At 36.0% G+C, this 72,089-nt stretch overlaps 5 protein-coding genes across 7 annotated transcripts; all 5 read right to left on the reverse strand.

The window, feature by feature from the left end:
- Positions 1-9,525: 9,525 nt before the first annotated feature.
- LOC115983543 (yrdC domain-containing protein, mitochondrial) lies at positions 9,526-12,245 on the reverse strand. The gene is made up of 5 exons (XM_031106250.1): positions 12,017-12,245; positions 11,588-11,825; positions 10,905-11,080; positions 10,467-10,758; positions 9,526-9,864 (listed from the first exon to the last, which is right to left on the reverse strand). Exons 1-5 carry the CDS (start codon positions 12,117-12,119, stop codon positions 9,798-9,800), a joined length of 876 nt encoding a protein of 291 aa, XP_030962110.1. The 5' UTR covers positions 12,120-12,245; the 3' UTR covers positions 9,526-9,797.
- Positions 12,246-15,473: 3,228 nt separating this feature from the next.
- On the reverse strand, positions 15,474-23,449 carry LOC115983552. Its single transcript, XM_031106259.1, has 8 exons — positions 22,855-23,449; positions 20,427-20,927; positions 19,893-20,055; positions 19,222-19,516; positions 17,783-17,855; positions 17,614-17,704; positions 17,190-17,269; positions 15,474-16,090 (listed from the first exon to the last, which is right to left on the reverse strand). Exons 1-8 carry the CDS (start codon positions 22,939-22,941, stop codon positions 15,833-15,835), a joined length of 1,548 nt encoding a protein of 515 aa, XP_030962119.1. The 5' UTR covers positions 22,942-23,449; the 3' UTR covers positions 15,474-15,832.
- A 12,984-nt stretch (positions 23,450-36,433) lies between these two features.
- On the reverse strand, positions 36,434-45,205 carry LOC115983560 (zinc finger CCCH domain-containing protein 24). Its single transcript, XM_031106272.1, has 14 exons — positions 44,472-45,205; positions 42,732-42,824; positions 42,311-42,649; positions 42,128-42,200; positions 41,695-41,827; positions 41,471-41,624; positions 41,207-41,290; positions 40,782-40,904; positions 40,303-40,470; positions 40,083-40,217; positions 39,736-39,831; positions 38,168-38,500; positions 37,022-37,065; positions 36,434-36,939 (listed from the first exon to the last, which is right to left on the reverse strand). Exons 1-14 carry the CDS (start codon positions 45,153-45,155, stop codon positions 36,693-36,695), a joined length of 2,706 nt encoding a protein of 901 aa, XP_030962132.1. The 5' UTR covers positions 45,156-45,205; the 3' UTR covers positions 36,434-36,692.
- Positions 45,206-49,763: 4,558 nt separating this feature from the next.
- On the reverse strand, positions 49,764-53,243 carry LOC115983568 (probable E3 ubiquitin-protein ligase LUL2). 3 transcript variants are annotated; one of them, XM_031106293.1, is made up of 5 exons: positions 53,156-53,243; positions 52,810-53,035; positions 52,029-52,503; positions 50,825-51,314; positions 49,764-50,084 (listed from the first exon to the last, which is right to left on the reverse strand). In XM_031106293.1, exons 3-5 carry the CDS (start codon positions 52,469-52,471, stop codon positions 49,962-49,964), a joined length of 1,056 nt encoding a protein of 351 aa, XP_030962153.1. In that variant the 5' UTR covers positions 52,472-52,503; positions 52,810-53,035; positions 53,156-53,243; the 3' UTR covers positions 49,764-49,961. The 3 variants fall into 3 exon arrangements, with proteins under 3 accessions (XP_030962153.1, XP_030962159.1, XP_030962145.1); XM_031106299.1 differs by having other exon boundaries at positions 53,147-53,164; XM_031106285.1 differs by having other exon boundaries at positions 52,810-53,225.
- Positions 53,244-59,002: 5,759 nt separating this feature from the next.
- Positions 59,003-61,424, reverse strand: LOC115983587 (F-box/kelch-repeat protein At5g60570). Its single transcript, XM_031106307.1, has 2 exons — positions 61,194-61,424; positions 59,003-60,914 (listed from the first exon to the last, which is right to left on the reverse strand). Exon 2 carries the CDS (start codon positions 60,414-60,416, stop codon positions 59,322-59,324), a length of 1,095 nt encoding a protein of 364 aa, XP_030962167.1. The 5' UTR covers positions 60,417-60,914; positions 61,194-61,424; the 3' UTR covers positions 59,003-59,321.
- Between the last annotated feature and the right edge of the window lie 10,665 nt (positions 61,425-72,089).

Here is a 72,089-nt window from a genome sequence, read left to right on the forward strand (position 1 = left end):
TCCATGGACAAGTTTAGTTCACCTCTGTGCGTCCACCATGACTAACCACTGCCCGGTAACCAAAGCCTAGCCTTTCAAGTCCACGCTCTACAAATTTTATTGTTTGGGCCTTAAACGTACGAATTCAATACCATTTTGGGGTCGTTACAAATTGAGTCTTTACAATTGGCGTCATCTGTAGGGAAGGCTTGTGCGTTGGCATAGGCGGTGGATCGAGTTCCTGTCAAACAAGGGCCTACGTAAGCCCTTCCATCACTTCCAGCAGCTTGCTGTTGTTGCCCTAATATAAAGTTCCACTAGGGGCTACGCTTCAATGCGCTAGTGGCGCGGACAGGGGCTTCCAACGTCAGTTCAACACCCCACACCTTGGCCAAGGGGCTAATCCCCCAAACTTAAAGAAATTCTAAGTTTTGGACAGAACCAAGGTATTGCATGGTCCTCGGACTCAAACCTATGGGGAAACCAACTACTTAAAGAAATTCTAAGTTTTGGACAGAACCAAGGTATTGCATGGTCCTCGGGCTCAAACCTATGGGGAAACCAACTACTTAAAGAAAATCTAAGTTTTGGACAGAACCAAGATATTGCATGGTCCTCGGACTCAAACCTATGGGGAAACCAACTACTTAAAGAAAATCTAAGTTTTGGACAGAACCAAGGTATTGCATGGTCCTCGAACCCAAACCTATGGGGAAACCGACTACTTAAAGAAATTCTAAGTTTTGGACAGAACCAAGGTATTGCATGGTCCTCAGACCCAAACCTATGGGGAAACCAACTACTTAAAGGTATTGCATGGTCCTCGGACCCAAACCTATGGGAAAATCAACTACTTAAAGAAATTCTAAGTTTTGGACAGAACCAAGGTATTGCATGGTCCTCGGACTCAAACCTATGGGGAAACCCACTACTTAAAAAAATTCTAAGTTTTGGACAGAACCAGGGTATTGCATGGTCCTAGGACTCAAACCTATGGGGAAACCAACTACTTAAAGAAAATCTAAGTTTTGGACAGAACCAAGGTATTGCATGGTTCTCGGACTCAAACCTATGGGAAAACCAACTACTTAAAGAAAATCTAAGTTTTGGACAGACCCAAGGTATTGCGTGGTCCTCAAACTCAAACCTATGGGGAAACCAACTACTTAAACCTAAGTACCAGGCTCGGCCTAACAACCCACTCGGCACCTCGGATGATACCTTTGGCTCCCCAGAAGTATGGTCAGATACAAGTTTAACGCCTCATGGGCATGGGTAAGTTAGAATTCCGGGATGTAATCCCAAATAAATCATATGTACAGCCATTCATACATGTTAAAATAACTAGTTCAAAAACCATGAGATTCGCAACAATAGTAAATATCGGCAAGGGCAACAAACATGTAATTTAAAGGAAAAAGGAAGAAAAGAATTTCATATAAGTGGTCAAAGAGTACAACTGCAAGAAAACTCTAAAGTCCTCAAAACAAAAGCGAAACTAGTTAACAGTTAAACTAGAAACAACTACAAAAGTTGGCCAGGGCCTCTACTTCTTCAATCTCGTTTTGGCCACATCCTGGGAAGGCCGAGCAGGATTAGCTTCAGGGCCCTGGGAGACATCCCCTTCTTGGGAAGGCTGAACAGGATCAGTTTCGGTGCTTTTGGGGACATCAGTAAAGGGAATGGCCTGTAGGGGTTGAACAAAAATGGCTGGCTCCTCGGCACCAGAGATCTAAGCACTAACGATAGGCTCGGCACCCTCTTTAGGCATCTCGGGATTCAGACCTCCAAGCGCTTCTGTCGCATCATGAGGCTCTCCTCCTTCAGACGACTCGCTAGGAGTGACGATGACCTGAGCAGCTTCTGACTGAGCAGCCTCAACCTCTGGTGAAGCGCTCATAGCCTCAAAGCTGGCGGAGGCGGTCTCACGGATGGCTGGAGGATAAAATACGCTCACCGCCTTTCACAAGTCGGACGAAGCTTCCACCCCAACTCGTTTGAGAGCCTCTTCCCAAACTTGGGAGTAGTATAGCCTGCATACTTCAGGGATTTGAGCTTTAAGGGAGGCTTGGGTTTCAGCCACCCCCGCCTCGTAACCCTCCTCCTCGGCCTTGTCTCTAGCAGCTTCGACCTCAGTTCTGGCAAACTCAACCTCCTGCTTGGCCCTCACAGTTTCGTCCTTGGCAAATTCCACCACGCCATTAGCATTGTCTGCCTCAATCAGTTTTTTCTTTAAATCGCTGATCTGCTCCTTAGTAATCTGCAATTGCTCCTTGGTAGCGAGTAGGCACTTTGTCTATTCCTCAGCCTGTTTTTGGGCACCAGTCAAACCTGTCGCGGCACTATCCCTGGCTCAAGTAGCCTCTTTTAATTCCTCCCTGGCCTTCACGAGGTCAATCTCGGAAGTTTTGAGGGTCCGCGCAGCATCTATTCGTTTACTGCACTCAAGCTCGGCGGTCTTACTCTGCCCCTTAACTTCTTCCTCCATCCTATAGGTAGCCTGAATAGCCTATCAATTGAAACAAACACATTATGAACGAGAATCTAGAAGCGAGAACCGACAGAGTTATAAAGTTTAGGAGCCTTACCATACCCAGGTACCTTTTCGCGCTGAGGAAAACCTCCTGCATTCTCATTTTCTTCAACTCGTCCATATCAGTAGGAAGCAACATGGTTCTCCCTAACGCATCGGCCACATAACCGCCATCGTCGTCTCCAAGGTTCCTCATGGACGCGTTTTCCAGCAATGGCTCCCCATGGAGCATTGGGGCGGGAAGCCAACCACTCGGCGTGGATTGGGTTTCGATCCCTTTCTCCTTGCTTTGGTGCCCAATCTTTAACTGTTTTTGAGCTCGCGGGCCTTCATCCCTCTCCTGAGAGGATTGGGATTTTCCCCCATCCATGGGTTCCTTACCCTTGCGACTCCTCTTTCTCTTTGAGTCAACGGGCTCCGGCTGAGGAGGCAAAACTGATTGAGGAGGAGCAGGAAGTTTGGGGCGGGGAGATTGTGGCTGCGACTTAGTAGACGAGGACCTAGTCTAGACGGGAGGGGGCTGAGACGAGGGAGTTGGAGCACTGGATTGCGGTTTTCCCTATGCACCCTTCCCCGGTTGACCCTCAATGAGGTCGAATAAGCTGGTCGAGGGCTTTCTCTTAAGACCCATCTCGGCTTGGGAGGATGTTCCCACTAACAACAGTTTCGCTTCGGACAAGTCAAGGTCACCCAGATCACCAGAAGGATCCTTGGATGGATTGGCTTGGTCAAATGCCCCAAATCCCTCCTCGAACAGACCCAAATCACCTTCGTCCTCCGCTGCCTAACGAGACGGGGAGGAGTCCACCAATGGGATTCCCTCGGAGACAGGAGATCCTTCGGAGATCAAAAACCCTTGTTTGACTACAGTGATTTTCGGAAGTCGAGGATTGTTAGCGCTGATCACGTGTTTCGGGTCGACAAATGACTTATGGATGGGATCGTATCCTAAGATTTTGTGAGCGGCTCTAACTTGACCATCCTCGTCATTTACAAAAACCGCTGCTTGAAGAACAGTCTCCAAATCAACTCGGTTAACCAGATGAAAGTGCCGGTGAAAGGCGTTTGGATCTGTAAAAAGAGGCATGTACATGGTTAGTAACCGAACCACGCCAAATTAAAACAGCGCAAAGGATTGGCACTCTCCTACTCTCTGTACCCCACCTGGTTCTCCCTCCACCATTGGACAAGGAAGGCCATCATGCCATTCCCCAAATACGATAAGAAAGTCCTTGTTCAACCTCTTGTTGGAGTCGGGGAGGCACTGGATTAGCCGAATCCTATCGTCTCTCGTCTTCATGTAGTAGGATTTGCCCTTCAAATTTTGGAGATTGTAGCACCAATTTACATCATGAAGGGTTAGTCTTAGCCCCATTTTTTTGTTTAAGGCATCCACACAACCCAGAATCCTAAACATATTTGCAGCGCACTGAGTGGGAGCTAATCGGAAATGCCTAAGGTAACTCCTCATTACCTGCCCCATGGGGATTCTCATACCCCCCTCTACAAAGGTGAGAATGGGAATTACCACCTCGCCCATCCTTCTCTGAAGATGCCACTCCCCCACCTTGTAGTGCCTCAGACTTACGTTGAAGGGAATCCTATAATCGGTGATGAACTTTTCCATCGCCTCTTCAGTCTCAACCAATTTTTTCAATTTAACCATCTCTAAGAACTACTAAACAAACTCAGAGGATGACGGGAGAAGGAGAGGAATAAGAGAAAAATAAACCCAGAAAACAAAGAGCGCGAGTTAGTGAAGACAGAGAACTTACAGAAAAGAGGAAAGGTTCCTTGGACAGGCTTTTTGTGCTGGAGGTAGACTTGAATTTGGATGAAAGTTTGGCTGAACCCAGGATATGTGCGCTAGAACTCTTAAGTGCAAAAGTGAAGAGACAAATCAGTTTCAAAAATTATTTATACCTCCCATCGAAAGTAACTGCACGAATTTTCCCGCCTATAAAGGTAAGGAAATCTCCACCGTTAGATCACCATCGCGCCGTTGAACGTGGGAAGCACAGAGCCGCCTGCATTTAATGAAGACACGTTTCACCTTCCAAGGCTCCAAGAACGTGTCTCGGGCAGACGAAGAGTCTCTAGAACTGATAGATGACAAGTTTTGACAGAGGCTTGATGTCATCAAAACCCTCCTCTCAGTCCGAGGATCTGGACAGCAGGATTTTGAGGGGCTATTATGGGGCCAGAGAATTTGTGGTCCCGACCCACTTCCCATTAGGGCCCAAGGCCCACGCCGAGGAGAATAGTTGCCGAAGACAAGTAGTGAAAGACCAAGTAGCCTAGAGATGCAGCCGAGGATGACCCTGTCCTCGGCATCCCAAGGCTTAAAAGGGAAGAACGACATGTCATCAAAGGCAGCCTCCAAAGCGCTCCCAAAAGAAAAGGCGAGTAGAATGAGACTCACATGGGGGTACGGAGCGGGAATGGTTCAAGGAAAAGACGTCACCTCCGCATTGAATGCGCCAACAAACGTCCTAGCCATATTGATGGGAAAAGACTCCTGAACAGTGTGGCTTCGTTTATTGCAACTAACAGAAAGTAGAGGGAGGCGGCTGATAGGATAGGTACTCGAGTAGTTACCTGCCTGATCAACAGATGGAAGGTCAGGATCAATCAAGAAGGGCTATATAATGTAAAGGCTTATGCGCCAAAAAAAGAGGGGGGCCCAAAACCAGGGTACCAAAAAATGTAAAAAAAGAGAGAGGAAAAGTAAGACCATGAAGCTTCATGGACAAGATCCATGGATAAGCTTAGTTCACCTATGCGCATCCACCATGAACACCATGACTAACCACTGCCTGGTGATCAAGGCCTAGCCTTTCAAGCCCACGCTCTACAAATTTTATTGTTTGGGCCTTAAACGTGCGAACCCAATACCATTTTGGGGTCGTTACAAATTGAGTCCTTACACTTATCATTGTGGGTTCTAATTAACTCAATTTGTAAAGTTTTTTTATGGTTGAATAAAAGTTTTTGGGTTCAATCCTCGTTTATAGAAAAAACAGATTGGTGTCTTGGTCTTATCATGACTACACATACCTTTTGACTTAACAGTAACATTATTACACTACTTAAAAAAGATTAATTTTATTTTATATTCTTTTTTTCAAAACAAGCTTTACCTAGATCCCTAATGATAACGCTTAAACTCTCTCTGTTTGGTTTTGAAATGAAATTATGCGAACTTATTGTTTTAATTAGATACTTAGATGATGAGTTAAATGATGTTTATAATTATTCTAAGTTTGAAATGATTGCTTAAAATATGAGTAACATCATTCTCTTTGCAACAAATTTAGCTTGCAGTGATTTATCTATCTATCTATCTATCTATCTATCTATCTATATATATATATATATATATATATCTAAAAGTTAAAGCGTAGTATTTATTGTTATTACGCTCCTGTTAAGTCACATCACCACTCATTTTCAATTGCCACATTATCCACCAATTTTCAACATTTTTTTTTTAACTCTTTTCTCTTTCTTATTAATTTCTCAACTTATTATTATACTTTCTCTAACTTTTCCCATTTCTTTTACATTTTCATCTCCCCATTATTATCTACCTTAATATCATTTTCCTTTATCCTTTTATCTTTCTTTACTTTTGGCTTTTCTTATTCCCCTCCTCTTACTATAAATTTACAATTCTCTTTCTCATTCTATACATAGTTTTCCTATACACAAAAGGTTATTTCTCTCCCTCAATTTTTTTTTTTCATTTTCTGGTGAAATTATTTATTTTTCTTGCACCTCTACTTTAGGCTGATGAATTTTTGTATTATTTGAAATCACTTTAGGTTGATGTAATTAAGTTTTGAGTTTTTAAGTTGTTATCTTTTTTATTCTCTTTAATTTCATAGATGTTATCATATTGCATTATAAATATAGTATATATGAATAAATGTTATTTTATTACATAACATGGCTTGGATAATTTGGTATTTATTACTATATTTTTACTTTTTACTTTTTTCTTCTCATATTATTTTCTATAAATTTATTATTCTCTCTCTCTCTCTCTCTCTCTCTCTCTCTCTCTCTCTCTGAGTTTTGGTTTGATTTTTATTTGAGTTAATACTTAATTATTTTGGAAGTAAGAATTTGAGCTTATATCAAAACACTTGACTATGCTAATTACATATCGACATTCAGTCCATTTCGGTCCACTTCATCTATTTGGTTTAATTTGGTCCACTTCAGTCTAATTTCATCTACTGCAGTCCACTTTAATCCAATTAGGTCCATTCAGTCTACTATGGTCAATCCAGTCCACTTCGGTCCAATTGGTTCACTTCAGTCCATTTAGTCCACTTCAGACCAATCTAGTCTACTTAGCTCCACTTTGGTCCATTTCGTCCAATTCGGTCCTTTTGATCTACTTCGGTCCATTGGATCCATTTTGGTCCACTTCGGTCCAATTTGGTCCATTTCACTCCACTTTTGTCCATTTGGTCTATTTCAAATCACTTCAGTCTAATTTGGTGTACCTTTTTTTAGAGTGTTTTAACCTATGACATCCACTCTTAATGATAGTTCTTTATTATTAGATCAAGACACCAATCAATTTTTGGTGTTGGTGGGGTGGTGTACCTATTTTAAGAATGGGAAAATACAAGTTTGGGTTAAGAGTATTATCAATTATTTGAATAACATCAATTGTAATTATATAATAAGTTTTGGTTATCATAATAATCTCCTTAAGGTAATGAGAATTTGAATAATAGTTTTGAAACTTGATATTTTTAATTGTACCAAAAGAAATTAGGAAAATATAATGCATAATAAAAATAGTTAGAAGAACATGGACCATTTCAAAAAAGAATAATATCAATCAAAAACATCAAAAATTATAAAACTATATAATTGTAAAATTAGACTAATGGAAATTACTTTTTGAAATTGTTTTGTTTTTAGGGACAACAAATAATCTACAATAAAATTTAGAGAATAAATTATACATATTCAATATAAGTTTGATATGAGTTTTGACTGTCTTGATAATCTCTTTTAAGAGAATGAATAATTTGAATAATTTATTTAAATAAAAATGATACATGCATACATACATACATACATACATATATATATATATTTATATATATTTATTTATTTGCTTAAATGTATAATCAACCTCATGCAATTCATTTAAAAGTAACGACGTTAAAGCAAATGAATAACTGCCTTAAAATTACATTTTTATATTCATAGTTTTTTTATTTAAAAAGATTTTCACTTAAATTTAGTCATATCGAAGTAGAATGAAATGCTACATTGATGTGGCTCAACAAAAGCGTAGCAGGAATAAATGCTATGTATAAGATTTTAGAGATTACAATTTGAATTTGAACTTTATATATTTTTAATAAATTGGATTTAGAATAGGTACTTTCGACCCAAACATATCTTCGCCCATTATGTAAGTGCACAAAAATGGATTGAAGTGGACCAAAATGGACCGTAGTGGTCCAAATCAACCGAATTGGACCAAATGGAACAAAGTGGACCGAAGGGAACTGAGTAGGACCAAAGTAGACTTAATAAGAATAAATGAACAGATTAGGACCAAAGTGGACTGAATAAGAATGAATGGATAGATCAGAACCAAAGTGGACAGAATTGACCAAATAGGGCAAAATTGGACCGAAGTAAACAAAATGAACCAAATAGAACCAAAGTGGATAAAATGGACTGAATGGCCCGAATATGATTGAAGTGGACAAAATGGATCAAATAGAACCAAAGTGGACATAAACCAAAAATAGGACCAAAGTGAATAGAATGGACCGAATAGAACTAATGCGGACAGAATAGGACCAAAGTGGACAGAATAGGACCAATGTGAACCGAATAAAGCCAATGCGGACCAAATGGACTGAGTAGCAGTAAAGTGGATTGAATAAGACCGAATAGGACCAAATTGAACCAAAAAGGATAGAATGGACTGAATAGAACCAATGTGGACTGAATAAGACTTTTGAATATTTATCATTTTTATTGCATTTTTAGGGCTCATATTTATAATTTCTAACATCTGTTTTCTTTGTATTTTTTAACTTAAAACTAAAGAGTTTAGCCCAAATATAATAAAATTTAATACTTTCCAACCCAAAAATTAAGAGAAAAATGAAATTTTGAGCTAAAATTGAAAAAGCAACCTACCCAAAAAAAAAAAAAAATCACTTTAAGGCCCAATTAGTCTAAAATGGACTGAAGGGGACCGAAATTGACCAAATTGGACCGAAGTAGACATCATCAAATGGGGCCGAAGTAAACCTAACTAGACCAAATAGAAATTGTTTAATTTTTAGGGAGAACAAATATCTTCAACAAATTTTAGAGAAAAAATTATACATTATAATACTAAACAAAATAATTATTTATTCCTACGCATCGCGTGGGTCTGCGACTAGTTACTGTAATAAACCACCCACAAAGTCATAAAAACCAACACCAAGAAACTACTTATAAACCAGAATAAGAAAACACAAAAACTCAATGATCCCTTGGAGAAAAGCCTGTTCATTGAGACTTAACAATGCCCCTAATATAATCTTGACTGCAAGTTGATTGATGGCCATGGTCTGCATCACATTTTGATCCGAATAGCATCTGTGACTCTGAGGAATCTGACTCATCCTTTTGGCAGTTTAAGATTTGACTTCAAAGCAAACAATCAGGCAAAAATGGAGGGGGCGGGGTAAAAGAACATATTTAGGATTTTAGGATGAGTTATCTTCAGATGTACTTCCCTGCTGGCATTAAACGAAGATATTTATATGAAGTCCAGACACAGGTACTCTCTTCCTCAAGATTTGCTTATGATGAATTACATTTATGCCAATGAAAACAGGAATTTCCTTTACCTATAAAGAATTGATGAGAGTGGTCACCATTTATACTAAGCTCACAGTTAAAAGGTTGACGGGTTCCTTTCAAATTCTATGCAAAAGACAAGGATATGATTTCAGTTTCACCAGATGTACACATGATTTTAATGGTTCTTTGGCAATGAATATATAAATTCTTTTTTGGGTGAATGGCGTTACCATAATTCAGAATTTAGAAAAGGGGAAAAATTCAGCGAAACTTTCCAATGCGGTTCAAGAATATGACTGGTGGTTAAATTATCTACAATACAATGACGCAGACTGACACAATTTCTCACACACCCAAGTAGAACCTTTCATGGTTCCTGCCTCTGTAATAAAACACCAAGTCTTTAACACATAAGTGACCTGAATATTGTTTCGTCACTTCCTCAAGTAGCTGTTGCTTCTTCTAGTAGAGAATGTCTTTCAAGAATTGCAATAGTCTCTTCGTTTGCACTGGAAATACAAGGCAAAATATAGCAGAGTTAATATTCATAGGCTTATTAGCACTAGGATTTACATGAAAATAGAACTTTAAATTAAGCATTCCTGTCAATCATACAAAAGTCTATAGTTCTGCAGAAACAGCAAATTCAAGTGCAAAAACAAAAGAATATATTTGTATTTATAGATAGATAGATGAGAATTAGTTCATTACATATCCCGTTATAATCTTCAAATTATGAGTGATTGCTTAACAAATGAAACTTGAATTTTAGAATGGCTTTAACAATTTTTTTTTTTTATTCTTGTTTTTTGAGCATAGGGCAATATACTTTCACTATACTCATACCAGAAAGTATGAAAGATTTTAAAAAAAAAAAAAAAAAATTCCTTTCTAATATTACTATCTTTTTAACGTATTTAAAATAACTAATGCAATGTTCACAGAATGCATTCTTGAAATTATCAAAGGCATATGTAACAATCAATAGACTGCTTCTACTAAACAATGATTATCATGACTTTATTCACAACATTCAAAAGCTATGGTTATAATATTTATTTTTCCTCTTTCTCTTCAATTCACAACATAGTAATATACTACCAACTCTTACCTTCCAGGTCTAATAATCTTGTACTTTCCTAGCCTGGTGAGGTCCACAATTGTTGAGCCTGCTCGACCAGATGGAAGCACACCACCATCATAAACAAATGCACAGTGTTGCCACAGGTTCTCAAAATCTTTGATGCAGACACTACTTGGCTGCCCACTCAGATTTGCACTGGTAAGGGCCAGTGCACTTCCCAAACCACGAGCAATAGCCCTGATAAAGTTACAGTCAGGCACTCGGACTCCTATGCTATCCAATCCTGGGTTCAAAGACTTCTCAAGAATACTTGACTCTCCTGTAAAAGATTCAAATACCTACACTTAGACTACATCATAGTTCAACAATTAACAGCTATAAGTACAAACAGAATTATTCAACAACAGATCCTAAGCACTATAATCTCTTCCTTTTTCTGTGAAGACAGATGTCTGAGTCACAAACCTCGCCTTAATACAACAGTAACAGGCCCTGGCAGTAGAGAATCAAGCAAGCCCTGAGGCAAATAGTCCGTGACAGCAAAGCGCATTATATCTGATACATCCCCAACACATATTGCCAAAGGGCGTGTATGTTCACGTCCTTTAATCTTGTAAATCCGATTCACTGCTTCCATAGAACTGCAGAATACAAGAAATAAAGCATTAATATAAATCTTCCAAAGTGACAAATTCATTTACAGAATTGAGACTGCACTATTTTCCAAAACTGAGCAGTAAAGATGAGTCTTATTTTTAAACACAATGATTAAAAAACCAAAATAAGATGAGGCTTAATGGACTGAGAGTCAGAGACTATATAGAATCATTCTAAAAAGTTAAAACGTCTTTTGTCACAACTTGAGGAAGCGCTAGTTACATCTGCCCTATACCCTAAAAAGGATTAATTAAGTTACATTTGGGGCTACTCAGCCCACGTCTGCACAACACATTCATCCAATCCAATCCTGATTATCCAGGATATCACATCTTTTATGTTTATAGGCAACACAACCATAATGAAATTTTGGAATACGCATACCAAGTTTAACCTATTCTTAAAACTCAAAGACAAGAAATCAGAAAGCAATACAAATGCATTGAGGATTTTCAACAAACAGGTGATAGGCAATCTATCAAAACGCATACCAGGCATCACAAGCGAACCCGTAAATTGTATCGGTAGGCACTACAATAACCTTCTCAGCTTTAAGTGCTTGAATTGCCTCCTTAGCGTAATGTTCAGTGGCAGGGCGAACCACCCCCAGCTTATTTTCAACGCCCACATCGCAGTTTTCCAAACTCAGAGCCATTTTATTCGACAACCCCACTCTCACTCTCCTACTATGACACAATATTGGCACATGTGAGCCAAACTTGGAAGCACCTGGAAAACACAGCTTAATAAGTTCCATAGTTTTTGTTGCTGGGCCATAACTTGTAGTAGGTTTCTCATATTCAGATACAGAAAGCAAGTACAAAAAACAGAAAGAAAGACTCAAAAGGTTGCTTTTTTTTTTCTTAACAACCAAACAGAGTAGTAATAATGTTAGGAGAGAGAGAGAGAGTGTGTGTGACCTCGGAGAGGGAGAGAGAGGAAGTGAAAGGCACGAGCATTAAGAAGAGGTAGTCTTTGTGCTGTTGTTGGAACATTCATCGTACTGGGTATTCGGTATTCCATTGAATGTGGAGTGAGTCGGCAACTTCGCAATCTTCTGCGTTGACTGTTTCTCTCTCTGTAAAGTAGCCACTCTGTAGTAACATAGTCAGTCAAAGAGGAGGTAATTTGGAGGCTAGCTAATTTTGGGAGAGAATATCGTTAGTAAGTAAGGTTTTGGAAACTATTTAGGAAATTAGGAGCTGTTTGGATGGCTTTTTTTTATATCAATTTCCGTTATTCATCATTTATCATTTTTCACTCATAACTCATCACTTTAAAATACCACACTCGTTTGGCATCATCACTCATTTGTCATCACTTAATATTTTTCACACTGTTTGTGGGCTCCATACCTGTCACTGGGTGCAGCCTTTTTTTTAGTATCCAGAAACTTGAACCAAAAAAAAAAAAAAAAAAAACCGAACCCAATGAAAAAAGAAAAGAAAAGAAAAAGAAACCCAGATCACCGAACCCAGTGAAAGAAGAAAAAAAAAAAAAAAAAAAAAGAGGAAGAACACCCGAGACCAAACCTAGGAAAAAAAAAAAAAAAAAAGAAGGAAGACACCTGAGACCGAACACAAGAAAAAAAAAATGGTAGATTGGTCAAATGAGTTATGACCAGTGGGTCCCATTTGTGTCTAATTACAAAAATGTCATTGAGTTATGAGTTACAAGTTATAGAAACTGAAAATAGCTAAAATGTGTTTTCAGTTTCCATAACTCATCACTCAAAAATCAGAGAATTGAATGATAGAAACAGAGTTATGGTGGTGCCAAATGGACTTCTAGCTTTGAGTCCCACCATTTTTGAGTTATGAGTTATAAAAATTGATGATCCAAACACCCCCTTAGCATCTCGAGTCTGTGAAACTTGAGTTCGGTGATAAAATCAATTTATTCACGTGAAACTCAAGTTTCTTAGACTCGAGTTCTATAGAAGTATCTAAAGAACAAAGATGAAGATGAAGACAATCTAAAGAACCGAAGAACCAGATCTGAAAGAATAAGAAGAACGATCTGGAAAACGCAAATCCAAAGACACTATCCGGAAAACATAGATCCGAATGAAGAAAAACAGAGATTTGGAGAACACAGAACAATTTGAAAAGCAGAGAGTAGATCCAAAGGAGCAGAACTGAAAAACAGAGGAGGAAGAATCTACAGAAGCAGATGAGGAAGAACTCGAGTATTATAAACTCGAGATACTCGAGTTCTACGTGAATTCCATGTGGATAATTTTTGTTTGCCAGCTCAGGAACTCAAGCATTTAAGACTCGAGTTCTATCATGAAACTCGAGTCTTAAAAACTTGAGATGCTATTTTTCCACATTATTTTACAAACATCACCACTAACGAAATTGTTAAAAATTTAAGGCCAAATGGAAAAAAAAAAAAAAAAAAAAAAAAAAAAAAAAAAAAAAAAAAATCGTCAAAGAGTTTATTTATACTCTACCAAAAAGCAAAAACATGTGTTATAAATTCAAGGAAAAAAAAAAAAAACTTTCATATGCACGTGCATGGGAAGACATATATATGGCTTATGTTAAAATTGAATGCAGTAGAGAACACAAAAACTTTATAGCCTGATTTGTTGTTAAAGATATATATTTGGTTTATATTATTTTATGTATTGGCGCAAGAGGTACGGTTGTATTTCTCAACCTATGTACACGTAATCTTAGGCGTTACTGCTTTTATATAAACCCTATTAAGGTCACTATAACAATACACAATGCTAATATCAAGATGTAGTTGTCAAAGGGCTTTAGCTCATGGACGTAGGTCATTAAGGCAAACGGCGTAGCCCATGTGTGTTCTCTCTATTCCTCTCTTGCTTCTAGTTGTTAGGTTTATTTGTTTTAGTTGTTAAAGTGTGAGTTTTGTTGTGTCTTAAAGTGATAATTGAAAATCAAATTGAAGACATAAAAGTTGCTTAAGAAAATATAAGTCTTTGCCTTCTCAACAGAAAGCTTGACTCCAATCTCATACCACCTCAATCGATCAAGCCTCGAAAGTGATGTTTCAGTATGGACTCTAGCATTGATTCCACATCGATTTGATAGGTGGAGTTTGCGCAAATCAACAATGCAAAAGACCTAATAACTTGTCTATTTCAAGCCCAATTAGTGTCCTACTTGTTGGGATATAAAAAGGACATTATAAGTTGTTTCGAGAGAGATTTTCTTGAGGAGTGAAAACTCCATTTGTATGCCTAGAGTTTTGTAATCAAGTTTCCCTCAATTTCACCATTCTAGAGAGTTTCAAGTAGATTTGAAGATTAGTGGGTGGGTGAAGAATTTGAAGCTATAGTACCTACCATAACCCTAACAGTACTCTTTCTCAAAATTAACAACTGGGGTCTAAAACCCTAATTAATGTTCTTTCTCAATTCTCTACAATATTTCACTTTCTTTTAGATTTCAACATGATAAATCACCGGTTGTTCCAAAAACTTAAGCCGGAACGTAGGACCTCCTAAAATCATAATAAATTACCAATTTCTCCAATAGCTTAAGTTGTTAGAAAATAATGAATTTAATCACTTACCCATAATTCTATAATTTGTTTCAATCCACAATGAGAATCTAGGGGAGTATTGTGGAGTTATATTTTTGCTAATAATATACCAAAGATAAAATAAAAAATAAAAAAACAAGCAGGAAAACACATTCGTTGTCAGTGGTGGCATTATTCAATCTGTCTTCATTTCAAAAATCTTTTCCAACACTCGTTCGGCCAGTCATTGCAAATTCATGGCATTATTCAATCTGTCTTCATTTCTAAAATCTTTTCCAACACTTAGCATAGGGACGGAACCAGGATACAAAATAAGTGTTTCTTATTTTATGCGTGATTTTTGTTTAGTCCTTTTTTTTTTGTAGTTAAAGGAGCATGAATTTTATTTTATTTTTTTTTTCTTGTAGGTCAATATCTAAATATTTTAGAGGAAGAGAGACAAATATATATATATATATATATATATATTAGGACAAATCTTTTTTCTTTTTTTTCTTTTTTTTTTTAAATTTGGGGGGTGGGCAATGGCCCCCCTCTGCCGAAGTATAGGTCCGTCCCTAGGCCATTCAGCCAGTCATTGCCAATTCACCACACGCACATCATTACATAGAGCACGTCCTTATAGCCGCCTCACTATTTTGAAATAGGATTTGTGACTTGTCCAGCAAGGACTAATTTGTATTGTTCTCGTCTCATGCTGTTTTTTTTTCATTTTTCTTTTTTCTTTTTTTTTTTAAATAATACGAGTCAGGAGTTAAGAGATTTGAACCATGATATCTTGTGCACCATTCTTAACACTGGTATCTTCGGGATAGAGAACATGCTATAATTCCTGGCTGAAAATCTGTGCTAGTGCTATAACACATTGAATACAAAATCTTCAATAATATGGAAAAAGTACCTAATATTTTGGATGCATGCATCATCCCACTCATAAAACATGAATCCCACCTACCTAAGAGACAGGCATGTTGTGAGTACCCAAATAAACTGCAGCAGCAAAATACATATGGGATTCATTCTATTACTACCATCAGAAGCCTGTACAAACACGTCTTCGTGTTATAACTTAAGCTGATAAAGATACGTGTGAGATCCCATTTGTGATGATACATTACTACAAGTCATCAGGTGCCTCAACTCAGGAATAACAAAATCAGCTGGAACCATTACAGCTAGCTAAGCCATGTAATATTAACCCCCAATGAGATATTATTTCAAACCCCACTAAACGTTTCTGGATTTTGAACTTCAGTTTGGTGGCGGCGTTCAGGGGGGACTATCCGTGGTGAGTTTAACGATCTGGGGAATTGGCCAGGTCGAGTCATCACTTGTGAACCATTACGCTGCTCTAACTGTGCCTGCCATCTTCTTCGCAATCTAAAAAACTCAACAAGGATGGAACTCCCACTCATTGCGACACCAAAACCAGCAAATGTTGCCAGCAAAATCGACAAGACTGCTTGCAAAGATACCTGAAGTCCACAAATCAATGCAAGCAATACATACAAATTTGTATTAGATTTGTTTTACTTGGAAAGTGCAATTCATTGCTGTTCTAATCATACATCAGCCTCCCATGACTAATCTACTGTGCTAAATCAAAGTGAAAAAGCGATGCTACAGTAACTAAAAAAAAGAGCTACAAAAGTGTAACATATTGGCTGAAGCACCCATCTTTTGACACATGGCATGCTTGGTTAGCTTATCTGGGACCTGAAGATTCACAAACTGGAAAAGAGCCATTTGTAGATCTGGTGATGGATACTATTAATTCATACTATATTTTAAGGGAAAATGATTTGCCTACCTCAATCTGGATATGACTCTTATATTGGGACCATGACCAAAGTTCCACCCATAAAAAAAATAGTATATACAAAGTTCAATCTAAGATTTGTAAAATCTTTTATTCAATCCTATATATGTAAACTTGATTCATGAACCATGATGTCCAAAAGGTTACAGGGTCATATAAGCCCTCCTTCAAGATAATCAGCTAGGAAGCATGGACAGAGTATGGGTATAGGTACAACATGACAACACAACATTTTTTTGAAAAAATAGAACACGGGTATGGCGGGACACTTCTATTAAAGAATTATTAATTATATTTTTATTTTTATTTTCTATATATTTTAAGCATTTATTTTTCATATAATGTTAAATAATATCAATTTAAGAGCAATAATGGATAATAAAGTGAATTCATGACTGTTAAAGGACGTTTAGAAATTAGAAAATAAACCAAGAATAAGAATATTTATTAATTTCCAAACTCACTGTTACTATTAGAGCATAAATGATCCATTTGTTTTGTGATAGGGTAATTTGATTCCTCTTGTTCCCATGTCCCACAATTTATTTTTTTTTAAAGGACATGACTAGGGCAAGCATGCAGAAGTTTCTCAAGCGTGTCCCGTGTCCGACATAGGTACGACACCCTAAATGAAGTGTGTACTTCATAGATAATTACCAAACCATCACCCTAAATTTCTTGGATCAATTTAGCTCTATTGTAGTTCCAAGCAACTAAGCAAGCAATGAAAATATATGAAGAAGAAAGGCTCTTACCAGAGAGTAAAATATATGTGCAAAGAGAACCACCAGAGCAAACTGAACCGATGCATAGACCCAGACAAATCTTCTCTTCACTGAATACAAGGGTTCAAAAGGTAAGGGTCAGTCAAATCGTAAGGAACAGACAATTGGTCCAACATAATTTCATAGGTGAGTACCATTCACAGTCATTATTGCACCAACATTTACTAGGACATTTTACACTTAATCAAAGCTTTAGTGTTTATTATGAAATTATTGATTACAGTTGCCTTGGGTGTGTCTGTGTCTTCTAATTAATCTGGTTTCTTAATGTATTCGGTATTCCACTGGTCCACATGTCCAATTTGCAACATATAGTTCCTCAGATAATATCCCTACAAAAGATTCATCAATCTTTACATTATTTCTTATTCATTAAGGATCTTTGATAGCATACCCATGGTTGATGAGGTCATGGATGAGAGTAGACCCAGTACACAGGAAAATGGAAGTGATATAGCGATCGCACCAGTACCCATATTCCCAACCTGCACACAAACAGATACATTACCAAGGATATATAACAGCAAATTTGATAGATCTTGATGTGAAACTGCTAATATTACCAGGAGCTGCTCAAGGAAACAAAAGTAGGCCAGCATGCTGATAATGACGAGTACTGGTACCTCCTGCCAAACCCTAACAAAATTTTAACTAATAAAATTCATGACTATTTCATTATAGAGATTATAATACAAGAAGAAAAACTTGGACAATATTGAAATTTGATTGGATTTTATACTGGGCAAAACTCAAAGTACTCATGATTTTACTCAAAGTTATAATACATTTAAGAATAGAAGAATCGTGGAAATGAAGTGTTCAAGAGATAGTAACAATGGATGACTGCTTCTTATCTCAACAAAAATCAGAAACTTGATAGTGGATAAGAGGCTTACATTGCTCAAGCCTCGAGAAATTTCAACTGAAAGTTAATAGCTTGAGATTCAAGAATCTCAAGTCAGTGTGCAAGTTCAGTACTAAATTAATGTAGGATAAATGATGAATTATATCCTTGGCCCCAATGTCTGGATACAGCTTGAGGCAGAGAAAAGGTAGAACTCAAACCTGAGGGACTGGTATGGTGTTGAGACAAAGGCTTCAATGCCCATAACCATTTCCTTGGCTAAGTGGAAACAAAATGCTTTTCTTACGGATGATTTTAAATAGAAATGGGGAAACAAGTAACTAGATATCGTTATAATCCCACTCTTCTATAGGGATCATCTGAAAAGCGGGTTGTTTTGAATACATTCAAACAGAAAAGCCAACTTAGATGTTATGGACCAAATTCAATTTTATACAGTATTACTACAGGATCCACAGATGGGCATGGTTCTTATAGAGGATTTTTAAAAGAAACATACAGGATACCACCTGCACAACTGGAAAAGATGTACTGAATTTAAAAAGGGTGGAAAAACTATAAACTCTTCTGGTAGGCAAAGAGGCTAGCTAAATGAGGATTATATCTTGCTTTAATTATGCAATAATTTACCAGTACAAAAGCATTGTTGGGACAAGAGTCTTACATACGTTCATCAGTGGCCAGAAATGAGCCATTAAAGGAAGTCATGAATTCCCAAATTACAATTGTTAGCTAGTTTAAGTTGGAGGTTTAGGTTTCCTTTGAAGCAAACCTTACTCTTATTGTTTCTCTTAACTAAATTGGATAAAAGTAAGGAGAAAATAGTTCAGAAAATTAATCCACCACTCACAAACCAACCCAATACTCAAGACATCTCATAACAATGAGGCACAATAAGAGAGCCTATAGTGCTCTGAGAAGAATAAGAGAAGTAAAAGAAACAGGCCATAGACATTTTGAAATATTTAAGGGACTCTAATAACTTGGCTGGCTGGCTCCCCAGATTTTAGAACAAATTGAAGTTAGGCGTGGCTTCCACAGGATTCCATATTTTATCTTGATCTCCCATATTTTCTTAGCAATAAGCAGTCAATGAAGCACAATTACAAGTTCAGGAGTTAAATTATTTTCACTTGCCTGTTTCCAGTAGCATCTTCTAGTGTTCTACTTGCTCCAGTATTTCGAGTTCGCATACTTTGAATACGTAAAAGAGTGACAGGTAAATTCTGAACATCTTGCTTGCACACATCACAGGTCTTGTTACCCTTGATGCTGAACCATTTTACAGCACATTCTTGGTGGGCGAGAGCAAGTTCACCTTTGCAGCTGCACTCCATCTTGAGAGTCTCACCTCCTTCACACAGTTCAACCAGACAAATTCTACAGACAGCCTCTTCTTCAGCTATGTCTTCACCATCATCATCATTGTTATCTGACCATAAGATTACAATAAGATATCCGCTGATAACTTCAAGGAACAGATTTTATAATATGCAGACAATGAAAATTTTAAAGTAATAACATTCAGTTAAAAAACCATTGAAAAGGAGGAGAAGAAAGAATATTTCTATACGCCTCTTGAAAATCAGCAATATTATGCATATAGACCATAAGCTGTAAGTGAATAGTGAACTTGTCCCATTTTTAAGAAAAAAACCAGGCCTTGTTTTTAAGAACTTGTCCCATTTTGCTTTGTCAATTTATTTTCTATCATATAAATTAGAGCTATCAAACATAAAATCCAATTAAATTCTGATATTCATGAATGCAATCATGAGTGCTTAAAAAAATTAACACAATGAAATTACCAGCATCCTTGGTGGGAGAAGCATTTGAAATTGCATCTCCATCCTTCACTCGAGGTGTAGAAGGAATTACACGGAAAAATGAATCCATCCTCCTAATGCTTCTCTCTTTGTTGTTTATAGGGACTGAAAGAGAGCGAGATATCTGCACTCGTACTCCTTTTCTCTGCAAATGGAAATAAAAAAATAAAGCTATGGATGCTAAGATCCTTGTACGAATATCACCATGATGTTAAGACTTCAAAAAATATAATATCATAGGTGTTGGAAAAAGAAAGGGAAAGTGTACTCAAAGTTAGCACAGGCAATTTTGGATGTGATTGACTTATTCTTGTGATGCCTGCTCAGTGCATATGCCACGTTGAAAATATTTAACTATAAATTAATTTCCTTGTCCCTAAGCATTGCAAACAAAGAAATTTACTACATGACCAGAGAAGCTGTGCCCCTAATGTTTACTACCATGTGTTGGTTCATAGAAGTCTGGTCAATCAACTAGATTAAGCATTCTGAAAACACTAATTATGAAAAACTTACACTTGAATTTATAGGTCCAGCTCCACCTACGCTTCCAATATGCACAGCTTCCAGGTTTGAATGTGCAATTGGAGTTACAGGTAGTGATGATGTTCTCTTCACCCTAGGAGTGAAAATTTTTGTAAGTGAATATGACCTTGAGATCAAAGGCTTTTCTTGTGCCCCTGTAGATGAAACTTCAGAAGCTAGGTTGGTGGCCTTCTCAACATCTGAGGAAGTTCGATACATGAAGCTTAATTTTGGTAAAAGATTTCTTATGGATGATTTGCCTCTAGTTGAGGAGGGCCCTGGAGACCCAGTAATTCTTTCATCAGAATAACCAGGTGTCGGCAGAAAATTAACTTTCTTGGGAGTGGGAGTTGGTGTTGAGGATATCTTTATTCCAACAAAATCCTGAGAGGGCTCTCCTGATGTTCTGGAGGGTATCTCTAGGAAGAGATTTCGCCGCTTCCAGTGATGAACATGTGGGGTTTCTTCAGTTATTCCCATTGAGTCTTCAGCCTGAAATAGAACAAGGAGAGATTGGAAAATATTCATGATGGGCATATAAAGTGAAATAAGTTTTTACTTGCTCTTAACAACCTAGCAAAGAAGAAAACTAATTTTTTGGGATATTTTAGATTGCTGGTCTTTTAAAGCTTTGTAGGGATTTCAATTAACATGTTGATTTCACTAAACTCACTTGACTAGCTACCTTACAAAGCTTTAATAGACAATCAACCTAAAAATATGCCAGAATTCATTGAAATTATATAAATACATATATTCTCAACTCAACTATTAAGTAGTAAAGGAATTTAAATGATATCAGCTGTGGATCCTCGTCAACTAATCAAGAATGACCACATGAATTCTTCTTCGTCATTCTATCCAATCATACTCTATGTTGATTCCCTATTTCACATATCCTTTGCTACCTCTACTCCATCCACTTGTTGTATATCACACGCTCTCACTAGTGCATTAATAGGTCTCTGTTGCACAGGAAAACTATCTTAAGATATGAGTACAATTTTTTTTATTCTTAAAGGAACATAAATTTAAAAGCCTAATATTTTCAATCAATAAACTTCGAAATCCTCTATAAAAAAAAATAATAAACAAATAAGTTTTTTTTTTAGGAAAAGAAAAGGGGATCACATTTTAAAGGAATTGATTTATTGAATTCCATCTAAAACCCAATGGATTAATTTCATCTCCATAGGGCATCAAAACACCCACTTAGTAACATTACCAATAAAAGTCCCAAACCTATAGCCACTTAAGTTTAAGTCGCTTATCAACAATCACATGCAGCACTTTTTTATATTTAAACCAACTTTTTGTGCTGCAAATACAGTGAAGATAAAAAATTGCCAGAGGTTGGCTGGCAACAGAATGAATTCTGCCATCATCAGAAAATGGCAATGTATTCACTGCACAAGATAGTGTTTTCCTGGTTGACCTTCCATGGTCCACAGCAAATAATCTCATCATTATTCAACTACCTTATTCTTCTTGACTTAGCTGAAACCGGAAAATGATCAACTGATGTGTGAAATCAGTCTAAAATAAAAAGGCCTTACTAATTTGAAAGATATATTAGTGCATAGATATTTTTACAAGCAAGCAAAAGTTTATTTTAACAAATGAAAACGAGCTAGTGGGCTTACATGAAAGTGGTAAAACGGTAACCGCTGAGGCCAGAGCATTTGATTTCTACACTTAAATGTACAGTTTTTGGTCCTGTAACCCTTATAGCTGCAATTAGCTATTTGTTTTATTGTTTTCTATTATAACAAAAAAGGATTTATATCCCTTAAACTTCTTCTTCTTCTTTTTCTTTAAATATTTTCTCTGAACAAAATATTAAATTTTGGAGGTGGGAGGTATACGTTAGTTAATTTCAACATAATCAGCTGGTTTTGATGGATCTTTTCTTATTTGAACTTTGCTAATCTGGAGCAGGATTTCAAATTTCCAAACATGGGTTGAGTATGGTAATTATACACACTGCATATCATACCATTATTAGTGCAAAATTCGATTGCCTTAAGAGAAAATTTAAATAACCAGACACCCGCTTAAACTAATTTCCATATCTGCAGTTAACTGAATTGGATTCCGTAGTAGTAGTTCACATATATAGTGCGTGACAACCAAAATTCTAACATCAGAAATTAAAGAGAAACAGTTCATTATCAGGAAATGATATTCTCCAAAACACAAACAGTTGAACTTGAAGAAAAATCAAAATCAAAACTTTAAGGCAAACAATGATAAAATTCATCCAAAACTTTTAAATTTTGGCGCACAAATAATAAGGTAGAAAGTTTCACATGAAAGGACTCCTCTGCTACCTATTGGGAAAGGAAAATTTTAAAGAAATAGTGAAACACACACACACACACACACACAAAAGCATAGCAGAAACGGAGAAAGGAAGTACCTTGTGAACTGGGACAACAATTGTTGCTTCACATGAACCAACGGCATGGCCTTCCTCAGCTACAGGCTTCTGGTCCTCGGTTCCCATTTTGTCATAAAAAAGCTAAGAACACTGCCAACAAAACAAACCCCACGACCCCAAATCCCAAATGCCCAGCAAACCTTGTACCAGACAAGATTGTATAAACAGTGCAAAGAAACAAAAAGGCGTACCCCAATTCCCCCCTCAAGCGTTCTGTTTTAATAAATACCACTACAATACACACAGAAAGCGAGAGACAGAGATAAAAGAAACAGTAGTTCCTTGAGTTGTGGGGAAGAGAAATGAGAAAGTGGGTTTCACACATTTATGGCAACAGGTGGTGGGAAGTCTGGCCTACTAGCAAGCAGTGCCCACTCCCCACTTAATTCCCAGACACCAGTGCGCGCACCGACTCGAAATTTCAACACTAAACACACCTTGTGGTTCATCACTGCCTTATTTGATATTTTTCACCTTTTTTCTATCTATGACTCTATTGACCATGTCATCTCAATTTCTCACGATAAACCAAGCCAGTCTCCCTCAACTCGGCAAATACAACCGCCAATAACTACTGCTCCAAGCAACAGCTCCGAAGAAAATGTTATTTTAAGGACATTGACTATACGGTATATATCCACCACTATATATCCACCACTACATTTTTAATATATCTCACTGTCACAATTGCTAGCGTCGGAGAGTGTTTAAATACAGTTTATTTTATTGAAATTAAAAATTTATTACTAAAAGTATCATAGATAAAAGTAAAAATTAGTTGAAATAATACAGTAGAGTTTATAAATAGTATCAAAAAGTGCAATAAGGCTCATAAATAGTAGCAAAAATAAGCTGAATACTAAAATAAATTTAATTTTTCATCCCAATCCAAACGCACACTTAGGGTCGGTTTGGTTTGCATGTCCACATCCAGATTATTTGTGTTTTCAGCTTTTTTTTTTTTAACCAACGCCTATTGCACTGTTCATGGAACATGAATAGTGCAATCAGGCATATGAATAGTACTTTCAAGCATGAACAGTAATTTTTTATTATTTTTTTATTATTTTCAGTTTTCAATTTTCAATTTTTAGCAAAATAAGCGGTATCCAAACGCACACTTAGTCTAACAGTAATAGCAAATTATTAATTTATTATTGTAAAAATTATTGTGTATAAACTATTACTCATAGTACATATCGTCTTAATATATTGAATATTTATTTATAAACGTTTGAATAGTTAATTACACACACCATTTGTATGTTGTTGAAGCTGTCTCTCAAGCATATATATAGCACAAAACGGTTATACATGATTTGTTGTTATAGTAATTTTTAGCATTTGCCAAATTATGCATAGAGTGACACATTGAATTAGAGATGTCCATGGATCAGTATGGGTTGGGTTTATACCCAACTTGAATTAGACTTGATCACTGTGGGTTTCCAAGATTTGGACCTGCCACCGACTAGAAAGAGGGGTCAAATCAGGCAAGTTAGGTCTTCTCGGGTAGCAGTCTGTTGCCAATCGAAGTATTAAGCCAAAACTGGCTAGATTTCTCGCTACATTTGTCAAGACATTAACTAGATTTGGCCGGATCTACCCATATATAACCGGAAAAAAGCTTGTACAAGCGAAGAACAACTAGATTTGATGGTGGAGATCAATCAAGTTGGTTGGTTTCATACAACAACTCGTCAATCGAACTAGCCGATATCGGTTTCTGGAGATCAGTTGAGTCAGCCCAAATGGTTTGGGCAGGTGGGTCGAGCCCACAATTTGATTGGACACCCCAACATTGAACCAATGAAAGGCTAAACGTTTGAATATTTAATTACACACACCATTTGTATGTTATTAAAGCTATCTCTCAAGCATATACAGCACAAAATGGGTTATACATGATTTACTATTTTAATAATTCTTAGCATGTGCCAAACCACTCAAATAGTCAACACACTGAACTGAGGTTGTCCACGAGTTAGTCTAGATTGGGTTTATACCCAACTATAACTAAACTCAATCATTTTGAGTTACCAAGATTTGGACCCACCATCGACCAGAAAGAGGGGTTAAATCGAGCAAGTCAAGTCTTCTCGGGTAGCAGTTAGTTGTCAATTGGAGTCGAAGAAGAGAGATTAGGCTGAAACTGGCTAGATTTGGTAAGATCTCGCTAGATCTATCAAGATCTCAACTAGATCTACCCATATTTGACTGAAAAAAGGCTTGTACCAATGAAGAATGGTGAGATTTGGTGGTGGAAATTAGTCAAGTTGGTTGGTTTTCATGCAACAATCCACTAATCGACCTACGGGTTTTGATTTCTGAAGATTAGTCAGGTTAGCCAGGGCAATTTGGATAGGTGGATCGAGCCCACAATTTGGTTTGACACCCTAAAATTGAACCAATGAAAGACTAAATACTAATCCACACTACTTTCAAAACTTTTTAAACTGAACATAGATGTTTGACAAATTGCGTGTACAAAGTATGAAATAAACATTGCCCTTGTTGAAAAAATATCCGAGGGTGAAAGTACTAGATGAATTCATACCTTTGACCTAACTAAATGCCCGGCGGCTAAGGGTGATGCATCATCAAATGAGCATAAGGAATTAATGAGTGAGAGTATGGTGGTTGTGTTCATTCTTTTCTTTAAAAAAAAAAAAAACAAAACAAAACAAAATACGGCGGTTCGTCGGTTGAGTAATTAAATGAAAAGAAACAAATGCGCATTTAATAACTCTGTATAGGATAAGCTATTGAAACTGAGAGTTTGTTTGCTTTACGAAAACCAAAAATAGAAAATTGACCGACCAACCTTCAAATAATCTTTTTCTTTTGCCAATTTTAACTGTAAAGCAAGCAAAGGAAGCAGTCCACTAATAATTTTCACTATGTGGGTATGGATTTCAATGGATGCCACCAGCACGACAACACGACACCCTAGAAAATGCTGCACTCACCAATAAACTAATAAAAAATCTATATACACACAAAATTTGATAATTGCTTATATAATATATAGTTGATTTGTAGGTAAAAAATAAGAGTTATGATAACAAACGCCCTTAGGTTAATGATTAATAAAACATAATAAAAAAATTTTGACATCACTTTTATGAGAAATAAAAAAAAATTTCAACAATATTTATTATTTTATCATTCTCCTAATAAAATATTTTTTAAAATAGCTCATAAACTAATGTCAATAATGAGTTTAAATGATAACCGATTAAAACTTATCAATTCAGCTATTGTAAACAATGTTTTGAATATTTTTTGCTAATGTAACATTGCTTTATATATGTATATATATAAAATGTTAGGAAAGAACATATTGAAAAAGCAATTAAATAAATAAAAGTGAAATGTTATATTTACAATACTTTCACAATAAATTTTAGGTGACATATTGTTACTTGTTGTTATTGGTAGAAAAAAAAAACAATTTAAGTGATAAATTTATATTAAAACCAATAATAATATAATACTTAAAATTTGTTGTAAAAGTCTTATAAAATACTATGAGACACAAAATTTTTTTTTTTTTTTTTTGAGAATGAAGACTTTTATTGAAATGAACTAAAGAGCGGCTGAATCAGCCTGAACAAAAGGTAAAGTGCAAGATGGAACATTCTCCATCCACACTGTACAATATTGAGATGTCAAAGTTAACCTAGCTATATTGTGAGTAACTTTATTACCATCTCTTTTTACATGAGAGTATGACAATTGTGAATATAAACCAAAAAATAAAGACACGTCTTTTAGTGTGAATGAAACTCATTTAGTGTGACTCTCATTTTTTTTTTTTTTTTCAATGAAAATGACTCGCATTTAGTTAGGGCATGCTTTTTATGCAACTTTATACAGGCCTATGCAATTTGAAACTTATCTGAAACAGTTAAATGTAACAGTTCATCTCATGTGATGAGTCTGGACCATTGATAGAAGATTAGTTTTTATATTTATTTTTTAAATCAAAGAAGAATAGTATTGAGAACTCCCACTTTTTTTTTTTCATAAGTTGTTCAAATTATAAGTTATGAACAGAATAACATTATTTTTCATATAGAATTATAGACCAACCGTTAACACTAACTTTATCATATATTAATTCATGCAACTTCTCTCAAAAATGATTGAGCTATCTGACCAACAATGATGGAAAAAAAATTTAAAATTTGTATATATTAAAAAAAAGAAAAGAAAAGAAAAGACTTATAGCTGAGTCTGAGATGCCCATTATCTAGTTCTCGTTGGGAATTGCTCATCTCGCAATAATAATAAAACTAAGGAAAAAGAAGTTGTGGTCTGAGTTAATCATGATTAACGTGTCAAAAAATCACATAATGGGCACTAAACAAAGCCCGCCTCTTTTGATTCGATTTGATAGTCTCTTTGTAGTATTATCGAAAAGTTACAACTGTAGGAGGGAAACAGAAAAGAGAATTTGCAAAGCGTAGTGGTGGGGGCACGGAGATTAATAAATATTTAAAATTAAAAAATCACCCTTTAAACGAAATTATCTACTGCAGCTAAGATTCATTGAACCCTGTACCCTTTAATCATGGGGTTAAAGCTTGCATATCAGTGTATTGGAGACGTTAGGACGTAGACAGCGTTCAATGCATTAGTATATTGGACCGAAGCCGTGTCCTTAGAGCATCCACAGCAACTGTGGTATAATTTATGTCATTTTGTCACATTAAAGACCTACTTTATTATTTTACCACATCATTTTACAACATCCCATTTATCAGATGTTTTATCATTTAATCCTATACATTAAAATAATATTTACTACACATTAAAATAATATAAACAATACAATAAAATAATATATCTAACACAGTAATTAACAACCACAACACTGTTGCCGCCGCCGCCGCCACCGCCACCACTGCCACCACCACCACCACCATCGTGGCAGCCACAATCCATTGCAAAACAAAAAATTGAAAACAAAACCATCGCCCACCACAAAACCCATTAAAACCCAGAAAACACAGAAAATCCATGAATCAAACCCAGAAAACAGCAACTCAAACCCAGAAAACACAACCAAAACCCACTAGACCGGCAACCCAAACCCACGAAACTACTAGCACCGCCAACCCAAAGCCCCGAATCCACTTGCATCGGCAACCAAAACCCATTAGCACCGGCAACCCACGATTCTGATCTCACCTCAACGTCGATGGCCACGTCGATTCCAATCCCATAATCGTGACGAACACTCCGGCGGCAGACCTCGCCCTCACGAACCTCGCTTATTGCTCGCACACCGATCTTCATGGCTTCGCCGTCCCTGGCACCAAGCTCTACCTCGCCTCCATCGCCGATTCCTTTGTTCTTTCTGGGTTTGTGAGGATTCCATTTCTGGGTTTTGTTTTAAACTAGGAATTGGATTTGAGGATTTTTGGGTTTGATTTTTGGATTTGAAGAAATAAGATTTCTGGGTTTGATTTGAGGAAAGAACACCGGTTTGGGAGAGAGAGACCGATTGTGAGGAGAGGTGTTCGTGAGGAGAGGAAACAACACCGGTTGGGGAGAGAAAAAATCAATTAAAAAAGTGAGAGGAGAGAGAAAAACCGAATAAAAAAATAATAAATTTATACCACATTTCATCCGTACCGTTGCAAATTTGCAACGGTACTGTTCATATGTGGTATAATTTTTACCATTTGGAACATCTGATAAAGCTTCGTTTTTGTGTTTGGTGTGCTAAATGTGCCAAAAATTTGGCATTTGGCACATTTAGCACATCTGCTGCGGGTGCTCTTAATCATGATATACAGATGCTTGCTAATCTTTGCATTAATCTCTTTCTTTTGTGCTCCTTATTGACTTTAGTACCGCTAGAGATTTGATTGATTATTATATAACATTACTCCCTTTTTTAAGGTCATGTATGCATATATGCTCCACATATATATATATATATATATAAAAGATGGATTTAAGTTATACCTTTTTTAAATCATTGGATTTAAGTAAATCCAACGGTAAAAAAAAAATGCTCATTAATACTGATATTTTAATTGATTTCATTTATTATCTTTTATTTAATACATTTCATACTTATCTCTAAACCCAAAAAAAAAAGTCTACGTCTCTGTCTCCTCCATAATTACGTTTTTCTCTACTCTCTCTTTCTCCTCCATTGCTTTTCTCCAACTCAATTCCATTGCCTTTCTCTTAATTCCAATCTCACCACCATGCTCCTTGCCTCATCAACATGAACACTCAAGATCTTGTCTCATGATCATGAAGGTTGTTTTTCAACAAGAACCCACTACAAACAAGCATTAGTTTCTTTACTCAACTCATTAAACGGAAAATTATTCCTCAGACAACTAATTAAGAGCCATAATAACACTGCATTGATCAAACCCAAAACTATACTCGACACAGCATAATATGCATTCCAAGTTTCTTGCAGACGTAAACAATCATGAATAATAAGACCAATGACAACAAGAACATGAATTTAATCAAAACCTTGTCTTTAAAAAAAATAAAATAAAATAATACATAAAACCTAAAAAGTAGTACATAAATTCATTATTAACAAAAATTAATTTCAAATTGAACTACCTTTGTCAATATCGTATACCCACAAAAGTTTGAACGAAAATTAAAATCTATATATTTTAAAGTATCTGGCATATAAACAATAAAGACCCAAAATTTTTTATTTAATTATAAACCTAAATATATAATAGCGCAAAAAAATTCTTTTGAAGAATCAAAAACAAAGAATACAACAAGCTCTCTCAAAATCAAATACCCCCAGAACGAAAAAAAAAATTATTAACATAAATTTAAAAATAATCAAAATAGAATTATATTATATTATATATATATAAAAAAATGAAAAATAATTTCAGGGCCTGTGTGTTTATTAGAAGGCTCGATTAATTGATTAATAAACAGAAAGTATAAAAATTTATTAAAAGAAAGAAAAGCAAGAGAAAAAACCTCTTGAAGATGAACCAAAAAAGAAAGAGGTTTTTTTCAAAAAAAAGAAAAGAAAAAGAAAGAGTTTTTTCTTTTTCTGATCAGAACTGAATGAAGCTCGTGGGTTTTGTTTGGTTAAGCAAATTGAAACAGATATGGCTTTTGCTTAGTGCTTCAACTATTTATATTATACTACTAATATTATCCTATACTTGATAGCCAATTCATTAATACTTAATTAATTAAAAAATTTAAAAATAAGTGAGAAAGTTTCAATGTGGTTGTTCACAGGTCTTTACAGACGTGGGGAACAATATTTTTTATAAATTTTTAATTAATAGTAATTCTCTTTAAAGCAACTAATACTTGTTTGTAGTGGGTTCTTGTTGAAAAACAACCTTCATGATCATGAGACAAGATCTGGAGTGTTCACATTGATGAGGCAAGGAGCATGGTGGTGAGATTGGAATTAGGAGAAAGGCAATGGAATTGAGTTGGAGAAAAGCAATGGAGGAGAAAGAGAGAGCAGAGAAAAACGTGATTAGGAAGGAGAGAAAGATGTAGACTTTTTTTTTTTTTTTTTTGGGTTTAGAGATAGGTATGGAATGTATTAAATAAGGGATAATAAATGAGATCAATTAGGATATTAGCATTAATGAAGGTCTTTTTTTGACCGTTGAATTTACTTAAATCTAATGGTTTAAAAAATGTGTAACTCTTTAGGGTACGTTTGGTACGCTGTAGTAACTCTTGTAATGGAATAGTTATTCATGTGTAATATCAATTCAGTCATTTGGTTACATCTTTATTACATGGATTAGTTATTACACTGGAATAATTATTCTTTAAATTGAAGAATAGTCATTCCTCTTTAAAATGGATGTAATAGCTATTCCTTAGTGCATATAATAGGTTTTAAAATTAATATATTTCTAAAAATATAAAGTTTCCTTATACATCATCTTTTACAAGCTTTCCATATGTAACAACCAAACTTATGAATAGTAATAGTTATTCCATTACAATGTCTTCTATTCCCGGTAAGAAAAATTACTATTCCTAATGTAATCTACATTCAGTGTACCAAACATACCCTTAGAGTTACACCAGGTGTAACTTAAACCCATCTCATATATATATATATATATATATATAATCAATAATTTTTTATAGATTGGTGCAACTGATGCAAATTCTGAGTCCAGATGCCCCATATAATTTCTATTTTAAAATGTGCACTGAGATGCTTTGAACAATTGTGCTAGCGAGATGCTTCAAACTTCTCGAAAGAACTACAACATCAAAATGTATGCATTATATATATATATATATATATATATATATATATTTGTTCTTTTTAATTTCAAACCACTTGTATTCATTAATGAAACAAAGTTTGTTAACAAAAACAGGGAACAATTTATTATAAAAAATATATTGAAAGAAAGTTTCAATGGCAATGGTAGGAAGTATATTTTCTTATTTTATAATTATTCCTTTTTGTGGGGGGCCAAAAGTAGTCGTGCTCTTTCTCAAAAAAGGAAAGAAAAAAAAGTAGTCATGCTGGTGCAGTAGGTTTAAATTGCAAAAGGCTGAAGCTGAAGCTTCGATTTTTTAGTTTATTTCATTTAAAAGGAGGTCGGGATTCGATCAAAGAAAATCTTGATGGTCAAGGATTTTTTAGAATTTTTGTATTGAATTTTCTTTAAATTCTGATTTTGTTTAATGGTGTTTAAATGTTTAAGTTTAACTGCCTTTTGCTTTTCCAAAAGATGCTTGCAACACCTGGTTTGATGAGGCCTCAAGCCCCTTGGTTTCAATAGTTGGTTGTTTGCAACTTGCAAGGTTAAGGTACATGATTGATGGGTTACAATGTTGCATTTATCACAATTAATTATGTTGAATAATACTGTATCCCATAAAATTTGATATTTTATGTCATTGATTGGCAATCTTGGTATTTTTAACGAAGACATATAAATATAAAAATGATTGAATTATTAAAAAAAAAAGAAAAAAGGGTTTTCTACATGTGGTTAAAATCCACAAATTCTATCTATATTTAAATATGTTGAATAAGAATATATCACCCATTGGCCTCAAATTATTGATCATTTATTCTATTCTAGGACATTCCAAATTATAGTCATCTTTAAAAAGTTAATGAATAAATCTCTTAATTCAATACCATTATTTCACTAGAGATTAAATTAATAAGAGTTGTTTTGAAAAAAAAAATCTTTTTTATAGAGAATATCAATCTATGGCGTCTACTTCTAATAATAACTTTTTTATCATCGGATCAAGGTCACCAATTGATTTTTGGTATAAGCAGGAATTACCAAAAAAAATAAATTAAAATCTCTTAATTCAATACCTTTAAAAAATGTATATCTTAAAAAGTTGAATTTTCTAAACAAAATCAACAATATGTAACTTATATAGTACTAGATTGTTTCATAACTCAAGAGGGAGAAAGACAGTTATAATCAAAGTTATACAAGTAGCAACTTGAGAGAGAGAGAGAGAGAGAGAGAGAGAGAGAGTTATGGGCTCAGACGTAGAGAGAGAGATAATGAAATGCATTTTTATTAGGTTGTTTATATTATTTTGATATATTGTATGTTGAAATAGAAGGAGAGATGTATGGTGTATTATTAAGTTGTATGTTAAAATAGATAAAAATAATTTTTTGCTGTGCTAAATTCTACATTTTTAAGGACCCTCTTATAGATTTTAGAAGAAAATACTCTCAATTAAGTGATAAATAAAAAAGAACAAAAGTCATCTCCTTATTCTAGGTAAGAGCATTCACATCAGCTCTTGCATAATTGTATATAAATGTGTAAAATACACATTTTGACCGTTTTTACACATTTTGAAGCAAAAAACACACTGCATCAGTCCAGCTAAAATCATGCATAATCATCTAAAATTTTAAACGAGCTACAGTACTCGTGTAAATTTACACGGGCACTGTAGCATGTGTATTTAGTTTTTTATTAATTTCTGTTTGCACCAATTTTTCTCTCTCTTCTCCGTGCACAATGACCTCAACGGAAAAACAAACAAACCCAAACGGAAAAAAAAGAAAAAGAGACAAATCGGTGATAAAAAAAAACCCAAACGGAAAAACAAAAAAGAGACTGATTGGTGCTTAAAAACCAACACAGAGATATACTTACTAAAAAAAAAAAAAAAAAACCAAACAGAAAAACAAACAAACCCAAACGGAAAAACAAAAAAGAGACAGATCTGTGCTTATCGGAACGATCGGAGCTCGTGGGTCTCGCTTGGTCGGAGCTCGTGGGTATGGGTCTTGATCGGAGCTCGGAGCTATGGATCGGTGCTGCTGTGGATCGGTGCTTGTGATCGGAGCTGTGGATCGGTGATCGGAGCTATGGATCGATGCTTGTGATCGAAGCTGTGGATCGGTGATCGGAGCTGTGATGATGTGGATTGGTTTGTGACCAAGAGGGAGAGAGATGAAACAGAGAGATAGACCGAGAGGGAGAGAGATGAAACAGAAGAGAGAGAGAGAAATTAGAAAATATGAGGGAGAGGGAGAGAGAGCGCGTATTAAAACGGTGAGGTGAGAGAAATAATAAAATAATTAAGTAAATTGATTATTTAAATAAGAGGGGTGATAAAATAGATGAACTGATGTGAGTATTTTGTAAAAGTGATAGTGTAAAATAGAAAAAGTAGGTTTTTAGTATAAAATAGATGGAATCTTTTAAACGAGCTGATGTGAATGCTCTAATATGGTCTGGACTCTGGCAGGTTTTACAATTTCTAATGCGTCAATTTTTTTATAAATTTAAAAAGGGCTCCAAGTGCAGAGGGAAAATTGACGTCACTGTAAAAATAATCAATAACTCAGTGGGATAAATAAAAACCCACAAAGTGGCTGTGGCTTTTGGTCCTTCATACTTGACAGTACCGGGTACGGTCGGCGAAAGAGAAGTGCTATTCTGAGTTTGGATTTTTTTTTTTAATAAAAAAATCAGAATTAAAAAATATAAAATTTGAAGAAAAAAAATTAGTACTTAATAAAATCAGCTAAAATTAGTTAGCCAAATAAACCTAATGTGAGGACCATGTTCAACGGGAAACAGAGACAAGGGAGAGCAAACTCAAAATTAGAACAATTTTCGGGAAGATAATGTTAACCTCAATGATTTTTTTTTTTTTTTTTAATTTTTTTTTATATATAACTTTCCTTTCTATCAATGTAAACAGATCAAGTGGCGTTTGGGTATTGTGTTTCTTGCGTTACGTTTTTTGTGTTTTTTTTTCTTGGACACGCGTCTGGCACTGTTCATTGTCCATAAACAGTGATTTTAGGCTAATGAACAGTGCCAAATGCGTGAACAGTAACTTTATTATTATTTTTTTATTGTTTTCAGTTTTCAAAAAAATAAGTAGTATCCAAACGGATCCTCAATATCCTTAATCTCAAGTGTTTGCATGATAAAGTGTGTGTTAAGCATGACTTAATTTTGTCAGCTTATTTTAACATTCAGTTTATTTTTATTATTATTCATGGGTCCCATTATACTTTTCGATACTATTTTTAAATCCCATTATACTATTTCTACTAATTTTTACTTTTATCTACAATATTTTCAGAGAAAAAAAAATCAATTTTAGCAAAATAAGCGAATCCTAAACAGACCCTAAATGAAGTAAACGTGGTGACTTTAAAATCTTATTATCCCTTCTAATAAAAATAATCATGTTTTTGCCTAAAATGAAAAATAAATCCAACTCAAATTTTTTGTTTTAGACAAATTACATTATTGATCTTTAACCTTTAATTTAGAAGTAGCTTTAACCCGAACCTCAACTTCAATGCGACTACTTTTAGTTCGTACGTAATATTTGAAATTTTCGGGTCCGTTTGGATTGAATTTATTGTTACTGAAACTGAAAACTGAAAATACTGTAACAAAATAATTTTTAAATGTGTAAATAGTGTCGTGAGACCCATTTTTAATATTTTTTAATGTATGAACAGTATTACTACAGTGATAAACAGTAATGAAACAGTATATAAACAGTAAAAATTGTCTCTGAATAGTAAAATCTGTCTCTCCTTAAACACATGAAAGCAAAAAAAGAAAAAAAAAAAAAAAAACGTGGACGCAGGATTCAACTTGCTGAATCCAAACCCACGCTTCACTTTTAATCCTTAACAAATTTAAAACGATTGCTTTATTTATTTCTTAAAATGTCTATCGAAGTGATAACATAATAGCCTTTAGTTTGACCAAGAAGTAAAAGCAATTATTCAGAAAAAAAGAAAAGAAATAAAAAGCAATCACTTTCAATTGTAGGACTAGTAATGGTTAATTTTAGAACAATATATTTAAAAAAAAAAAATTGAAATATAAATTTTGGGTAAGAGATATGGAAAGAATCGGTTTAGACATTGTCAACTTTTTGAGGTGGCACAATTGTGGTGACCATTCAAATAAAAAGAATGATTTGAGAATTTTTGAGATTTAAAAGAAGTACGCAATTCTTTCTCTTCTAATAATGCACGGAAGACCAATGGGAACTGCTCGCATGTCCTGTCTTCTGTGTCGCCTAGGGATCTAAAAAGAAGAGAAAGCAAAAGGATAACACTCAGACAGGAGGAAGTACATCCTGTTACGGGTGAGTGACATGGCCCAATCCAATGCATTTGGTCTTGGCGGTTAAAGTAGGCATGGGGATTTTTTTTACCGTTGAAGGAAACGCAAACCTAAAAGGTGCTCTAAATTTAGGCAGGTCAAAAGCATTCAATATCAAAGCCAGACCAACTTTTATGTTTGAAAAATAAAGCATAGTCTGGCACTCTGGCCTAGAGATAGAGAGAGAGAGAGAGAGAGAGGTGTAAATTGACAACATTCTTTCCAGTTCCAGATACTATTTTGCTTGACAGGCCTAGCTTTACCTGTCTCCACTACCATTGAAATGGAAGGAAACCCATAAAGCTTCAGTTGAAATTCAGCCAAAGACAGCACATTGCAATTTCAGGTAACGACGAATTAGTACCACAAAAAAATGATAAAAAGCATTGGCATTGCTTGGTCTGAATAGTTTAATGAGCACTATATATAATTAATTGACACTAATATTCGTGGCTTCAAACCCACCGGGTGTGTAAACTTAAGGATAAAAATTTATAATACTAATATTCTACTAGTCTCTTCAAAAGTTCAAATTACTTTGCAAAAACAAAAAAGTGCAGTAATACTCCTGTGGGCTTGTGGCAGTGGGCAGTGGCAGTGTGTATCACATGACATGCATATCTTACCAAGTGACCAAACGACACTACCAAAATCCACCCAATCCTCTTGAATGATGGTGGGGGGATCCATAAAATTACATTATCAAGGTCCACTAAAGATTGTGTATCATTTTTGTGTAGTTTCATTTCTTTTTCTTTTTAAAAAAAATATTTAATTCAAGTCAAAATGATGATCAAATGTGGGTGATCTCTATTAAAGTGCCAACTCAACTGTGGACACCTTACAGTAAATCCAAAAGTGGGTGAAGCTGTTTAAGCAGGTCGGGCTTATATAGCATTCAACCAAATCCAGAATCAAAGCCCAGGGCCTGATACCCACGACAGCATTTTTATTACCAAACTTATAATCTGTTAATTGTATTAATGATCACAAAAACCAACCAAGTTGGTAATAAGTTGATGAGTTAAATGGAAGAAAGCAGGCGGAATTATGTTGATCGAATTCGCATACAACAACATAACAAAATTGGTAAATGTAAAAACTTTTACTATCTAAGTTTGTGGGTAATAAGAACTCATCTAAGCCTTTAGCAAGTCTTTTGGTTCATACCTACCTTTCTAGGAGCATCACCAGTTCACAGTGCACAGTATGTGGGAAAAGATCAACAGCCATGGCTTTTACAGGTTGGAAAGGCTCTGAAGGGGGCATAGACTTGGCTCTGTGCCGTGCTAGACTGGTACTACTCATATTTCTCCATCCCCGGTTGTTTTTATTCCCTTTCTCAATACTCTCAGGAGATGGTGTGCAAAGTTCAATAGCATTTGCCACTAAACTTTCAGGATTACAGGAAATGTAACTGCACCAAACAGGTTCAAAATTGAATCACATTGAATATAAGATATGAAAAATGAGAAACAGAATATCAGTTTGGAACTAACACAAGCCTCCGCAGATGAGGATGCATTCTCAGAGCTTTTATCACCTGCATCCCCATAAAACAAGAGTAAGCATCTTGAGTATTATGGTTTGAGGGCAAAAGATATCTAGTCCAAAATTACAAGATGTCTCCCATCCAAAAAGGCAATACCACCCGTAAGTTCTTATACATGTTTATTCCAGCCTAATTGGTACTATTCTCATGGCACCAATCCCAGCCTAATGATGGTAGTTTTCTGAAAACAGCTTCTGGAATCTACTTGCATGTGCTATCCCCACACCACCACCGACCCCCACCCCACCCCCCAAACCAAAAAAAAAAAAAAAAACCTTTTCTTTAAACTCAAATTTTTTTATAACGTGGAATCTCACCAAGGCAGGGCCCTTTGGACCCACCCTTGGGAAGTAAACTACGGATACACGACCCCACTCGCCAAAACTGTGAATCAAATAATCCAGGGGAACCAAGGCAGGGCCCTTTATAACTCTAATTATGAGATATTGAAGGAAAAGGGAATTCATGCATGACGAAATGCTGTATCTGAGCATGAGTAAAGGACTTTAAAGACAAAAAGTATTATATATGACTTAAGCATGATGAACGACAAAGCTGACTTGATCATAATAATCATAAAAGTGCTGTAGATTCCAGATCCCTCTAAACACTTATTCAACAATACACTAGGTGCTTCCACATGATATTTTACTTTCTAACCTGGACCTTTAGGTTAGAACCCAACCTCCATTTAAATTAAGTCAAGCAAAATATTGATAATTTATGACCAAAGAAATCCAATGATCCTACTTGGTTGGTGTAAGAGTAAGAAGGAATAGAAAATTCTATGTATCCCATAAAAGTTGAAAATTCAGAAAACAAATTGGTTGGCGGCAAGGGGACTTTCTAGCCAGGGAAGTTTTAAACTAATCCGTTTTTCTTTTCTTTTTAATTAAGTCCAGGGAAGCCTTAAACTAATCTTTAGCCATGCGGGAAGCTCTAAAATTTAAAGAATTTTTTAGATTATCAAGCAACCAAGGCATTTGTAATAATAGAATGAATAGAGGTGTTGACGATCTTTTTTTTTTCTTTTTTCTTTTTTTGGTAAAAAAGGAGATTAGATTCAACTGCACATATGAAGCATGTAACTTACAATGGGATGTAGTCCAACACGCGGAGGATCAACAATAGCAACAACATTTTTAAACTGCTGCACAGAAGTATTTTCACTTTCAGAAGTGCAATTCTTCTGGAGTTGGCTTCCAGCTTCTTGCTCTACATTTTCTGAACAACCAGAAGCACTTTTGTTATTTATAAGATCATGGCTTGAGCTCTCTTCAAGGTCTAGTACAGCATCAATTGAGGTATCTTTCTCTCCAGCAGTAGCGTTTTCTTTGTCACTATTTTCAGAAGTATTTGAAATCTCATCAGGCTTTTGAGGCACATTTAGGTACTCTTTCAATAGTGATCCCATCACATCCTCTGCCTGTTGCCTCATCAATGGAAAACATACAACAAACATGTGATATAATTAATACAATAATACAAGCAACAACGACAAGCCTAACCAAATTAAAAATCAAAAATCAAATTTAAAGTTGTTTAATCAACTCCTAAGGGGCCAGTTGGTTTGTGGAGTCTTGAAAATTCCTATTACTTTCTAGGAAGTTAATGAGATTACCACATTTAGTTCTTCAATTACACAACACATCCTGGGAATGTCACGTTCCCACAAGCATTATATTCCTAAGTTTCATGGAAACGTGATAATCACTTTGAATGAGTATGCATTGTGAATATGTTTGGGTATGCACTATGGAATATTAACATGAAAGTGATTTAGAATTTTGTTTACTTATCAAAAAATAAGAAAAATCTATATAATGTATTTTCATATGCTATATAATGCTCATGGGTATTTTTAAAAATTCTGGGACTGTCAAATTCCCAAAAGTATCATATTCCTATGTTTCATGGAAACGTGATTACCACTTTGAATGGTTATGCATTGTGAATATGGTTGGGTATGCACTTTGGAATATTTACATTAAAGTGAGGTATTTATTTACAATTTTGTTTACTTATCAAAAAATTAAGAAAAAAAATTATAGAATGTATTTTCATATGCTATAAAATTAACATGGTTATTTTTTAAAATAAGAAAAATTTATAGAATGTATTTTCATATTCCTATATAATGCACATGGATATTTTCAACAATTCTGGGATTGTCACATTCCCACAAGTATCATATTCCTATGTTTCATGGAAACGTGATTTCCACTTTGAATGGGTATGCACTGTGAATGTGTTTGGGTATGCACTATGGAATATTATATATACTTGAGGAATTTATTGAAAGATTTGTTTACTTAATAAAAAAATAAGAAGAATTTAGAGAATCTATTTTCATATGCTATATAATGCAAATGGGTATTTTTAAAAATTCAGGGTAAAAGTTGTAATTATTATTGGGAATGTTACTATCTATCCAAACATTAAAATTTTACCTTCATAAGAATCTAACAGGAATACAACTAATGACTTGAATGCATTAATCCTATATTCCCAAAAATATGGTTTTAGAAATCCAGGATTCTGGGAATCCAAGATTCAAACAACCCCTAATAGAACTATAAATGGGAATGGATTTCTTTCTTGTGATTTCTTTGTTAGGTTTACAAATGGAAACCAAGTTAAAGAGGAAAATTGTAAACTCACCTTTGCACAAACAAATTTACAGTTTTCAATGCCATTTATTTCAGCATTCCTATAAGCATCTGAAACTGCAGAAGCATTCATTTCAATGCCAATAACCTGGTAGAAAATTAAAGCCAAAACAAGTTAAACCTTTTGAGAAAAGAAAAGAAAGAAAGAAAGGAATTAACATGGACCGGTTTTCTATAGTATGAATCTCAATCAGCCAATGCAACATTTATGTTTTTACTTATATACTTTTCTCTCCAAAATGGGAGACTCATGATTTGCTTAGGGCACTGAACAATTACGATCCTGATCACATGTCTGAAAAGAAGAAAGAATGCAGGAACTGGGTTGGTTACTATTACCATTCCAACACGATGTGCTAAAGTCAGCCCAATTGTTCCAGTACCACAGCATACATCAAATAGCAATGTATCAGGACCCAGACCAGCCCAATCCCCAGCAAGTGAATATAGCTTCTCAGCAGCAAGAGTATTAACCTGCAATACAGTTAGGGAAATATTAAATGCCACTAACAAAACTATTTTCTTGAGAAAGGGATGCACAAGAATCTGAGATCCAAACCTGGAAAAAAGCTGTGGGAGATATACAGAACTGAAGATTGCTTATACAGTCACGAATTCTAGCCTCTGCAACATCATTGGTCTCCAGTTTAGGACTAGCAGCCTTTGGAATGGGCAGTTGGCGCAATGGAGCATCAGCTGGTGCAGCATTTGATATTCCTTGGTGATCCTGTATGAAAACCAACCACAAGGCATTTAGAAATTAAAGAGAGGATTATAAACTAGAAAAAATATCACCACGCTGCCTCGACTCCGCCAAACTTTGGTTTTTTCCTCTTTCTTGGGCCCTGTGACATAAGGCTATTTATGACAGGTAGATTGTACATATCCACTACAAACCACAATGTGCTACAATTAGACAGAGCATGTTCATAAAATCATTTCAAGATTCCTGCCAGAATGTTAAAGCACCAAGTATCTAGAAGGCTGTCAAATTATAAACCTCTCCAATAATGAAAATTTATGGCAAGCAGCTAGTACCTGAACAACCAAAGCTGTCAGAGGCAAAGATGGAGAATTTGCAATAGCTCCTGCAGCAAATGCTTGAGCCAGCCTCTCAAATTCACCAGTTACAACAGCATCATCAAGGCCCACAGAGCAAACCTACATAACCAAGATATGAAAGGAAATGGCTATAAAATGAAAGGTTTACAAGTAAAATCATGATTCATATCATTTGTAAGCAACCCGATCCAGTTTATTGACATTTGAAATGAAAATTTTCATCTGCCATACAAGTGACCAATTGCACCAGTATGAGCCAATGTGGCTTCTCTGTTCATTCTTTCTAACAGCATTGTGGAGCATTCAGACATGCATGGCTAATAGGAATTTCACCAATTGAAAAGGTTTATTAAAAAAAAAAAAAACTATAGTATTATTAGACAAGTTCATTAGGCACTAACCTGAACAATAAGCATGACCTCTGAAATGCTGGCATCAGAATTTTCAACGTCAACAACCTTCCCAGGTGTCCTTCCTTCTCGAACCTTGAAACATGAATTATGACACAGAATGCTAATATAAAGAATGACAGTAATGTTTACATTTCTAGGCATGTATCAACAGAAGAGTAAGCATTCTCTATCAGTAGCTCAAAAGCTGCATGGCAGCAACAATAATTATGATTAAATTTCCAGAACTTAGAGCTCTGGAAACAGCATATATACCGTTAATTGACGCCAAAATCCAATATTCTTAAATCTGTTCCAAATTGGTAATTCTGATTGTTGCAAAAATTCCTGAAAGATAGAAGCATATTTGCAAGCAATTCTTGAAACATTTGGGCAATCCACCGGTTCTTCAACTGCTGTCACGCCCTCCCTGAGAAGTTTCTTTAGTAAACTATTCAAATGCCAATAAGTACTCCAAACACTGAGCAAATGGAAAGTACCTAAAGTTACCGAGCATAAATCCCACTGTTGCTTTGCCCTGTAGAGAATATCCAACCGAAAACTCACACTTATTTCGATATCCATTTACAAGGGGTGATTCAATTATGCCCTGTAGTTCACATGAAAGACCACCTGCAGGGTTCAAAAGACAAGGAAAAGAACAATAACAGACATGTTAGCCACTATAATAACTCATCATGCTTCTTCTTCTTTTTTTTATAAGTAAACATTTTGAAATTCAGCGAATCTTGCTTCAATAGAATGAAAGAAACACGACTGTGGCTCTGTGAGGTCAACAAAGATGGAGCAATTAAGAGTGTCAGTGATGTCATAAGCAACTCCATCCACCACCTATCAACTCGAAAAAATATTGAATGAATAGCTCTGTGGCATCATGCTTTCTGGAATTTTTATTGACAGTAAGAAGAGTACCTATTTCCCTAGATTTGAGAATCCATTCTGGAAGTGAAACACCATGAGGACAAGCTTTACGTGCATTTCTAGTCTGCCACAAGAAATCATAATAGTTCAGTTAGCTGAGAAATTCTTCTTCAATCAAATTGACATTAAAACAATCATAGACAGAATATATGATCAGAAAAAAGTGTTTCTAACAAGTTTTTTGAGATTTTGCATAAGGGAGGTCTTTTTGTGCTCCAACTGATCACTATAAGGCATATGAGCAAGGGGAGTCACAACATCGCGGACGCTTCTTGCCCTTGCAACAGAGCCATCAACTGTTGAACCATGTTTCTCATCTTCATTTGTATCACCATCCTCAACCCCATTTGAAGATATAGAGACCCCTGCATTCTCACCATCCAGTGAAGGTTCCCCAGTTTGTTGTCTGTTTAAAGGGAGAGCCACTGTTGATCTAATTTTCTTATCAAATGATCGAGGAATGACATCGGCAACCTTTAAAATTTTGTTGCCAATAGATTTTCCTTTCAATTCCTGTTGCAATGAGATTAGTGCCAGTGAGCATATTTATAGCAAGTTTGATGTACTAATTACATACACAATAAACAGGGCATACCTCCTGTGCAGTTTTCAATTGTTCTGCATTTTCAAAAGTCACAAAACCTACAGTCATGCCTTTCTTTTTCTTCACAGATTTGAACTGAACTCCCTGGAAAAAGAAAAGAACTTTTAAATTTCCAGTATCTCTTCTATCACACACTAAAGATGGGAAGAGTCATAGATGACTATTAATCAACTAACCGAAAGATCTAAAGAGAAGAAAAAAAATTTGGTAAGATTGAAAAGCTTTTCACTAACTCTAAGAGTGTTAATGTCATGCAAAAATATTCCCAACCAAATCATTAACTTCAATAATATGTTATTTTTTAACAAACCATATGACAGATATGCCAACAATTTTTCTTCCAATTGGTAAGTTATACACACAACCCTTTTTTTAATAAGTAAGATATGTTTTATTGCAAAAAGATTACTCCATGTACAAAGGACATAAAGAAGACTAAAGAATAGAACAGAATAAATTTTATGTACAATGAGACAACGACTATAAATTCAGGAATGAATTCATACTAGTGAATCCCCGTGCTCAAGACCAATCACATAAAAAACCACAAAACAAAGCTACCAATTGGGTTGCTGTGGTTTCCGTATCCTCAACAATTTCGTTCCCACCAAATTGTCCACATATCAAACATTATGGGACTAAATTCCAAACATCCGACAAATGCTTACCAGACAATAGGTCAATAACCTTCCCCAATAACAGCCACTGAATCCCAAAAGATCTAAATGCAAAACTCCGCAACACAAATGCAACAGAACAGAACAATGTAACAGCAGATGATCCACTGTCTCCCCATTTTACAACAACAAATAAAACACCACCCTAATAGCATATAGCCTTGCTTAATAGGATTCTCACATGTTAGGATATTCCCCCAAGCCACGGTCCAGCCAAAGAAAGGGACACATTGAGGGGCCTTAACACACAATCTTGCCCTCCATCCAATTCTTCTTCTTTTTTCCTTTTTCTTTTTTGAGATGGGTAAGAACAATTTTATTAAATAAAGACTACTTCATGTACGATAGACACGAACAAGCCTAAAGAATTACATCAAAAAAGAATTATGCTCAGGAAGGGTGTGACTGCAGTTGAAGAAGGGAGGACCAACACATAGAATTAAGCTAAAATATTTTTTTTTTAAGAGGTTTCCTTTGATTATGGCTCATCACACACGAATGCCATCGGTTTTTCATATATCACATATGCTAAGTTTTCTTGTACATGGCAAAACATACAGCTGTTTAAAGTTTAAACCAATCAGTACAGAAGCACCAGTATAGGCTCATCTTACATGCCAATTCTTCTTGTATTCACAATCTACTATCTATGTAACCTTTTCCCTTTGTTTCCTCTTTTTCGCTATCTTTTAACTCAAGATTGATCTATAGAAACCTAAAACAAATTCAGCCAAATTGTTCACTGAAGTTTTTGCAATCTCCCACAAAAGGTTACTGAAAATTATACTACTACAAAGTCCATAAGTTGAATGGGTAGCATATGTCATTAGTCTATCACTCAATTTATCAAAAGAATTTGAACTTCTTCTAATTCACATTACAAGTACACCTTCGCTAAGCACGTTCAGTTTGCACATTTCCACATTTTCCAAGCAACCAAACACGATAAGCTCTAATCATTTAGCCATTATTCTAACAAAAAGTGGATTACAAAATTGAACTCAGCTATAAGCATGGAAACAAAAAAACCTGAAAACCAAAAACCCTTACTTGCCTGTTCACCAAGAAAGCTAGTCAGATTCTGTGAGTTCCATTTCCTAGGCAAATGAACCAAGCACTTGCTAAGCTCAGGGTCCAAGCAACCACCGCCGCCATTATTGTTATCATCACCATTGTTGTTGTCGTCATCGTCATCATCAACGAGGGCCTCAGTCATCATGATATCCGCTTCGCAAACCTCGCTCTTCTTCTTCGTCATCGTCATCGTCGTCGTCTCAGACCTCATGGCCTTCTTCGCACGCTCAGAGGTCGGGTCCCACGTGTTATCGGGGCGCGGACGGAGCTCCTCCTCGCTGTGCGCGTACTTACACGCGTCGCCGTGGCTGCAGGACCCTGAGTCGCGCCTGAAGTAGGAGCAGAGGCTCGTCTTCCACAGCGGCGGTAGCTCCTCCTCTCGCTTTCGCTTCTCGCCCGATACAGCGTCGTCTGGCACTGGCAACGGCAATGGCAATGCTGCCGCTGATGATTCAGGATTGGAGAGTGGTTCTTGATTGGTGTCCAGTTGGGATTGTGTGGTGATGGTGGTGGTGGTGGTGGTGGTGGTGATAGTGGTAGTGGTGGTGGTGGAGGTGGACTCGTGGCCGTCCATTTGGGGAGGAGTGGACGGTGGAGAGTTTAGGGTTTCGATTGGAGAGAGTTCGTTATTTGGAGAAGCCGCCATTGCTGGTCCTGGTTCCATTGCCTCGGTTTTTACCTTTAGGAATTAGGGCGTTGGGTAACGTTCTTTTACACGCGTCGCCGCTGTTTGTATTTTTTAAGAATCCGTGTGGGTGAAAAAAATGTGTGAAAAAATGTGTAATTAGGAATGTCAATTCAGGTTAGCATGGCGAATTCGTATTGTATTGAGGTAAGAGTATTCAACTAAATAGCTCAATCCTAACCCAACTCATTTACCAATCATGTTATGATTCTTCAACCTTAACCTGATTTGTTGATGAGGTGGGTTGACTTGACCCAACCTACTTGACATACTTAATAAATATGTCGTATTGAGATGACAAGAATGTAACACAATCACACAACCCATTTCAATCTATTTAATATTTAAATATAACATCCACCTAGAAATAAATAATTTTTAACATCCCAAGAATAGTGTATACACTTCAAGTTTCAACCCATTGTTTAAAATAATATGATTCAATTTTCAATTATATTAGGGTATGTAAAGTTTCAATTTTCAATTATACTTGTAAGTTTTTTTGTAATTACTCACTTTTCATTTTAAGTTTAAAATATAGGTTGGATATAAAAGGCATTTGATAAATCTAAAATAAAATGAATATTTGTTTGATAAACAAGTTGTGTTAAATGGGTAATTTTATGTTGACACAAATAAAATGACATATTAAACGTGTTTATTACGGGTCATGCAGGTTGACCCTCTTATGACTTGTTTTTATCGTGTTGCATTCAGGTCAACCTGTTTATGACCCAAATCTGCTAAGGCTCAACCCTAACCCGCAAAAACCCATATTGGGTTCAAGTCGTGTTTGTGGATTGGATCGAACGTTGACATCTCTACGCGTAATATTATTTAAAAACTAAAAACACATGTTTAAACGCATGTACCAAATGATCGTTAAGAGTTTAGGACTAAAAGGTGGTTCATTATCTTACTCCATTTTGGCCATTTTGACCCAATCCGGATACAAATGGATGCAGCATATGTATTGGTTTGGTCCGTTTGGGTGCAAAGTTTTTTTTTTTTTTAAACTGTACATAAATAAATGAATTTAAAAACTACCAAAAAAAAAAAGGTGATTGATAAAATTTTGAGACTATTAATATATTTTTATTAAAATTTTGTCTTTAATTAAATTTAAATAAATTTGAGGAGTCATGAATGTAAATCTGTCCATTACAGGTGATGGGAAAATATTTGTTAGCCATGCCATAATAAATTGTAGAATTAAGAACATTTAATTTTTTAGGCACACCTCATTTTAATGACCATAAACCATATGATTCGCAAGCTTCATCCTAATTGTCATATTCAAGACATTTTATTATTACTTTCTCCAAAAAAAAAAAGACATTTTATTAGGGGTTTCTAAAAATAAAAAAAAAAATATATATATATATATATATTAGGGAAAAACAAAAGGATTTGTTTTCCTTTTATAGAAGTTTTCGTGCACATTGTGCATATAATACCATCTAATATTCAAGTTATCAAGTCTTGCATTTAATTATGTTTTTCTTCATGGTAGAAATAGGTTTTTTTTGTTTGAGAATGTAGTAATAGGCACTTTTTTCAAGAGAGAATAGTAATAGGTACTTAATGGTCCATTTGGATTGAACTTATTGTTACTGAAACTAAAAACTGAAAACACTGTAACAAAATAATTTTTAAATGATGAATAGTGTCGTGGGATCCATGAACAGTGCGTAAACAGTGTATGAACAATGTTTTTTGTCCCCTGTACAGTAAAATCACTATTCACATGCAGGGGGGAAAAAAAAAAGGACTGAAAATGTTGTTGCAAAACATAGACGCAGGATTAAGTTGAATCCAAACGGGTACAATATATACCTTTCCTCCTCAAAATAAAAGGTACTTATTATATGCTTATTGTCACATCTCGTGAGGATGGTTTAAAATTACACATATACATTTCATTCTCTCTTGTTTCTCAAAAAAAAAAAAAAAAAAATTCATTCTCTCTTGTTTCATAAATAGGCAATAGACGATAAAATCTTCTCTTTTTATTTTTGGAGAATCAGAAAGATTTTTCTATATGCAGCACAACAATTATTATATGTAGGGGTATGTGACAGCAAAAAAAATTAATATGTGTGGTCATGTATAATGCACATGACCAAACAAACCTTAATTTTGTACCATGCATCTTTCTTACAATTACATACACCAATGAACCGTATGTATTTATTGATAGATTAAAGTTCCAGGCAATTATGATATAGTTTTTTTTTTTTTTTCAAGTAAACAATGACGAATATTATAACTAAGCGCCCTATTTGTTTCGATATTAATGTTTTTCAAAAGAGAAGTGCCATATTCATAACATTTTCAAAATACTTTCACAACAAATCTCATGTGATAAGTTGTTATAGGTTTTTAATTTGAATCTATCATTGAAATGATTTTCTTACTCACTAATAACAGCAAATAACAACTTGTCACCTAAAATTTGTTGTGAAAATATTGTAAACTAGCATTTCTTTTTTCAAAAAATAAGTCATTTTTAATAAGTATTTTTAGATAATTATCTTATTTTTCTATGTTTTGTAGTATTTTTTGAAAAACCTTCTTTTTTTGAGAAAGAGAAACCATCTTAATTTTCTATATTTGGTAGGGTCCTTAAAAATGAGATAGATAACCATTTGTTTTTTTGTTTTTTTTCTGGTCATTCTATTTTATCTTATCTGAAGTTAATTTCTTTTATGCTCCTATTAATGTTATTTTAAATCTTCTTTTACCTTTTTTTTTCTTTTTCCATTTCCTCAGCTTGAATTAACTCATTTGCTCTTATTGGTGCGTAGAGCACTAGCATTGAAAAATGCTATGCTATACTATTATACCATCTCAAAAAACCACTTTATTACTTATACCATCCCATTTTACAATACCTCCCACATCCTAAAACTCTATTCTTATTAAAATATTATTCTTTCATCTTTTTTTATTATTTCTTTTTAACCGATATTTTTTTTCAGTTCCACTTTCCTAGGCTTTCCAACCGTTTTTTTTTTTTTTTTTCCTCAGCCTCCCTCAACCTCTAGCATTGGTTCATCTCACAGAACCACACACACACACAGACCCATCAACAAAGCCACACACAGCCACACACACAAACCATCAAACCAGAGCCAACAACGGCCACCACACCCACCACCCAAGCCACCGATCAAAAATCACACCGCCGATTTGAAACCCACTGAAGCAAACCCACTCAAAAAATATCATCACCGGAGCTACCAATGATCCACCCACTGATCAACAAATTTACTGTTTCAAACCGATCCACCCACCGATCAACCCAACCGATCCACCCACCAAACCCAGCTCGACGATTAACAACACCCACCACACCCACGCCGTCACCCATGAGCCAAACATCGGACCCACAACCCAACCACAACCCAAACACCGAACCCACAACCCAACCACAACCCAAACACCGGACCCAACAGAGAAGGAAGAGAGAGCAGAGGTTGCGTTTGGGTCGGGTCCGTAGAGAGGAAAGAGCAGAGATGGAGAAAAGAGAAGAGAAGGAAGAGAGAGAAAATAATTGTGGGCTGTGAGGAAAAAAATGGACTAAATAAAATATATATATATATATATTTTTTTTTAACATTGTGCTACAGTACAATTCTAAGTTTAGAATTATATTGTAGCACTATTGCAAAATTTTTTGCAATAGTATGGTTTAGCATTGTTTGATGCAAGTGGTTTTGTCCTCTAAAATGTCAAAAATGCCTTAAATATGCCTTTAGCATTTTTCAATGCTAGTGCTCGTCTAAATATAACCAAATCATCAAACGACTTTCTCTCTCATCTCCCTAATAAGTTAAAGCAAAACTCTTTTTTTTTTTTTTTTTTTTGGGAATCAAAGTAAAGCAAAACTTAAATATATGGAAACATAGGATGCCCATACAATATGTGTGTATATATATATATATATATATCTCATCCATACAAACAAAAATCACCAAACTTTATATATATAAAGAAAAAATAATCTTATCAAAAGGTAACAAATGATAAGGAAAATATAAAACACAAAAATAAATAAATTATTATAGGGTCACAAAGCTTGTGGTGCCTAGGGAAACTAAGAACTAAGGGTGAAAAATAAATAAAATAAAATAAAAAAACAAACTTCAGCAAAAGATTTTCTTGATAGTAAGAAACTTACTATACTCAATGCTGGTGCCAGGTGAGGGATAGTAAGAACTTAACAGTGGAATGGGTGTAAAGAAATCACCAGAAGTACACATGAAAAAAAAAAAAAAAAACACAGATAACGAATTATTATGCTTGTGGTAAGTGGGGAATGGTAAGAAATATAAAGAGAGAAAGTGATGAGAGAAGTTTGAGTTTGGCCTAAAGAAATAGAAGCGTGTATAAGGTGTGAAGTGAAAGTGAGAGAGTATAAGGTGAATGAAATACAAATAGGAGAAACCAACAACATTAACACACCATGTCCCAAGCGGTACCATATGGTAAATCTAGTTGGAAAAAAACTCTGCAATAGTTATTGGGAGACTATTTGACTAGAGAGAGAGAGAGAGAGAGAGAGAGAGAGAGAGATGTATGCACTTTTCTGACTAAACAGGAAAATTTCATTTATATGAGGTAACTCGTCAACACTATTCTGAGTGCAACACCCATATACAAACATTGGATTAAAACAGATGCAAGGTCGCTATATCTTCACACCCGTTTGTAAACCATTATTGTGAAAACAGGCAAGCTTATACAGAACTTCACAGTTTTCTGATTGGCGGAAGACTTTTCTTAAGCATCAGATTCAGGTTCATTGCTCACCTTGATTTCCAGGAGCCGTTCAATTGGTTGCCTACAAATGGGGCATCTGTCTGTCTGGATGCTCAGTGCCTTAGCACAGCCACTGCACATGCACTGCATTATCAAAGACAAAAATTAGCCACAACACAAGCAAGACAGACCTCCTTCATATTCATATTTTCAAAGCTGTACTAGAGTTGAAAAATTTAAACATCCAAAGGTGAGCATCTTCACAGGGCATTGAACTCTCAACTTTCTTTTGAAAGTAGTAGCTCGATTAACCACATCCCAAACTTCATCTTGTGTGTGTGTGTGTGTATAATTTTGAAAACAGTTTCCCCTTTCTAATAATATTCTACTCATTCATAAAAAATAAAAAAAATAAATAAATAAATAAATAAAAGATTTCCCATGACAACGCTCTGAATCCAAAAGAAGAATTTCCTATAAACAATTCTATATGTACTACAAGAAGTACCCAAACAAAATAACTGATATCAAGCTGAAGCCAACTCAAATTGGGTACGCAAAGTGGGCCATCGGCACATCTATCCATGTTCAAGAATTGAAGTCTACACAATTGATCTCACCAAAGAAAAAAAATTGCACTTAATACGCATGTGCACACACACACACACACGAACTTCTGAAGTGAATTTTCTCTCTCTAAGACTTTGCAAGTCTAATAAACCGTTCGCAAAAATTGAAAGCAATTTTCAGCCCAATAGACATAAAAAACTAATCTGGTCTGCTTCATATCTGCAATGTAATCAGTAGGACAGATCCTACCTCTTTTCATTAGAAGGAAGAGAGGGGAGGGAAGGGGATAGAGAGGAAGTAGTATCTGTACATACCATGTGTCGGCATGGGAGGACAGTTGTATCGCGGGGTTCTGACAAGCAAATAACACATTCTTTCCCAGAATCATTCTCCTCTGTATCACCATCAACCACATTCCCAATTCCATAAATTTCCTGCAGCTCGTACCTCATCCCATTCACCCACAGGATCTGTTTCATCACCCGCACCTGGTACTCACCATTCTCCTTCTTTTCAAACACAGCCTTGGTGATCTGAGAATTCCTAACTGGATCTCCTTCTGATTCATTATTGGTCAATGGATATGCTTCAGCCTTCACCACAAGTGGGTAAATCTCTATATCACCATAATTTGTCAACTCGGTCTCCTCAATCTTCGAGAAGTCAATTCCAGTTCCACAAGGTTGTCTAAACTTCTGGCCTAGACCTTGCTGAAAAGAGATGGTGTTAGAATTAGGCAGGCCATCCTTTGTAGCTGTAAGGTTACAGTCTTCATTTTCTTTAGCGAAAAACATAACTGTAATGCTGTTACAGAGAAGAAGAAAAGCAACCATTAGAAAAGAAAGAGGTTCACAAACGCATTAAGACTATACATATAGCAGGTCTTAATTTATCTAATGGTGGCGGAATGAAAAATAGATATATAAGCATATCACAATAGCTGTACAACTACGGCTAAGCAAATCAGCATATCAAAACAAAGATCTATGTGTGGAATGTGCAAAAACAATATACCAGCTTCACAATTTCCAATGGCTGGTGAATTTGCCCAAACAATGACTAAACCTGCACCTCCGAAAGGAGACTCCAAATTATAGAACATTTCATGGTAAAGCAGATTGTATCACATTTCTAGAATAGACCTGGAAATTATGTAAAACATAATTATCAAGTAATGTCGGGCTTTTGTCTTAACAATAGAAAAGTTTCAATAGAAGCCAAGTAACACTTATCATTAACAAATAAGCTCACAAACTATAACCCGTACAATAAATTAGGCTATAATTTGCAAAACATTCATCAGTTCTATATCCAAAATGAAATGAACAAACTGTTTAAATTCACATTACAACTAAGATCAATCCATATTCTGAAATTATCTTCACAATGTTCCCATCTAGGAGGGTCAAAAATTCACTCTAAAACTATATTAACAAAACTAAATTGATTCCACATGTACAATTCACTATCATATGATACTTAACAAAAACCAAATTCAAAGCATTATATTAATATTACCTTCCAGGTGCAGTGGCATCGAACGTGAAGGCAACAAGGGACTGTCCAGGATTCTCCTCATCCGGTTCAAGCCTCAGAGACTCCTTCTTAATATTCACATCGTTCCTAATAGTCACTGCCTTTTGATGTTCCACAAATGGAGTAACTGGGTGGTGGGGGACTGCACCAGGACCATAAGGGGGCGGTCCATTAACCCAGTTGCCGGGGGCCGGGTAGACCCCACCACCCACATGATAAGGCGGCGGATAAGGGCCCACCATGGGCGGTGGCTGAGGGTAGTATCCGGGGTATTGGTAGTATTGGGGAGGGTTAGGGTTGGGGTAGGGTGTGGCAGCAGCAAACACATATCTGTTTTCGGTTATTTCAGGCTGCGGAGACGGCTGACCCTGGTGGCTACGGTGGTGCCTCCGCCGGCTCGCACTACTGCTTCCATTATTTCCCATTCCGTTTTACAACTATTCTCAAACTTTCGATCCTGAAGAAAAAAATTTTCAAGCTCAAAACAATATTCATCATCAACCAAAAATACTGAATTCTCTTGTTTGGTAGAATTTATATTGAAATGAATGGAAGAAAAAACGAAAACCCAGAAAAGGAATGATGCTAAATTTGGTGTTTAAAACAAAGAAAACATGTGAAAATTGAGCTAAATTATAAAGATGGGATTTTTAAGAAATGATGATTGGAATTAGGATGATTCAATTTCTTACAGAACAAAGAAAGGATCAAATTTGTGCAGAAATATGAGAATTTTGCAGATAATAAAAGAAAAAGATTGTACCTTTAGAAAAGCGTAAGCGTGGTTCCTGATTATGTTGTTCTTGAAACTGTTGTGTTAAACGTATAAACAGAGAGAGAGAGAAAGACAGAGGGTACAGGATTTTCAATGAAAGAATGATGAGGTTGGAATAATGTGGAGCAAGGGAAAGCAGAGACAGCAAGCAACCGAGTCCGAGAGCACCCACCAGCATCACCAAAAGGGAGGGTAGGCAATGACTTATACGAACCTGAAACACACAAAATTGCCGCTTATGCTAAAGTTAACAAAACAGTATATAAAAATAGGCATCTTCGTTATTTTTTATATATTTGGTGAATAATAATGGTGCGTTGCAGACGTGGTGTACCACCGCGACCATGTCATTACTGTAGTGTAGGCCTTCCCGCCTCCCACTTCACAATCAGAGGTGACGGATTTTTGTAGAGTTTTCTTTCTCGTGGATTACGTGGGATAGCGTTGCAAGTTACAATTATTATAGTTTTAGTTCGCAAAATATCTATCCAAAAAGTTTAGGCCACAAAATGCAATGGAAAAGTATGGTTTAAGGTAATAAACAAGTAAAGCGTAATTTTTTTTCCTTTGATTGTGCCTTAAGCATATGTCACGATTGGATAACTATTTGTATGCATCTTCATAAAAACAGGAAGTCAAATTTGTCATTCTTTTTTATCTTGAGAAATGCTATACCCACAATATTTTCACAATAAATTTTAAATGAAAGGTTGGTGTTGGTTATAATAGGTGGACAAAAAAATAATTTAAGTTGTGAATTTAAATTATAATCATTAACAACTTAATACTTATAATTTGTCGTGAAAATATTTTCGACATGACACTTCTTTTTTACATCAAACAATTTATTATTTTTGGTTTCCAAATAAATGTCGGTACGTTGTATTGAACATTGTACTTATGAATACCAAGTTGTGCATGTCGCATGACTCTATGGGGTTGCAAAAAGTTGCTGAGCTTTTTTTAGGATGGGATGTTCATAAGATTTTCAAGGGATAGTTGATGATCTAAGTCGATCCTTGTTTGGTAGGTTTCTTGTTCTAGAAAGCTAACCAGGCTCCCTTTTATAGTCAAAAATTAGAAACTCGTATATCCATAATGCTTATCCACCCTCGTTGAATACCAAAGTCCTTCAATGAGTTTTTTACTAGTACTTGTAGATATAGACTTTATTTCCACATTAGGTAACTAGCCATTAGAAAGAGCATGTTATAAGGTTGTGTTTGATATTGGTTGAAAAAAGATAGCTTTTTTATCATTATTTAGCTTATTTTTGTTATTATTCATCATATTTTTACGACTATTCATGAATCTCTTTGTATTTTTTGGTATTATTTATAGGTCTCACTGTACTATTTCAGTTAATTTTTAATTTTATTTACAGTATTTTTAGCAAAAAATTTTAAGTTTCAACTAAATAAGTTGTTCTTAAACGAATTAATATTCATCTTTGTGGCAGTACGAAAGGCAAGTTACAACATAATGTACAAGTGGGTTGACTTTGTTAGTGATAAATTCAGTTGACAATATGTCCAAGGGTGTTAAAAATAGACATATGCACCTTATTATGGCATACTTGCTTTTGTTCTTTAAGAGCACGTGTTTTCCTTAAGACACAAACCCAAAAGTAGTGGTAGAATACAACATTTTTGGATTTACCTCCCCTTCCTAGCTCCTACCAAACCTTACCTCCCTGGAGTTTTGATTGTAACAGGTTGGGCTACTTTGCAAGCTTAGGTAGTTAGACCAATTTGACCATAAAAATATTGACTTTGCAATGAGGAACAACCACATGTTGGGGTTCTTTATGGTTGACATTAGGCCATTTAGGTTCCTTGTTGCTTGTTGGATCTCTTTCCGTTCTAGTATTCTACCTAGGGGTGTTTCCGATGTGGTATGGTGCAGTTTTGGGCCATTTTTAGCACTACACTTTACAGTGCGGTTTAGCTAAAATCATAACTGCACTGCACCTTATTTTTGCGGTCACATGTGTGGTGCGGTGCGGTGTGGTGCGGTTTAGAGTTTAACCAAAACCATAACCGCACCACACCTCATTTTTGCAGTCATATGTGCGATACTATGTATAAGATACGGTTTGAAATCAGATATTTTTCAAAATTTAGACTTTTCCTACTCAACCTAAGAGTATGTTTGGATTCAGCTAAAAGTGTTTGTGTTTGCGTCTGTTTCTGTGTCTACGTCTGCATCTGCGTCTGTATTTTTCCATTTTTTTTTCACGCGTTTTAGGGCTGTTACAGCTACTGTTCATGCACTATTCATGAACAGTAGCCACAAAGTTTGACTTGTCAAACAATTTTCAGCCAATTAGTGCACACCGTGCACTGTTCATGAACCCACAAATTTCACTTTTCAGTAACTTTTTCATTAAAAATGGGTCTCACGGTATTATTCACACATTTAAAAATTATTTTGTTACAGTATTTTTCAGTTTTCAGTTTTCAACTGTATCCAAACGGACCCTAAGTATCAACGCGGATCCACGTTTGCGTTTCTTTCCTTTTTTTTTTCCCCAGCCGCATGTTTTGACTTTTCAGTAGTGAACAGTGCATTCGTGCACTGTTCATGAGTCCCACAAACTTCACTTTTCAGCAACTTTTTCATTAAAAATGGGTCCTATGGCACTATTCACACATTTAAAAATTATTTTGCTACAGTGTTTTTAATTTTCAATTTCAGCAAAATAAGTTCTATCCAAACAGACCTTAAATGATTTAGCAATGCAACACAACGGCTTGATTTTAATAATTGTTTGTGTTTGTCATCAGTCGCTTTCAAGTTTTTTTTTTTTTTTAAAGTCTCTGTCTCTCTCTATACATGAGTTTACAATAGCGTTATAGCGTCAAGAGCCTTATAACTTAATTGATTGACACCTTTCAGTGTTTCCAATAGAGACATCCAATGATTTTAATGTTCAAATCCCCCTTTTTTGTTGTAATTAGCAAATTATCAACCAAAAAAAAAAAAAAATCATTCAAAATTATTATACTATTTATTAAGAGAGGAATGCATTTGTAATCAATTTGCAAGCCTAAGACACTTAATTTGGAGAGAAAAAAGTGTGCAGTTTTCATTGCACCTCTTAGTGTGTGTTTGGTTCCAACGTCTGAGTTTTGCTTTTGCGTTTTGCTTTCTTTCTTTTTCTTTTTTTTTTCTACACGCGTTTCAGGGGACAAGTGCAACAGAGGAGTACTGTTCAGTACTGTTTGGCTGTGTTTTTTTGACATTTCTGTCAATCAGTGGGCCCGTGCACTGTTTATGGACCCACAAATTTTATTTTTTATCAATTTTTTCATTAAAAATAGGTCTCACAGTACTATTCATACATTTAAAAATTATTTTGCTATAAGTGTATGAGAAGGTCCAAATTAAGATTGTTCATTGATTTGATAGTCTTTTGGGCCAGCAATATCGGGCCTAAAATTTCTAAACTAGAGACATGCGTCCAGTGATTCTCAAAAAAAAAAAAAAAAAAAAAGAGTCAAGTAATCGTCAAGTTTTAGAAATTTCCTCTCCCTCTATCGCTTTACTGTCAAAAAAAAGAAATTTCCTCTCCCTCAGTCTCATCAGTCATTTCTCTCGACTGTCACATTCAGCTATATATTAATATAATCAAAAGCTGAGAATGGCACATGCAACTGAAACCTCCTCCTCTTTCATAATGAATCCCGAGGAGGCCCTGCCGCTATTCATATTCTTTGTCGTTTGCTGGCTGACGACCACTAATTTGTCTCAAACTATCACAAATTCTTTGGTTGAAATCAATGATGCTAAACCATTTCTGGGTTTACTCCCAAGAACCCATAAGAACAAAAACCTAGAATGCAAAGAAATTGGAATAAGTTTGGCAATCAATTTATTTATTCGATAGTTTTATAGCTTAATTGACATTTTCTGACGTTTTTAATGGATAAATCCATATTCAAATCCTCATTTTTTATTTGTTGAAATTACTTTTTTTCAATTGATATTTTCTAATATTTCTAATGGAGATATCCAGATTTAAATGTGAATATTGGACAATTTTAACCGATAGATTAATCAACAGTGAACACCCTTAACCTTATTGAACAAAAATTTTAACCACACAGCAATTTCCCGATTAATGCATTCACGTTGGTTTAAGATTTATTTTGCAAATTCATAAAATATGCTTCGGCTATGCAGCAAAATTAATTGTGGAAATTGGTAACTTGCTAAAATTGGGTAAACGATCTTGTATTTGTATGCCTATCATAATATCCTTGCCTATAAGGCTATAAAGAAAAGCTATATATAAGACAAAACGCAAAATCGATAGGTGTATTATTTACATTATATTTCTGTCAAACGAAATAGTGTTGATTTTGTTGCTTTCTATCGTGATTCATTACCAGACCAATAACGTTAACAATGACGACAACTTGAAATGGAGTGACTTATCCCATCCGCAACTTGAAATACTCTCTCAAGCACAAAAAGACACGCATTTGTCATTTCAAGGCGATCTCAGATCACCAAAACCGTTCAAACAATGGGACAGTATCTCAATATGAGTTGTTCATCGACCAATAAATCAGCTGCAACTTTCATTAATCTTTCCATAACTGTTATAGTCATCTCAAGGATGAAAAAAAATGCAGTATAAAAAGGTAATAAATAAACATCCAAAAAAAGAGAGAGAGGCATAGCTGTAGTTTGGTCATGGAGGGTTGTCAATGCTCTTTCTTCTTTTCTGCACTCAATTATACCAGTGCAACAGTGTTTTTTTTTTTATTTTTCCTGCTTCTCTCTCTCCTTTCTACACACACTGGAAAACATTTTCCAGAAAAATGAGTTATTTACATATTTTTGGTTGTTACTCTGAGAGTGATTTTTAAAATATTGTCAACTGACTTGCACGGATAGTGCTTCGTGTAGGTGCGAAGATGGCAGAGGTCACGGTGGTGATAGCAGTGGGGGTGGCAGCAAAAAATGGCGCGAATGATAGTGGTGTGGTGGTGATGATTGGATGCTGCTGCCGATGGTGATGGTGATGGTGATGGTAGTGACAGCACAAAGGAATGAAATGGGCAACGATAGAAAGGAATGAAATTTTATTTTATTTTTTGGTTTTGGTCTTGTTTTTCCATTGTTTATTGTTGACTTCCACTTTCCATCCCAACAAAAACCAAAAAAGATACGGAAATATTTTTGTCTGAAACGAACATGGGATAGAAGAAGCATGGGGGCAATAAAATGGAATCAGGAATAAAGGCATGTAACTTAGCTCTATGGGGAACATTGAAGCCTGAAAGGAGATTAAAAATGGTTTCGTACTTATTTTTCCCCCTGAACTAAAGATTCCTCAGCCTAGAAGGGAATGACAGGAAACATTTTGTCCCTTTCAACTTATTTTATTTTGACCGCATAATAAGTTTTCTGCTGACTTCCAATTTCCATTGTCCCAGGTAGAAAACATTGTCCGTCAAGACAAACATTGGGAAAAAAGAGACGCACCAAAGCAATGAAATAGTTTCAGGAATAAATGCATGTAAATTACACCTCCATGGGGAAACTTCGCACTTGGAAGGAGATTAAGAATGCGAATGTTTCAAACCTTTTTTCCATGGAATAAATGTGGAAAAGAAGAGAGACCAGACAAACAGAAAAACAGAAATATAGAACCTCAACAAAGGGCCTACTTTAAGCTAGGAAAGCATCGCTAAGTGTACAATGAGAAGCATGCAAATCGCATCTAACCACCTCATTGGAAACTCATCCGAGTATCTGACCACATCGAAGAACACATCAAACTAGATAAAACTTCAAACTAGTTATTAGTTCTATTTATATAACCTCGAATCCACTGCCAGCATTTATTAAAGAACCACAGCATAAACTGCTACGGCCTACAATGATGCATAAAACATTGGCAACTCTTACCTTACATGTGCACAAAATATTAGAGCTTGAAAAGAAAGTAGATGTTTAATTCATAAATAAAATGATAAACACTGACTGCTACTATAACAAATTGAAGCAAACGCCACCGATAGCAGAAATTAGAACAAGTAGTGGGTATGTTCTACTATCACTAAGATACTCCGAGCTATTGGAGACCCTTCTGGAGCAGGTTAGTTGCATTGAAATTGGAAAGAACCTGAAACATTCCAATGACAAGCACCAAACCTAGAGCATCACATAATTATGAAAGAAGGCTTTCCAATTTATTGGTATAAATAAGTTGGCCGTGAGTGAACTTTGAAAGTTATGACAGGAACAGAGAATTATCCAACTCTACTCAGTGCCTCTCAAAAGCAAATACAAGAGCAGAAACATGAAAGTAGAAAGGCATTCAAATACAGGCAAGTTAAGAAAAAGAAAACTACTTTTCAGCTAGACAAAAGCTATCTCAGTGATAATCAATTCTAGTCAACAAAATAAATGCACACAGAAGCACCTTAAAGGGCTGAGTCGGATTGCAGATACTGGATCTTCATTTCAATTGATCCAGTATATTTTCAACAACCCATAACCGCACAATTGTACACAAACACACCAACATGCTCCTTCACACCAAGAACCTTCCAATCCAAGGTTCCATTCTTGACGCCGGACTTTGGACACCAAGAGTTCAGCACAATTCCTTCACCTTCTGGGCCTCTTTGCCCACCCACAACCAGAAGTTCCTCTCCGGAAGCCTTGAAAGCCAAGCCCCAGCCATTTGCCAAATCAGCCCTCACCGGAAGCCTACCCAACACATCCCAGGTGTTCTTTACTTTGTCATACTTCTTCACCATGTTGGTTAAATGCTCAATTGCATACAATTGGTTATTAACAACTGCCACAAGAGGAGGCGCCTGAGCAGCCCTATTAGCAAGGGGATACATATCCTCAATTATTCTCCATTTCCTTGTCTGAAGATTGAACTCCTCTCCACAGGTCAATGGAACAGTTGCATTTAACATCCCACCAATCACATAGAATTTGTCATCCATAAAAAAACCAGTGCACAATCTACGTGGTGTATGCATGCTGGGTAGCATTTCCCATGTACCTGATGAAGAGTCATATAATTCTGCAGATTGCAAAACATTTCCATTTTTATCGCTCCCACCTGCAACAATAGCAATAGAACCAAGGCTACTTGACCCAAATAAACAGCGGGGTCGATTCATCCCCTGACACTTAACCCAACTACGAAGAATCAAACTATACTTCCAAATAGCAAATTCCAACAACTCACGACCGAAAACCAACAATTCACAATCCACAGCCAAGGACTCCTTATCAGCATGGTTAAAACACTCGTCACAAGGTATTTTAGGTAACGTCATCCATCTGTTCCTCACGGGATCAAATGCCTCCCATCCCCTTGGATCACAAACCATATACACCCAATGCTCCACAATCCCCAACTGCTTTCTGCACCGATTTAAACCCCCACTTTTGATTAACTTATTAAACCTTGTATTAATAGACGATAACGAAGCGAAGTCTGATCTATTCACCCGAGCAAGGCAATTCAACGCTACATCGTCAATAAGACCCGGGAGCAAGGAATCACTTGATCCAAATCGACAACGACCATCATTCACTCCTCCCTCAGAATTCATGATTGAAAGAGTAATAGTCACTTCTTCTTCTCCTTCTTCCACCCCCAAGAAATAATCCAAAACAAAGCTTTTGTTTGTTATGTTAAAAAACAAATCTTTTTACTATACCCCCAACAAAACCAAGCAAATTTCTCATACAAAATTCAACCTTGACGTAAGGTTGGAAAAACTTCTTCTATACCACAATTCCCAAACAAGCTCCCGGTACCCGGAAAACAATTTCCGAGCTTTGAACGCAACCGTTCTCCATGTGTATATTCTTTCCATCAATTTAACAAATCAAAGTATACCCAGAAAAATAAAATTATTCCATTTGTGCAAAACTTTCTTTTTTCACATTTAACGAAACTAATACAATCTTTAGCGCAAACGAATCGAGTATTGAAACACATGCAACTTCGATTAAAGATTCAGAAAATTTCTGGTGATACCACCGAGTTTATATTGATTTTCCGGGAAATTTTCTCGCCAGATTTCCAGCAATCCAAACAGAATTATCTGAAATTCAAGAAAACGATAAATTAACAGAAATTTTATAAAAAAAAACAACAAAAGCAAAAGTGAAAAAAAAAAAAAAAAATTCGATTTGAACAGTGAGAAATGAGCAAATATGTTAATAGTAATTGTATAGAACAGGTTTGGTCGGATCCGGGTTAAACGCTATAAGCGTTATTCGGATCCAAATCTAATGATTATTCGGATCTCACTTTAGGTGGAGATGAAAAAAAATGAAAATGAACGTTAAAAATAGAGGATGGATATGTGTGTACTGTGTACCTTGAAGTGTGAAGGACAGGTCAGAGCTAAGAATACAGGTCGCCGTATAATGGGCCGGAAATTGATTTCCGTCGAACATGTCGCCGGAGACCGGCGAGGGAGAGAATATGAGAGATAGAGAGAGAGAGAGAGAGAGAGTGGTGTTGTTTTGTTTGTCTGTTGATAAACTTGGAACTGTGATGAGAGAGAGAGAGAGAAGAAGAAGAGGAGACCGGGGTTTGTTGAAAAGTGGGGTTGGGTTATTAAAAAAAAAAAAAAAACTGAAAAAAAAAAAAAAAGGAAGGATGTGTTTGCATTAATAACCTTACTTTTGTGTGTATTCTGTATTTAACATCTTGCTATTTTGTCTTGACGTTTTGCACCAAACAAAACATTATTATTGGCTGATTATTAATACTTGTATATATAATTAGTTAATTACTATATACTATGTCCTCCTAATTCCCCCCCCCCCCAAAAAAAAAAAAAAAAAAAACAAACCTACTTTTGGGAACACTTGGACGACAGTTTCGAAAGACTTGAAACATATTATCGTTTTATGGGATTTTCGAAATGTCTTATAAGTAAGAAGCTGAATTGTCTGGTCAACTTCTTAGACGCCTATTTATTTTCTATATATTACAATATAGTTCCTTTTAAACAAAACTATAATATACAATCAACATAACAATAGATAATTCTCAAAAAAAAAAACATAATAATAGATAATTTCTCAAAATAAAAAACATAAGAATAGATATTGTAACTATTATGTTGAATTGAATTAGTTTAATGTGTATTGAGTTGTTTTACCTTTTTTTTTTTAAAAAAAAAAATCTTGAAGAATACCTTGTTCTAGTATTCTTTTGATTTTGATTTTGATTTTTTTTTTTTAAACTTCACTTCATTATCTAGAATTCTACGTATTTCTCTTCTAATTAATATAGTATGAAGTTTTGCCAATTTCGGATATGCCAACATGCAGTAGTATGTGTTTATATTCGATGATATAATTTAATGATGTAAAACCATGTTGTAAGTTCAAAGAAAAGAAATGGAACATGAGAGAAGGAGACTTATCTAACCTAGGTTACTCGCCATAAAGATGATGTATATATGTTGTGAAAAAAGATGATGTATATATCTGATGCATAAGATATCTTCTCTTAGAGTAAGAAAAACTCCACTCAAAGTAAGGATGGGGGTGGGAGAAGGGGTGGGAATAGCAAACAAGATCCTGCAAAACAACTCAACTCTATTATAGTCTACCTACTCATGTTGCATTTGGTATAGGGGAATCCACATTATCCATGGCAACCGGATTCATGGGAAAGTGACGACTAGCAATATGGATGAATAGAAATGTAACTATTTTTATGTTTGGTTTGATTTAGAATCTAATAAAAATCTTGAGAATATGAAATGTTTAATATTTTATTTATTTTTAAGAATCTTCTAAGAATTATTTTTTTTTTCTCAAAATACCATTTAATTCACAAATACAACATTAAGTCTTTAAAAAAAAAAAAAACCTTCCCCCAAATAAATTATGAGAAACAAAATATAAACTAAAAATCATGGAAAATTCAATAAAACTATAGTATAATTTTTTTTTTTAAATAACATGTATAGTACAAAAATAATTTTTTTTTTATATTGTCAATTTATAATATATTTATTATTTCTATTGGTTAAAGGGTAGGAATGATGGATAAAATTGTTAGTGTATACAAAATGTAAATTTATCTAGGCATAGGAATGTGGATATTCACATTAAAAAAAAAAAAAAAAAAAAACCTCCTAATATCTAATTTTTGCAACCAAATATGAGAATTTTCAACATTCCATGTGTAAGGACAAGATTCTCTAGCGGCCCAATAAGGATGTTGGGCTCGCGCACGGAAGATCCCTCACAATATAATTTGTAGAGAGTGGGCTTAAAAAACTAGCTGCTGGTCGCGGGGCGATGTCTGATCCTGGTTTTAGAGGAATTCAGGTAGAAAAAGGTGTTGGGCCTGAACATTTAAGCCCTAAGACGTCGCACCATATGGGATGGGACTCCTCGGAGTTGATCCGAGGACCATTGAGGCCTAACCCCGGTTATCCAAAGACGGACTTTCTTCAGTGAAGTCCGGTGTTGTTGATATGTTCTCTCCCATGTGATCCTCCTTTTTCGGAGGTGGGATGGGATTTCCTTTAGATTTACTTGCTTTCTTCTTTTATACTCGTCTGCGTTAATTGTCCTTCGTCCACGTGTAGGGTCAATATTTACAAGACTGATATTTGTCCCATCAGTCTAATCCCAGAATTGTTGGGTATGGTTGATAAGGCTGCAGAGTACGGCTCTGTCATGTGTTGGGTTTTATCTGGAAGGGTAGTAAGGATAATTTCCCCAAGATATTTTGGATCTCCTTACAAATTCGTCCCTATACCAGTTTTACCCCTTTATTTCGGTGGGATTCAGGATCTGCCAAGGACCAAACTGTCCTCGGCTGCCTTCCAAAATTGTTTTGTGCTCTATACTGTAGAGCTTGGGCCACAGCTCTCCTCGGACTGGGCCTTCGGATTTTCCAGGAGCAATCGGGCTTGGTCCTTAAAGTATTGGGCCCCACAATAGCCCCTCAAAACCCTTCTATCCGACTTCCGGGTTGGAAGGGAGGGTTTTGGCAAACCCGGACCCTTAATACGGTTTGTTTAGTTCAACCCCGCATTTATGTGAGCGGTTTTCCACCTGTCCAGGAGGTTAGCCGGTTTTCTAGGGATTCCGTTTAATTTGCTTGTGATCTACTCCTGCCGCTTGGCTGTCCCAGACGCGCCCTTAATGAATCCCCTTTACGAGGCTCATTTATGTCCGGCGGCTCATTTGATAAGGTGGGGAAGTGGAACGGACGCCTCTTTTTTCTTCAGATTCCTTTGGGAAACTTGAATGCATTTAATACCCTCCGTTCTGCCCTTCCTATAAGAAGGCAAGCAGGAGGCCATCACTTTCGTGCAGACTCCTCTCCTTCCCTCTGAGATCTGAAACCCGTAGCCTCCTTTAGCGCCTGCTTAGCCCGTTTGTTATACGCCATATCAGTACACGCCTACCATAACGAACGATGAAGGAACCATGCCCTTCCTCAAAACACCATGTTCCGATAAAGCTTGAAATGGCTCGATCGGGGCAAGGGTGGCGTAGACTTAAGATCTGTCCCGCCTCTCTTTCAGCCAAAATCCGAAGCAGGGGCTCGTCATGTCAAACTCTTGGCGTGACTGAGTCGAGAACACCCAATATCAGCACCACTCGGCTCCTCACGAGCGTACCTAACATGGCACCAGTGTGTTAGGAGTCAGGGTTGAGGCAGGGGCGAAGTGCTTCTGCTTCTCCCTTTCCTTGCTCACTGGTGCCCTCCTCCGTCTTCCTCTTATAGTCTTCCCAGCACCAGTTCCGCCTTGGTGCTGTCCTTCTCCCTCTTTTGCTCCTCTCTTTGTCTTTTCATTTCTCCCACTCTTCTTCTCCTCCTTCTCTTACTCATGTCCTCCATCTTCTTCATTGATTTCTTCCTTACTATTTCCTTCTTCTTCGTTCTCTTTTTTTTTTTGAAGTGAGTTCTTCTTTTAGTATGAGCAACACTGAGGCAGAGATTGGAGAGACTTTGAAGACAAGTTCAAAAAGGCGCTTGATCGTTTGCTTATCTGTACTGTGGATGTTAGTATTGCTTCGGCAGCCCCTCTTTTGTATAGGCTTGTTGAAGCCTCTTTTTGTACATTGTAATAATTTTTCATATTAATAAAAGTTGTTTCTATTTCACTTTACATGTTCTGTCTCTTTGTTTTTATAAATTTGCAAGTGCTGCTCGGCTCAATAATACCGCATCTAAATCAATGACGACTAAGACCAAAATACTTAATAATAAAAAGATGTTGCCATAATCTTAATAGGAGTGCTTGGCACAATAGGGCAGACCAATAAAAAGTAGTACTTACCACCTTGGCTTGGGTCCGAGGACCATACAAGGCCTCGGTTATGTCCAGAACTTGTAATAATAATAATTTTTGTACTTGGTTTCCCCATAGGTTTGAGTCCGAGGACCATACAAGGCCTTGGTTCTGTCCAAAACTTGTAATAATAATAATTTTTTGTATTTGGTTTCCCCATAGGCTTGAGTCCGAGGACCATACAAGGCCTTGGTTCTGTCCAAAACTTGTAATAATAATAACTTTTTGTACTTGGTTTCCCCATAGGCTTGAGTCCGAGGACCATACAAGGCCTTGGTTCTGTCCAAAACTTGTAATAATAATAACTTTTCGTACTTGGTTTCCCCATAGGCTTGAGTCCGAGGACCATACAAGGCCTTGGTTCTGTCCAAAACTTTATGCCCTTCCCTTTTTCTCTTTGCACCTGTCTTTCCTCAGGTGTCTCATAAGTTGCCGAGCAGGAAGTTGTCCTCGGTAACGGTTATTCCTTGGTGTGGGCCATAGTCCGCGGGCTTCCATGCAGAACGGGCCTGGGCCGCGAATTTATTAGGCCCACAGATTTAGAGGCATTTCCGTAGTCTTTGGTCACGCGGTACTTTTTGGCGTCCCAGTATTCGAGGTGCGTCTTCATGAGGCTCCTTTAATCTCAGGGTTGCAGACGGCATTGGAAATCGAGCTGGAGACATTTTGTCTGTAGCGTTCCTTGGGACGCTGCGTGAATTAAATGCCATCACCTCATCTTTTAAATAAATAGGAGAGAAGGTTGCTTTACTTTCACACGAATTCTTCAGTCTCCCCTCTTAGTACATCATGTTTGAGGCGAGGATTGGGGCAAAGGAGCTCTCTCCGCCACGAAAGCGTCGTGTCTTCCTGCGACTCCAGATAGTGAGGTGCGGGCCAGGGAGGCGTAGACTCAAGAGAATATTTCAGTTCGAGAGAGGGGAAAGGATGTTTCTCTCTATTTTAGTCAAAATCCGAAGCAGGTTCTGGTCATGCCAGATTTTTGGTATGCCCGAAGAAGGAATTTCCGCCATCAGCGCCGTCTGCCTTGTAGCAGGCAAATTTCTGCGGGGGCTTCCCAACTTCCGGCTCCCTGCATCTTTTCTGTAGATGGTGTTAGCCTGAGGTCAGGTTCTTTGGCTGCCTGAGTTATGGGCATGTAGAAGCGTCGAGGAATAGTTTCCTTAGACGACATCTTGGAACAGTAGCCAACCTCTCCTCTGAGATATCTCCTCGGCACCATCTTCACTCTTTTGTACTTTTCTTTTGCTTACGCAGTTAACTCTAATGTAAGCTGGTTTCAGCTTTTATTGTACACTGTACTGTTCTTTTGTCTTAATAAAAGATGTGTTTATTTCTTTATACATACTACTTTTTTTTTTTTTTTGCAACTACCACTTTGGGTCTGAATATTAAGTCTAAGCCTGCCTTTAACAATATTCTGGACGGAAGAACACTTTAATACAAACCCTTATTAGTTTAAACTCGCAAATATTATCAAGTATAACAATGGCAATCCTCAATAGATTGAATTCATGGAACTAACCGAGATAGCTGCTGAGCGCTGCGTGATGCACGCTAGACGAATATCCGAGAGGGCAGCCGAGCAGCGATGGATTTGGATCGTGCCCTTGGGGTAACATACTGTGCCGTATCGTATTAGCCCCTTTGGCACTGGAGATCTGAGGGTAGATCGGGGAACCCGTGCAATTAAAGATTGACCCAACTGTTAACGAGAAGTTCTCTTCGGATGGATTTTGAGGTTTATATGCCATAGTAGTTTCTTTCTCTTTTTTTTTTAGTTGGTTTCCCCATAGGCTTAAGTCCGTGGACCATGCGAGGCCTTGGTTCTGTCCAAAACTTGTGGTCTTTTTTATGTACTTGGTTTCCCCATAGGCTTGAGTCCGTGGACCATGCAAGGTCTTGGTTCTGTCTAGAACTTATGATCTTTTAATGTACTTGGTTTCCCCAAAGGCTTGAGTCCGAGGACCATGCAAGGCCTTGGTTCTGTCCAAAACTTATGATCTTTTAATGTACTTGGTTTCCCCATAGGCTTGAGTCCGTGGACCATGCAAGGCCTTGGTTCTGTCCAAAACTTATGATCTTTTTTATGTACTTGGTTTCCCCATAGGCTTGAGTCCGAGGACCATGCAAGGCCTTGGTTCTGTCCAAAACTTATGATCTTTTTATGTACTTGGTTTCCCCATAGGCTTGAGTCCGAGGACCATGCAAGGCCTTGGTTCTGTCCAAAACTTATGATCTTTTTATGTACTTGGTTTCCCCATAGGCTTGAGTCCGAGGACCATGCAAGGCCTTGGTTCTGTCCAAAACTTATGATCTTTTTATGTACTTGGTTTCCCCATAGGCTTGAGTCCGAGGACCATGCAAGGCCTTGGTTCTGTCCAAAACTTATGATCTTTTTATGTACTTGGTTTCCCCATAGGCTTGAGTCCGAGGACCATGCAAGGCCTTGGTTCTGTCCAAAACTTATGATCTTTTTATGTACTTGGTTTCCCCATAGGCTTGAGTCCCATGCAAGGCCTTGGTTCTGGACCTTGAGTGGACCATGCAAGGCCTTGGTTCTGTCCAAAACTTATGATCTTTTAATGTACTTGGTTTCCCCATAGGCTTGAGTCCGAGGACCATGCAAGGCCTTGGTTCTGTCCAAAACTTATGATCTTTTAATGTATTTGGTTTCCCCATAGGCTTGAGTCCGAGGACCATGCAAGGCCTTGGTTCTGTCCAAAACTTATGATCTTTTTATGTACTTGGTTTCCCCATAGGCTTGAGTCCGAGGACCATGCAAGGCCTTGGTTCTGTCCAAAACTTATGATCTTTTAATGTACTTGGTTTCCCCATAGGCTTGAGTCCGAGGACCATGCAAGGCCTTGGTTCTGTCCAAAACTTATGATCTTTTTATGTACTTGGTTTCCCCATAGGCTTGAGTCCGAGGACCATGCAAGGCCTTGGTTCTGTCCAAACCTTACGATCTTTTTATTTGTTTTATTTTTCAACCACCAGCCCCTACACCAAGGCGGGGACAGTTGGCCTGGGGCTGGAAGCCCCTAGAGATGCCCGCGCCCTTAGCACTACGAGGCGTAGCCCCTAGCAGAAGTTTACGTCGGAGCAACAACTATATGTCGCCGGAGACGGAGGAGATCCCAGAAATTTCTGCTTGCCAATGAGTTGATTCCACCGCCACCTGCGCCAACGCGCAAGCTTTCCCACAGACGACGCCAATTGTAAGGACACGATTCTCTGGCGGCCCAATAAGGATGTTGGGCTCGCGCACGGAAGATCCCTCACAATATAATTTGTAGAGAGTGGGCTTAAAAAGCTAGCCGCTGGTCGCGGGGCGATGTCCGATCTTGGTTTTAGAGGAATTCAGGTAGAAAAAGGTGTTGGGCCTAAACATTTAAGCCCTAAGACGTCGCACCATATGGGATGGGACTCCTCGGAGTTGATCCGAGGACCATTGAGGCCTAACCCCGGTTATCCAAAGACGGACTTTCTTCAGTGAAGTCCGGTGTTGTTGATATGTTCTCTCCCATGTGATCCTCCTTTTTCGGAGGTGGGATGGGATTTCCTTTAGATTTACTTGCTTTCTTCTTTTATACTCGTCTGCGTTAATTGTCCTTCGTCCACGTGTAGGGTCAATCTTTACAAGACTGATATTTGTCCCATCAGTCTAATCCCAGAATTGTTGGGTATGGTTGATAAGGCTGCAGAGTACGGCTCTGTCATGTGTTGGGTCTTATCTGAAAGGGTAGTAAGGATAATTTCCCCAAGATATTTTGGATCTCCTTACAAATTCGTCCCTATACCAGTTTTACCCCTTTATTTCTGTGGGATTCAGGATCTGTCCAGGACCAAACTGTCCTCGACTGCCTTCCAAAATTGTTTTGTGTTCTGTATTGTAGAGCTTGGGCCACAGCTCTCCTCGGACTGGGCCTTCGGATTTTCCAGGAGCAATCGGGCTTGGTCCTTAAAGTATTGGGCCCCACACCATGAATTCTGAAATATTACCCTATACTGCTTTTTATTTTATTTTTGTTATTAAGAGTTGGGTAAATACATAAGGAAGAGATAAATTGTTATGGTAGTTTTGAATAAATCTTATTTACTTGTTGTGGATAAAAATTAGGTTTCTTCGATTTTAAATGTTAGTTTTCTTGTAAAGCTATTTATTTCTATGACTTGAAATATAGTACTAATAATAATAAAAGAGGTTCAAAAAATACTATTATTGAGTAAATTTTCACCTTAAAAGTTTGGATTCCCTCAAATAATAATCTATTTTTTGCGATGGTTCCCATGAACCAACCAAGAAAGAATTGAGCACATAATTGAAGGAGGGGTATAGTCTATAGACTATATACTCTATATACACTCTCTGAAAGAATTTCATTATTTCAAGAAGCTCGAGTAAGACAGGTTTGTCACCAAACTGGGCCACGTACTCAGACGATTGAAGTAGTGGTTACCTCCATCGTCAGGTCTGTTCAAAAATTATATGAATGGGATCATTATTTATTGAGTTGAACAAAATTGGGGTCAGTGCAACAGGTTGTTGTTGTTCAGGATTGTACAGATTTTCATCGCAGCATTAATTTCATTGGAGGAGATGTGTACAATTTCTGAAGATACTGAAGCCTTGGCATTATAGTTACTGTATTGGAGTTTGCTTTTTATGGTCGGCTATGATGTGATTTTTCAAGGGGATTAATAGTACTGGAATTGTCGATGCTTTCAAGGATGAGAAAGAATTCAATCCTTTCTTATTAGTTGGTTACCTAATTGAATTTGCAAATTGCAATTTGAGGCCGTTTAATTTAGGCCTGTGTGGTAACGTTGGTTGAACATCAATTTTCGTTATTTAAACAATATAATATATATTTTTATAACATCTTTTTATCTATATGTATTTCTACAATATTTAAACAACGTTATTAGAACATTATCAAATGGGCTAGTGTCTCTGTTTCACATGTTTGTAGAGAAGAGAATTAATGATGCTGCTTTTGTTTTAGCGTCCCAAGCTAGATCTTTAAATTAGTGTTAGTGCATGTTTGGATTGCATTTAAAAGGAAAGCAGACGGAAACAATTTTAAAACTGAGTTCCATGATACTATTCATACATTTAAAAATTATTTTGTTACAGTGTTTTTAGTTTTCAGCAATAAGTGGTATCCAAACATACCTTTAATATATAGCTTGAGGATGCACTATTTCTGGTGGATGTGTTTGATAGTGTTACTGTTACTTTGTGATAATTCAATACCTGGGGTTGAAGATTTTGAACCACGGAGTAGAAAAACCAAGAGATAACAATTTAGTACTCACTCTATGAAGGTTAAGTCACTAATAGTGTCAAGATTTATCACTCTTTACGTGAGGTTTTTTTGATGTGGATAAATTCAATAGTCCAATGAGAAAATGAGGATTTGAACCCTAGATATTTCGATTGGAAACATCAAGAGGTGTTAATTGAGTTACAAGACTTTTGGGCTCTTTATGTGATGATTTTTGTTTTGTTTTTTTTTTGTTTTTGGGTGAGAAAACTCTTTATGTGAAAGTTAAATTGCTTGTAATGTTTGTAATTGGTTGTTATGGATTTACTATGTCCATACAAAGGCAATTAATGATTTCTGTGCAAGAAGGTTATTATTATTTTTAAGTAATTTAAAGAGTGAGAGGAGTAGACGAGGATTATTAAGCATTAAGTAATGTTAGAGATGATACAAATTTTATTATATAACCATATCAATTTTTAAACCTAATATAGTAAAACAATTAAGAAATTTATTTATTATGTTATTGACGAGGGCCAATCACATTCATTATCGTATTAGTTTATAATTTTTTTTATAATAAAATTGATAGTAGTTTTAACATTTTCCTTAAGCATTATACTAGGTTTATTATTAAATGCAAGTTCTAGTGACTTAACTTCTCTTACACTTTTCTTTAAAAAATAAAATTCTCTTACAACTTGTTTGGGAATGTGAAATAGATGGGAATGGAATGAAGAAAAAAAATAACAAATATTTTTTCATTCATGTTCCATTCCTTCACCTTTTTAAGTCCATTTTTTAATCCCTTCAAAATTTGGTACAACCATACATCATACATAATGAAATATTTTGTAATACATTTATTCTTAATTTATGTACCTTTCATAAAAAAAGAAGAAGTTATGTACCTTAGGTAATATTTGATATTGTGTCTAAGTTTTGTCTAATCTTAAATCTCCATAACACTATTTTCCCTTAAATATTTATGCCTTTTTTTTTTATATATACTAAATATCTATACTTTTTTTTTTCTATATAAGGAAGTGATGTTGCATTTTTTTTGGCTAAACTATTCTATTCTATGCGCATGAGACACCCCAAAAAATATCATAAATAATAATGTGATAAATTAAACTTAGGATCATTGGATTAACATTGCGCCCCAAAACCAGCACCACCCAAGTATTCTATGTGCTTAAAAACTTAAAATATCCATACCTCTATTATTATTTTAAAATTTTACACAATACTATTTTTTTTTTTTTTCATGTAAAAAAGATTCCTTTGTGTTCCTTTTCATTCTAAACCCTTTTCTTCTCCTAAAAATCCTATATATTTTTATAACAACAGAGAGAGAGAGAGAGAGAGAGAGAGAGAGAGAGAGAGAGAGAGAGAGAGAGAATTTACTAATTTACACCTTGATTCTCCTTATAAAGTTGGACTAGATAATATCCAATTATGCATCAAACGTTGGAAAATACATCAACCTTTTTTTCTCTTCAATTATCAATTACATTTGTTGCTCACTTCATGGTGAAAATTACAAGTAACATATAAGACACGTGTAAAAGGGAAATGGTGGTTCTCATTTAGTAAGAGGAGGTTATGGTGGTCACATGAATTTTGTAAGCAATAGCTGACAAATGCTTAAAGCGTTTGTACATAT

The sequence above is a fragment of the Quercus lobata genome, chromosome 1, assembly GCF_001633185.2.
Source record: "Quercus lobata isolate SW786 chromosome 1, ValleyOak3.0 Primary Assembly, whole genome shotgun sequence".
Taxonomy (NCBI): domain Eukaryota; kingdom Viridiplantae; phylum Streptophyta; class Magnoliopsida; order Fagales; family Fagaceae; genus Quercus; species Quercus lobata.

Bases quoted from the DNA above. Each gene is read 5' to 3' on its own strand.
- LOC115983543 (XM_031106250.1), bottom strand. From the start codon at position 12,119: ATGGAATACCGAATACCCAGTACGATGAATGTTCCAACAACAGCACAA. The intron at 11,826-12,016 runs GTCACACACACT...TGTGTTTTCCAG, and splicing joins CCTCTCTCTCCCTCTCCGAG to GTGCTTCCAAGTTTGGCTCA. The intron at 11,081-11,587 runs GTATGCGTTTTG...TGTATTCTGCAG, and splicing joins GGGTTCGCTTGTGATGCCTG to TTCTATGGAAGCAGTGAATC.
- LOC115983552 (XM_031106259.1), bottom strand. From the start codon at position 22,941: ATGGGAACCGAGGACCAGAAGCCTGTAGCTGAGGAAGGCCATGCCGTT. The intron at 17,705-17,782 runs GTAATATTAGCA...GTTTGTGTGCAG, and splicing joins GTTTCCTTGAGCAGCTCCTG to GTTGGGAATATGGGTACTGG. The intron at 16,091-17,189 runs GTAAGAGCCTTT...TGTGGACTTCAG, and splicing joins CACATATATTTTACTCTCTG to GTATCTTTGCAAGCAGTCTT.
- LOC115983560 (XM_031106272.1), bottom strand. From the start codon at position 45,155: ATGGAACCAGGACCAGCAATGGCGGCTTCTCCAAATAACGAACTCTCT. The intron at 41,291-41,470 runs GTATATATGCTG...TCATGTTTCAAG, and splicing joins GATTTTGGCGTCAATTAACG to GTTCGAGAAGGAAGGACACC. The intron at 37,066-38,167 runs GTAAGTTACATG...ATGGGGATGCAG, and splicing joins GTGTTGGACTACATCCCATT to GTGATAAAAGCTCTGAGAAT.
- LOC115983568 (XM_031106293.1), bottom strand. From the start codon at position 52,471: ATGGGAAATAATGGAAGCAGTAGTGCGAGCCGGCGGAGGCACCACCGT. The intron at 51,315-52,028 runs GTAATATTAATA...TCTCTGTAACAG, and splicing joins GATGCCACTGCACCTGGAAG to CATTACAGTTATGTTTTTCG. The intron at 50,085-50,824 runs GTATGTACAGAT...TTGATAATGCAG, and splicing joins TCCTCCCATGCCGACACATG to TGCATGTGCAGTGGCTGTGC.
- LOC115983587 (XM_031106307.1), bottom strand. From the start codon at position 60,416: ATGAATTCTGAGGGAGGAGTGAATGATGGTCGTTGTCGATTTGGATCA.